The sequence below is a fragment of the Euleptes europaea genome, chromosome 2 (genome assembly GCF_029931775.1).
Source record: "Euleptes europaea isolate rEulEur1 chromosome 2, rEulEur1.hap1, whole genome shotgun sequence".
Taxonomy (NCBI): domain Eukaryota; kingdom Metazoa; phylum Chordata; class Lepidosauria; order Squamata; family Sphaerodactylidae; genus Euleptes; species Euleptes europaea.
The window spans coordinates 97,136,082-97,208,170 of NC_079313.1; the positions used below are offsets into that span (position 1 = coordinate 97,136,082).

Consider the following 72,089-nt stretch of genomic DNA (forward strand, 5'->3'; position numbering starts at 1 on the left):
ATTGCTCAGCTAATTACCTAAGTTTTTGCCTTGCTGTCAACTGCCAAATAGTTACTAGGAATGGGAGCATGTCATGTAGTGAGTGCCAGTGTAAATGCAGCCTAAGAATGTGGATTTGAATGGTCATCTGAATTTAGTGAAAGGTCATCTTTGCTTTTGGCTTCCTCTGCAAAATGGGAGATAGCCCTGAAAAGTCCATATGTTCTGATCCTGTTGTAGATTTTATGTTGTGCCATACAAAATAGCCTTGTTTTAATTTTTGCAGAGAATAATAGATAGGACATTTGCACAGATTCTCCGTCATCTGTTTTTTTAAAAAAGCCTTAAGCTACCTGCATCAAGTATAGAATAAGTATGCAAGTTTGAAGTTGGGCAAAGAAAGTCCTATGGCTAGCTTGCGTCCTAGCATAAAAAATTCTGATCTGTGGATTAGTTAATCAAGTGGTCAGCAAACTCATTAGTCAACAGAGCCAAATATCAACAGTACAACGATTGAGATTTCTTTTGAGAGCCGCCTAACTGGAGATGCCGGGGATTGAACCTGGGACCTTCTGCATGCCAAGCAGATGCTCCACCACTGACCCACAGCCCCTCCCAAACGGTGCAAGTGCAGACTTCCCCCTCCCGGTTCCCAAGGCCCCCCCAAATAAAACGGCAACCGAGGCTGGCTGCCCAACCCTTGGAGACCCCCCGTGCCGCCACCCGCCCCAGGAAGGGGGCTCCTCTCTGCCCCCCCCCCCACGCTGGGCATTGGCAGGCGGTCGGCTTGAAAGGTCCAATGAGAGGAGAGATTTGGGGACCCCCGCCATTTGCACTCCGGAAGGGATTCCCCCCCCCCCCGTGCCCCACTGCCGCCGCCTTCCCCTCCTTCCCGGGCTGGCTGGGTGAGGCTAGATGTGCAGCCTTACCTTCTGCCATCCTAGAAGGAAAATTCAAGAAAGTCTCTAGGGCAGAGAGACTCCGCCCCTGTTACTAGGGGAACTGGAGACTATTGAACATTAGGGTTGCCAGGTCCCCACTCACCTTTGGCGGGAGGTTTCTGTTCAGTTGTATGCGTGTACGCCGATGCAGCACGCGGGCCTGCAGCGGGCAGCCTGCTCGCCCCGGGGAGGGAGAGGCTTCCCGGCTGGCGCGCGGCCTGCTCGCCCCGGGGAGGGAGAAGAGAGGCTTCCTGGCTGGCGCGCAGGACTGCAGCAGGCAGCCCGCTCATCCCGGGGAGGGAGAGGAGAGGCTTCCCGGCTGGCGTGCAGGCCTGCAGCGGGCAAATCACTCACCCCGGGGAGGGCGAGGGGCTGCAGTGGGTGGCCCGCTCGCCCCGGGGAGGGAGAAGAGAGGCTTCTCGGCTGGCGTGTGGGGCTGCAGCGGGCAGCCCGCTCACCCCGGGGAGGGAGAGGAGAGGTTTCCCGGCTGGCGCGTGAGCCTGCAGCAGGCAAATCGCTCACCCCGGGGAGGGCGAGGGGAGGTTCCCACAGGCGCGCGGGGCTGTAGTGGGCGGCCTGCTCGCCCCGAGGAGGGAGAAGAGAGGCTTCTCGGCTGGTGTGCGGGCCTGCAGCGGGCAGCCCGCTCACCCCGGGGAGGGCGAGGGGAGGGTCCCGCTGGTGCACGGGCTGGCTGGGTGAGGTGGTGGGAGCGCACGGGGCGCGCGGCCCGCTCCGGCCCAGCACGAGGCGGAGTCTGCCTCTCCCCCCATTGCAGCAGCAGCCTGGGTGGCCAGCCGCCACCTCTCCCCTCCGCCTCTGATCCCTCCCCTCCGCCTCTGATCCCTCCCCTCCGCCTCTGATCCCTCCCCTCCGCCTCTGATCCCTCCCCTCTGAAGAGAGAGAGAGGAGGGGAGGCTGGGGGAGGGGGCTCCTCCCTCCTAGGGCGCGCTGGAGCGCGGCGCCTTTGCCTGGCTGGGCACGGGGATGCGGAGAGCCGCACTCAAGGGGCCAAAGAGCCGCATGCGGCTCGCGAGCCGCAGTTTGCCGACCACTGAGCTAATCAATTAGAATCCCCACTGCATGTGGAGAGGGTGGAGGTGAATGGGAAATTGGTGGTGAGAAGGAAAGTGGAGCTAGCGTCTTCAAGTTGAATACTGAAGAAACTAAACCAGCAGAAACTGGGACTCCTGCATGCTGTAACAAGGAGGGCTGTGTGTATGTGTGTGTGTTGATGGTGGGTTCTCTGTAGAGAAATATACACCCAGACAGAAATATGGTCCAGTGAACTAGGGCTGCTTTTTTATGGAGATTCTTTGCTTTTGATTTGATAGCTTCAAGATAAGTGAAAAATTCAGCAAGGTTACTTCTGTCCACCATTTCATACTGAAGAAATCTGTGTCTTTTTCCAGTTGCACAACAATTAAGACCCAGGACCACTGTCAGGAAGGAAGATCAATCCAACATGGTAGTGAGAAAGGGCTAAATATAGAGGTTTGATTCGGAGAACGATGAGAGTCTTGTGGGGGGAACTAAGCCATTGTAGTACTCCTTATTTGTTAAATGACAAACACACATCCTTTATACACATAGAAACCACTATTCCAATCCTCCCCCCCCCCGCCGCCTCTTTGTCCCTGAAATCCAACTGTATATAATTTACTCTTTAGTGCAGGGGTGTCAAACATATGGCCCATGGGCTGGATCTGGCCCCTTGAGAGCTCTTATCCAGCCCATAAGCCAGCCGAGGCAGCCACCTCCCCCAGTCCCAATCTGGTCTGGCGAGTCATGGTCCGGCCCAGCCAAGTGACATTTATGTCCTATCTGGTCATCATAACAAATGAGTTCGACATCCCTGCTTCAGTTATTGTTTTTATAGTTTTTGTCCCCCAAAAGGAACTCTCCCCCTAATTTTTAATCTTTCAAAGGATTCTTTGGATTCTTCCGATGCTATGATTGTGTTATTGCCGCATGTAAATTTGAACAGATAAACAGACTTAAGGTCATCTGATCTTGTGAACCAATAAAGGTTTACCAAATAATCCAGGCAGCTATTAACTGCAGTATCGATAGCATCTTTAAAAAGAAAAAAGAAAAAAAGTTTTTTTCAAACTGCACAGGCTGGCCTGTGTTTATGATATTAATGAAGTAGTGTTTGGTTTCTTTGAGAACCGTCTTTGATTCATAGGCCTGGGAGATGCTGTGAATATTGCAAGCCCTTTCTGTAACAAACAGTGCTAGCTTAAATTTGCTAGTTGGCATCATTGCTTGCTGCTTCTCAGAACAGTGCTGGAAACTTTTAATTCGTAGTGGATCAAACAGGCAAAGTGCCAGAATCTTGGTGACAGAATAAAGGAAAGAGCAGGTGTACATCTGATTACTGCCCCCAGCTTTGGAGTTCTACATTTTAGCAAAAGATATGAAAGCACAAAATTATTTTCTCTTAAATCTGAATAAGCTCTCAATGGTAGTAAAGCAATCCGAATTTTGTGTGCAAATTGAGGAAACTTTATAAAAGGAAACAGTGGTGAATACTTCTTGATTGATTAACTGTCTTAGAAATTTTAAAATCCTTGTTGGAGAGAGCGCATACATACTGATGAGTGAGACTCACTTAAAAAAACACAAGAGGGCAGTTCTTGCACAAGATCACTGTAATCTTTTAAAAAAAACTTCTGCTATTGCTAGGCAGCCAAAATTCTCTTCTCTGCAAAGAAATCATTGCCAAAGAGGTACATTTTCTTATTTTTGTTCGTTATAAGGGTACATAATTGGCTTTCAGTTCTATCTGGGATCATTTGTATCTGCAGCTACTAGCAGGCAGTGATTATGGGATGGTGTCAGCGGGAGAGCGAGCTGCATTTTCTCAAGCAGAGATAATCTTGACTTGCATTTTAAGGATTTGATTTTAAGAATTGAGACCTAGGTTGCAGTATACAGTCATAAAAACAAATGTGGCTTGGGATAAGGATGAAGCCATGAATTTCAGGCTGCAATTCTGTATTGATTTACTTGAAAGTAAACTTCAATGAAGCTCGTAATGGTAATATCTGAGTAAATATGGTTAGGATTCATTTGTTAGGCTGATATTCACAGCCTGCTTTCAAATGTCTCTTCTGAAGCTGCCAACCACAAGTGGATGGCAAAATGTGGTTCTGATTGTCTTGGTTTAACAATAGCCTAGAAGGAGAAACTAGCTTGTTGGGGGGGGGGGAGAATCTCAAGAAAGTAGTAATATTAAGTTAATGCTACCCTTGTAAACTTCTATTATTTGTAGATGTTGGGATTATGTTTATACATCTCAAGGAAGCAATACCTGTACACTGCAGCATTTACACCTAGTACTTGAGACTTTATAGTGTTAAAAAAAATCTGCTGAAAATTCTAGCACTACATAGATACAAGCCTCAATAAAATCCATTGTATTTGCAGGAGTCTTGTTTCAATAACAGGCACATGTGTTGTTTTAGTACGATGGAGGACAGGAAATACATCCAATAATTACAGGAAAGTGCTGGGCTCTGATCCTTGTAGTCTGTTGTAAGAAAACAGCACCTGACGTTTCAAGCTACGTGAGAAGGCTGTGGATTGGTGGGATCCAAGCAGCTTTTCCACTGATAAACAAGAGATGCAAGGTTGCCTTTGACTATGCTACAGATCATGGGATCTGCCTTAACAAAGTGATGTGGTATGAGGTGTAGTAAGTCACACAATTGATCAAGACTGTGTGAACAGCTGGTTGGATCCAATCCCCTGTCTTGGGAAGCTGCTACCACATGAATAACCCTTTAGAAATGCTACAATCATGGTTTCTTCTGGGTGGGCTGTTTATGATCAACACTTACTTCAGAAACCCTGTTCTCATCTGATTATTCTGTACATTTTCTTACTCATAAGCTAGTCTGTTTTCTGGTTCACATTTTAGCTTTCATTTCATTTGTAGATATCTTCATAATTTTTGCAACACATAGTTGCTGGCATGAGCCAAATCTACACCACATTTGTGTACTGTTGATAGTAATTACAGTACAATGTTCTATTACTTATGTTTTTGCAAAGTATGGGATTATATTGCAAATATTAATGTAACAACTCAAAGTGATTTGAAGTGAAGGACTTTATGTTCAATATGTAGTAAGTATGATATCATGTTACTATAGGTATAAAAAATAAAATTTAGTTTTGTCATTGGAAGCATATATTTTAATAAAATTATCAGATAACTAATTCCTTGGGTAGGTATTCAGAGGCTGTTTAGATAGAGTACAGATATGAAACAAAGGTAACCCAGTTCTTCAATCTCTGCAGCAGTGCACTGAAATTCCATATACAAGATGTCAGTTCAATACTCAAGTTACTGTTTTCTTATAACATGGCACGGGTGCACATCATAGTTCTCTGCGCTGCATGCAGCCCATTGGAACCATGTTGTGCAATCTAGGGAGGCAGTTTTTGGGGAGGAAGTCAAAGCGCTACCTCTCCGTTGTTTTCTTGATTGAGAGGTGGTGTTCTCTCCGCTACCTCTCCCCCCCCCCCCAAAAAAAAATCTTTGAAAACTTTCTCCTTCTCTGGATTGAGTAGTGTTCTGACCCCTTGGAACATCTGAGGTGGAGTTTTCTGACCCCTTCTATCCTGGGGCATGAAACTCCCCCCCCCCTATATCCCAGGGGCTTGCATTTCAGCTGCAAGCCCTTTGAACACAATGGGAATTTTTCCATAGGCCACTGCTCAGCCCAGTGAACAACAGTTTCTGTTCTGAGTCACCCCAGTTACATGGGCCATAATGGAGTGAGGTGATGTCATAATGCTCCAGTCAGGATCAGTTTTGGCCCATATAACTGTATGTATTGAACAACCTGGCAAATGTCATTATCTCATATTGTAAACATTTATGGCTAACCTCTGAGAAAACAGTATGGATATTTTGCTATCCAAGTTTGTGTAAAACATTGACTTGCTGAATAGCTATAGCCCTTGTACTTGGAACTTCTGACCTGTTTAAGTCTTTCCGAGGGCCCTTAGCAGTACCTTCTCTAATGCCTCCAATTAGAGCCCTTGAATATAAATTCTAAGTGACATCTCCTCAGTGGGGTAATAGTGTAGTTGAAGACCTAGATTCTAGTCCAGTAGCAATTTAAAAATGCCTCAGTAGTATTGCTTAATGTACAGTTATCATGGCTGGTATGAGAGTTGTGTGTGTGTAGCAGATTGGGCCTTGAGAGTAAAAATGAGTTCCAGATCTGTTCTATTCAGTATCTTTCTGGCAAAGTAGTTTGGAGAAATATTGCTGTTGTTACAGATGCACCCGCAATTTTTTTTTATACATCTGAGTGTTCTCAGCATGTATAACTATGATCACTACATTTAAAGGTGAAGAACATTTTAAAAAAATGAAGTCTTTAGGTAATTTTTAATCAGGGGTCCACCTCTTTGGCTTGGCTAAATAGCTGATGACTTTGTCTAATAGCCAGTGAGGCAGGGCTTTCTCACTTCCTACTTCACAAACATGATGTATGCTTCTTTACACTTACTGCCCAGTAAAAATGTTTTTTTTAAAAAAAAAAAAAACGTTTTTTAAAGGAAAGAGCAGCATGTAGGTATGGTGGAAGGAAGAAGGCAACCGCTTCCCTCCAACCTGTGCCAACAGAAGATGCAGGTGGATATCATTTTGATACCCTCAGTCTCCTCATATTGCCAGTGGCTTCTGTTTTTTCTAAATGCTTGTTGAACTAGAATACATAGGATGTACTCATAGTAGGTGAAAATTAGTTATGAAACATCTGCATGCTTGTTTTCTGAATAAAACTGATATTTTATAATAGTTGAACAGTTTTTGTAAACGTCTCCGGAGTCATCTGAATGTTGGTTCTTTTTGTGTGTGTTGAAAGGCTGGCTACAGTAGCTTATTGTGCTTTTTTGGAAGGGGTATCTTGAAATTTCAAGTCAGCATACCAGTATAATATCAGATTTTCTAGTTCAAGTTGTAAAGGTTTTCCAAACTAAAACTATATCATGGTGGTGGTAATTTTCCTAGGAAAACAGAGCTTGTCTGTATTACAAGATTTCCATAGAGCATAATAGAGGCTGCAGTCGTATCTATGCTTAATTGAGAGTAAGTCTTATTAAACACAGACTTATTGTGAATTAAACACAGAGACTTATTTGTGAATAAAGATATGTTGGATTGCACTTTGCTTTGCATCTTCTTTCATGTGCAAGATTTATTCTGAAAATCCATGAAATCGTGTAAGTGTCCATAAGTTACTTTCCTTTGTTCAGTTTGTGCTGGTGTTGAAGCCTGGCAGACTACCCTACCAAAAAAAGTATTGCCATGTGTAGGATGAGTGACCGAAAAAACACCAAAAAAGGTGGGGGGAATCCTGATGGAACTCAACCAAAATGCTGATTACAAACCAAAGAGGTTTAGCTGAAAAATGCTAAAATTACAAATGTATAAATTTTAATAAGGTACACATATAGATCAAAAGCATAAAACTCCCTAATAGAAACAAAAACTAACACATTCAATATATACAAACATGAACAACTGTGATGTACAATCTTTCATTGACCAATATGAGATCCACAATTAGACTGATTCTTGAAGGTAGAGAACAGTAAGGGAGAAATGGAGACTCTGTCTCCCCCCACCTCTCCTTCCCTTTGCCATTTTTGTTCTAGCTCACACAAGAAGCTTCTGTATATTTAGGTAAGCCTGTTTCCTTTAGCTTGCAGGATTATTATTTTTAAATTATTTTTTTGCTTTTGTTGTTCCTTCTACAGTTTATAAACGTCTGGCTTAGAACTACTGCACGGCTTCCCTGTGGTAATAATCTACATGCATTTTTTTAAAACCCTAAAATTTAAGGGTTGCACTGAATGTCTGCCTAGCAATGGAATGGAGGAAGAAACTATGATAAATCCTGTGGGTGTATCCTTTTGGGACGAGTTAGCTCATTAGTATGCAACTACGGTTCTCGTACACTTTCCCCTTAATTCAACAATAGTTAAAATAATAAAAGTGTCTCCCCTGTGCAGTGCAGGCATACTCTTTTAAGTACAGGAAGCGGCTGTAATGTACAATGCAGAACACAGTTTTCCCAATTTGAAAATGTCTGATAGATTTCAGATTTGTGTACTAAAATGTTTGCAATATCTGGTCATGTTCAACAAATCAGATCTCAAAACTTCTTTGTAGGGATACTATTTTTAAAGGCCATATACTCTAGGTACAGATGGGCAAAAGTATACTTTTAATCTTCAGCAGTAACACTTAAATTGTTTTTAACTAAACTAAGGTCTAGCCTCTGACTCCCATCATTGCTCACTTTATATGAAAATGATGACACTGAAGGGCTTGTTGGAGCTGCTGGGAAGTTATAATTAACGCTGTTAATATATCAAGGAAGGGTTTCCGTAAAGGGGAAAGAAAATATCCTATGTGTCTGTTGCTGTTTTAGAGCAACATACTTCTTCCTTTGTTGTGCCGGGCCCAATTTAGCTGTGTCTGGTCTTGTTGGAAATTATGAAACCAGACATTTATGAGTTTTCCAAGCCATTTAAATTTCCTCTAGACAGTCACCTTATTTATCTTCAGCACTGAACATGCTTACTGTGATGACAGTTGTAATGACTATTTACATCAAATTGCAGAAGAGCCACAGTCTGAAAGAGCCGTAGTGTAATCTGCAATGAAATCAACGATGTCTTTTCTTTTAAATCTTTAATGCTAATGCTGAAAAACCCAACATGTTACAACTAACTTCAATTTGTAGCAATCTTGAAGAGACCACATTCCCCAGTTAATATGGGGAACTCAGTGGAATTCTACCTTCTAAAAAAAGTTTCTCATGTGGAAGTACTGTCCCTTAAAGCTGGATGTGTTTTCATTTGCTTATGTAGATGTAGCATTATGCAAATATCTTGCAAAGTAGTGGTTTTGCAGCCTTTTGAATGCACTGAACAAAGAAAGGCATTATCTAGAGAAAACCATTGTGTTTTGTTAGACATCAAAATATCTACTGCAATTCAATCTCTCAGTATTAACGAACTCAAACTACCTAGGCTTAGATGTGTGGTGAAGACTAAATGTAGTCAGTACTCCTGTTTTGAAGCTATATGTTTACAATGCAATTATTCCTAAAATGTTGGATTTCAAACTCGCTTGGTAAAATAGGATCATGATTTCTCATGATTCCACCATGACTGAATGCCTTGGAATACTGTTACTGAAGTACGTTAGATTTGTTAAAGTAAGCAATGAAATGAAAATCAGTTTTTCCCCTGTATTTTTGCTAGATGAGCTCAATGTTCTACAAAGCTATAGACTTCCAAACACTTTATTCAGAATTATAGGAAAGTATAGGAAAGTATAGGAAAGTTTTTAGTGAGGCAGTTTAGCTTTATGGTCCAGATGCCTACTTTTAAAATGTACGCTCTTATGACCATAGTTAGCTTAGCTGCTACTCAGTTACTGAAGGGTGCTGTGTTCATATGTGTGTTGTACCCAGGCCATCTGGGCCAGCATATGCTTGTGAGAGGTAGATAGCTCTTTTGTGAATCGTAACAGTGGTCATACCTGGATGGCCCAGACTAGCCTGACCTTGTCAGATCTCAGAAGCTAAGCAGGGTCAGCCCTGGTTAGTATTTGGATGGGAGACCACCATGGAATACCAGCGTCACTATGCAGAGGAAGGCAATGGCAAATCACCTCTGCTAGTCTCTTGCCTTGAAAACCCCAGAAGGGGCTTTGACTTGACGGCACTTCACACACACACACTGACAAAATAGTGGCCGTAAAAAAAATAAACCTGTGTTGCTATGTGTGTTTTAGTAGTACAGCTTCACCCCTGAAAACTTGGAAACCTGAGCCTTGCAGGTTGTGTGTACTTTATTATGTTATAAATGTAGCCATTATGGTTGCTGTTTAAAGACAGTAGTTAAACTTTAGAGAAATAGCCATATCAAACTTGCAGTGAAAACAAGAGTATTGTGGCCCCTTAAAAACTTACATATGTCACAGATAAGTACAAATATTACAAATTTAAACCAAGGGATGGGGGCTATATATTGCTACAGAATGAAACCAAAAGACCTAACAGTGCAAGAGATAGAATACAAATGGAAATAAGATCATATGATTGCATGAACACATTAAGCTGACTGTCAAGGTCAACCATGTTTACTCTGCCTAACTGGCAGGAGCTCTCTGGGGTCTCAGGTACAAGTCTTTCGCATCACCTGCTGCCTGATCTTTTTAATTGGAAATGACAGGTTTTGAACTTGGGACCTTCTGCATTGCCACGCTACTGAGCTAGAGCCCCTCATCAAAGATACAGACAAAAGAGCACATGATCCAGTCTGAACAGGCAGGACCCATTCTCAAATGGTGATCAACTGGCAAAGCAAGATGAAAACAGTTACTTTATGTTATGAGTTATTCCCTGGCCCTGTTGAGCTTAGACTAACTGTTCTTAAATCTTATATCTATATCTATCTGTCTATATAACTAGTAAACGTCTTACTTTTTCAGGTGTTCAAGATGAATCTGGAAAAGCTCAGCAAACCTGAACTACTGACTCTATTTAGCATTCTCGAAGGGGAACTAGAAGCCCGAGATCTTGTCATAGAAGCCTTAAAGGTACGCTATACCAGAATGGAGCTGAAATGCTGCAGTGCTGCTTCAGGCGTTGCCCTCAGTTTCTACCTGAAGATAAAGTTAAACAGTAATGATTAAGTTTACTGGTGTATCAGTTTGGATTTTGTCAGTAATATCACTGCAAATGCTGTGTATGAGTCTACATTTTAGTATTCGTTGTCAAAAGTTGACTTCAGGTTTGAACAGTTCTGTGGTTGAACACTGGATGTTATAAATGTAAGACTATCATCTGTAAATCAGAATTGTATCCTCTATCATAGAAGAATGATGGGACTTGAACTTCTTGTTCTAGCTGTCATGTTCCAGCATGTTTCTGTAAAGAGATCCTGAGAAACAGCAACTGTACTTCTTTCAGTCAGCTGGATGAGTGACACAGATTCTTCCTCTGGGTTCCTAACTAATCTAGTTGCCTTTTGTCAGTCAATGCAAGTTACCATGCTTACCTTGTGAAGTGTTTGGCTATAATTAGGAGATATGTGGGCATGGATTGGTTACTACATATTACCCTTTGGGGGGGCTAGCTATTTCATGTCATGATATTTAATCCACCCCTCCAGGATTGCCAGACTTCAGGTGGGGCCTGGAGATATCCTGGAATTACAACTGATCTCCAAAATACAGAGATCAGTTCCCCTGAAGAAAATGGCTGCTTTGGAGGGTGGACTCTGTGGCATTGTACCCCAATGTACTCATTCTGCTGATGGCAGAATGCAGAAATCTGTTTGTTCAGTCGTGCTGCATATCTTAGCCTCCTCTCTTCAAAGAAGGAGGTACAGACTGACGGAAAACCTTACTGTTCCAGCTGCATTCAGCCACTGATGGTGCTTTCTCAGGAAGCTCCTTCCTTCTGCATCTCTCCACAGACACCCCACCTCCAACTAGTGATGAGTCACTACGCAGGAATGTGCTTCAGAGACTTCAGCCTTTCCTAAGGGGAAACTTAAAAGGAAGCAAATAGCAGGGGAGGGACTGCTGTGAAAGGTTGATCTTTAAGTTGAAAACTGCAGAAATGAATTGAAATAGCTGGAGCTAGACTGTGGGAGGGGTACTGAAGATCCTTAGCCAATAGCAAGGAGGAGCCTTAGCTTGCCCTAGACATCTTTATTTATTTAAATATTAATTATATCACACCTTTCTTTGAGCATCAAGATGTCTTACATACAAAATAACTATGCCTGCTGTGTTTACTTCATTTAAAGCCCTGGCAAATAAAATGGACTTACAGCATCTCTTGAACATTTCTAAAGACTGTGGCCCTCTCAGACAGCCTGTTTCACAAAGGGAGAGCTGCAATGGAGAAGGGATAGGGCAAGGGTTGCCAAACTCATTAGTCAAGAGAGCCAAATATCAACAGTACAAGGATTGAGATTTCTTTTGAGAGCCAAATTTTTTAAACTCAAACTATATAGGTAGGTACACTGTTTATTAACTTAATAAACTTTAATTAAAATTTAGCAGAAGTGGAAACCAGTAGAGCACCTACTGCACAGTGGGATGGTGAATGGCTGTGGGGAGAGTGTAACCCCCCCCCCCCCGTTCCTTTTGAAAGAGGCACAAAGTAGCAGGAAGAGGGGAAACCTGTAGTAATAGGCCAGGGGAGGGCTAACAATTGCCAGACAAAAAGGCCCACTGTTTTCTCCCCCCCTCCCCACCATCACCCAGCGAGGGTCCGGATGTCCAGGGATCCCAGGCACAGAGGAAGAGGCCAGCAGGTCTCCGGTCTGTGTGTGTTCCATGCAAACAAACAAGGTGGAGATGCACAGTCCATCCATCCTTCCCCCCCCGCCACGGACATGCCAGTTCCCTCCTGGCCAGAGGGAGGGGCAGGTGCTCACTCCCCCCCACCATTCTGGGACCGACGGGCTCCAGATTCAGGGCAGGCAGGCGGGTGCCCGGGCAAGGTGGCTTGGCTGGAGGAGCCCCCCCCCTGGCTGGGGGGCAGGCAGGCAGGGCCGCGCACCCAGGTGGCTTCCACGGGGGGGTAGAAATAAGAGTCCCCCAACTGCCCCTTCCTCCCTCCCTCTTTCCCTCGAGGCCACAGCGCCAGCCCCCTCCCCCCTCCCAGGGGCGGCCTGAGCACGGCCTTGGGCCCGCTCTGCAGCCCTGGGGGTGAGAGCGGCCGTACCGAAAGAGAGGCCCTCGCGGCAGGGAGGGGGCAGGTGGTGGCCGCCGGATCAGCTCGCTCTCTGCCTCCCCCTCCCCTCCGGGCTGCGGGCGGCCTCAAGCGAGAAAGGCGCCGCGCGGGGCTTCCTTGTCCGGGCAAAGCGCGTCCAAAGCAATGTGAATTTCTCTCATGCCTTTCTGAAGAGGGACTCGAGGAGCCAACAGCAGAAGCCAAGAGGTAGCGGGTGGGCTTACCGTGCAAATATCGAAACGGCGGCTGTTCCCTCTGCTGCTTAAGAAACCCCCAATCCCCACAGCAGGCCCGCCAGCAGCAGCGGCATGTGGTCGCTCCTACGTAACCCAAGCGCCTCCTGCGCAGACTCTCTCCCGCCCCCCGCCCCTTTCACTAATCAGCCGGGCCCGGACATGGAAAGAGCCGCACTCAAGGGCTCAAAGAGCCACATGCGGCTCGGGAACCGCACTTTTGCGACCCGTGGGATAGGGTGTTCTCCGTTTGATGTGGGAGGGCTGCTTTTAAGTGTGGGCGCAGCCAGTAGGTGGCAGCCTGAGAACCATATTTGGCTCATAGGGATGTATGGATGGTCCTTTAAATATGTGGGTCATAGGCTGCAAAGGGCTTTAAAGTACCTTGAATTGGACTTGGAAACAAACCGGCAGCCTGAGTGGCTACCTTAAGATAGGGGAGAGATGTTCCCAGCCCCCACCCCCATATTAATTGTGCTGCCACATACTGAACCAGCTTAAGTTTCCAGATTGTCTTGAAGGGCAACCCAATATAGAGTGCATTACGATACTGGCATTACTCCAGCCACAAGGTTACAAACAGCATGGATCATTGTGGCCAAATCAGCTGAGTCACAAGAAAGGCAGAGAGTTGACAAACCAGATGCAGCTAGTAAGCTCCTAACCTTAAGCTCCTGACTTTCTCTGCAGATAGCAGTTCCATCCACTAAAAGTGGATCCCCTTACACTTTTCTGACCAGCATCACTTGTGTCTTGCCTGGATTCAATTATAGTTTGTTCTGCCACCTGGCTTCAGTATATGGGTTCAGAGCCAAGATGGAAGTATCTGGCAGCATGGATAAGACTAGATGTCATCTGTATATTGAAGCATATTCATCTTCATATTTCCCCCCCCCCCCCATGCCACCTCTTTCTCTCCTTTGTATTATAGCCTACCGTGATATACGGTGAGGTTTTACCAACAGCCTGTCAGTGCAAGGGAATGTGGGACTGCATACAAGAATTCTCCTTGGAGGCAGAAAACAAGGCAACCAGCAGGCAAACTGGGAATTATAAGCAATTTTTAAGTGTACTACTTGTACTGATTGTTAATATAGATATCTAACATTCGTCTGGACTGTTAGAAGTGTGTGTTGGTTTTTAGTTGGCCATAATAAAGAGGATGAAGAATGGAAACCTTTATTCTGTCTGCCATCTTTAGTTAGATTTGAATGTACTGCCATATCAATCGTCCATTCCTTAGTAGGCATTATTTTATTTACTGTCCAATATTTAGCGTCCCCTTTCCTTGCTGCAGTAGTTATATAATCTGCTAACTGACGCGGAAGCCAAGCGGATTGGCAGTCTGTCCAGGATAACACCATCAGAAAGTCCTCTGCTACTTAGAAAAGTGTAGTTTATTTCACAGTGCAAAGATAATACAGATACTTCTTACACACTCTCCGCTCATAGCATCCCACCACGAGCTTTAGTTTCACTCCATTATATACACCTGGTGGACGCAGCCACCAATCACAGTAGATGCTTAGTCATCCTGACATGGCTACTGTATTGCATCAGCCACCTGGCTATAACTGGATCAGGCCAGCTCCCTCTAGCTCTCCAGGGATTTTCCAGGCTGATTGCATCATTACTAGATCCATCTGATCTAACCTGCACCTGTCAAACTAATCTGACAACCTTGTAATATTGACACTAACTCCTGTTACTTCTAGTCTCCTTAATAGATGCTAAAACCCCCACATAGCAGCAAAACAGCATTTCTTTGGGCCATTAAAATGCTGACTACAGGGTATGCATTGTTAAGTATACATTAATAATAATAATAATGTGATGGTCTATGAGAGTAGGAGGCAAAACAATGTCTGACCTATCCCTATATTTGATAGCCAGATGCTGGTCCCTGTGTGGATAGGCAACAAGGCTATGGTTTAATGTTCTGCACTCTCAGAGGACCCCTCAGGATTGGATTGTGTTTACAGACCTAATTTGAAGGCAGTGATCCTCCTAAAAGTTAATAGTGAGGTCTGTAGAAGCACAGATACCACCAAAATGAAATTAAATGGTTTTTTGAGTTATGCAAAAAGTTGTGGCAGAAGTCGTCTGTAAGAGCAGGTGAGGCCAACTAGAGTAGGAAAACAAGGGAAGCATGACCCAGTGGTGGTAAGCTGAGGCAGTGGGGAGGGGCTGAAACCCCTGTGAGTTCTTTGGGGCCTCTTTCTTGCTATGGGTTAACTTTAGCTGAAGAAGGTAAGTGCCACCAAATATAGCATCATTAATATTTTGATTATGAAGTATTTTGGCATGGATCCTGAAGACTAGCAGCACATAAGTTTCCCATGTCTAGTTGTGGATAGAGGCCCCCTCTTATATGACATGTGTACAGCTACAGAAAGCCCAAGCATGTGCTGTCTGCAGGCTTGTGCTTCCTGCTGGTAATGTTCTGGTAGACCTTTAATAGCCTTACACATTCCAGATAATCGTTCCTTAGACGTGTTAAAATATGTCATAAAGATAGGGAGAAAACAGTGAAGGAAGTTAAGTGATGCTTAAAAAAAAGCCAACTCTGATGGAACCAGAAATCATTGTCACCTAAAGAATTTCACACATTAGGCTTTTAAATGATCTGTATTTGTGGATATATGTGTGATATTTAATTTCACAGATCATTCTCTTTCTAACTGTCTGCTTTTGTATAGCCTGTTACGGACTCCCACCAGAAGATACCTGGGTCTAGCAGTAAGAGCTGCAGCCAGTTGTTTCTGCCACCTAGATCCTGTAGCTAGTTGCCAAAAGGACATGATTATGCTTGCTGTCACAACTGTAGTAATGACTACAGGGTGCTATAGGATTGCAATAGCAGCAAAGCTTCCACCCTTAAAAAAAAGTCTTCACCTCCTGGTGGAAGACACCAATAGAGGGAGACAGATGACTCTCCCTGAGGAGGGATTTCTAGAGTTTTGGCACCACAACCGAGAAGGCCCTCTCGCATGTTGCAAACCATCTAGCACAAGTCAGTGGCAACTGAAGTAGGGCCTTTGAAGATGATCAAAGTGGTCAGATAGGTTCATATGGGAGTAGATGGTTCTTAAGGTATACTGGCTCAAAACTATGTAAGGCTTGAAAGGTCAATACCAGCACCTTGAATTGCATCTGGAAGTGAATTGGAAGCCAGTTTGGAGGGAACAAGACTGGAATGATATAGTCCCTACAACCCAGTCCAGTCAGTGTTCTAGTTGTAACTTTCTGTACCAATTGTAGCTTCTGGACAGTCTTCAAGGGCAGCCCTATGTAAAGCTCATTGCAGTAATCTAATCTAGATGTTACCAGGGCGTGCACCACAGCTGAAGATCTCTCCTGTCCAGGAATGGCCACAGCTAGCACACCAGACGAAGTCAGTAAAAGGTGCCCTTGGCCACCTCTGCCACCTAGTTATCCAACAGGAGGCTTCAGTCCAACTGCACCCCCAAGCTACAAACCTGCTTTGTAAGGGGCAGTGCAACCCCATCCAGGAGATATCTCCGTTCCAGGTTCAGGCCTTTTTCCCCACCAGTAACACCTCCATTTTTTCGGGAATGAGTTTCAGTTTGTTAGTCCTTATCCATCCCAATATTGCCTCCAGGCATGTGTTCTTGGTTTATTCAAGCTCCCTGGGACTTGCTAGAAGTATGAGATATAGCTGAGTGTCATCCACATATTGCTACGGCATGCCACAAGGTTCCATCTTGTTCCTCATACTTTTTAACATCTACCTGAAGCTGTTGAGAGAGGCAATCCACAGATTTGGACTGAGTAGTAACCATTATGCGGATGACATATTCCCACCCTTTCAGAATTGTCTCTAGAGAATTTTGGGGAAGTTACATTTTGTATGGGCATACATGTAAGGCAGATGCCACCTGATTTGTGGCACTGACTGATACAAAACATATCTAATATGTTTGTCCCCTGTTTTGGTGATGTGCAGACAATTACCTTAGAACTTTGAACAGACTTTAATTTCTGTGCTTTAATGAGTTTGAAATGCTTTTACTCTTTAGTAAAATTAGAAATGTCCTGCATAGGTTGTGAAACATATAGGGTCTTAAAATTTGAATAGTCTTACACAAGGATGCTTAAATATTGTTGGGAATTAAGAATATTAGCTATTTATATACTTTGCGTAAAATTGCAGGCTTTCAGTTGAATTGTATGTTTATATAGAACATGCTTGCACATTCAAAGCAGAGCTTTCAAAATTTGCAGTACTTCCCTGCTGCCTTCCGAATCCTGCATCTATGTCCATTTTTGTCTTCCTCAAACTCAGTGTGTAGATGACTGCAGAATCTTTCATCTCTTGTACTGACACTGCCCTTTTTAAAGGGAGATGTCCAAATTGTAACTTTCTTTGATCTCTGCAATCCAAACAATTATCCTTTGGCATTAGAAGATCCACTTGCCTTCGTAGTCAATTCAAGTTAGCATCTTATTAATAGCTTGTGTTTTGTTTCTACTGAGCTGGTGAAGTAAAGACAAACATATACTTGGTCAATTTTAGTGGTACATAAAACTAATAGAGCAGGATTTGTTTGTTTTAGCTGAAACTAATGTATAGTTATAATAATAAATACTTAAGTGCCATCAAGACACAGCCGACTTAACAGAGATCTCTCATGAGATTTTCAAGGCAAGTGATGGACAGAGATGGCCAGTCTGGACTATTCAGGCTGCTAAATAAACCTTGTGGTCTGTCTTTTCTTTTAATATATTGGTAATTGCCTCCTTTTGGGCTTTTATTATAAAGAACATCATTCAGTTCTGGAGCTGCTGTGGATTAAAGATAAAAGGTTCAGCCATTCATGACATTTCTAGCTGGTAGATTAATGAAATGAAGTAATCTTTATTCTTCTCTACCCCCTTGTTATGACCTCAGTCTGTATTTATTTTCAAACATCTGTCTCTAGGGAAACAAACTAGGAATAAGGAAGTTCCAAGATTGCACAATAAGCTATTTAAAGAAGATGCCATTTTCTGTCTTCTGGAACGTACATTTCGGCAACAATGAAAGCTTCATGAGAATTGTGTGGTCCAATAGTACAGTGGAGCCAGCCTTTGTAACGGCTTGCTTGTATGATGTCAGAGCAGGAGAAATACACACAGTTAGAGCTGCACTTTTTCTTGAAGCCATTACTTGATACCTAAGCATTCTTTGTGTTTCAACAGATCCAAGGTGTGAGTTGTATATTTAATGCAAGAAATAGAAAATAGCTTGTGGGAAATAATTTGCCCAAGGCAGCCTCGAAATCTTTAGATCTTTCAAGCTGTGTGTGTAACTTGCTATTTCAGTTCTTACTGGTTCTTGTAGGTTATCCGGGCTGTGTAACCATGGTCTTGGAATTTTCTTTCCTGACGTTTCGCCAGCAACTGTGGCAGGCATCTTCAGAGTAGTAACACTGAAGGACAGTGTCTCTCAGTGTCAAGGGTGTAGGAAGAGTAATATATAGTCAGAAAGGGGTTGGGTTTGAGCTGAGTATTGTCCTGCAAAAGTAATGTGCTAATCATTGTCCTGTAAGTATCAAGATAATGTGCTAATGAGGGTATGGTATGTTAACCATTGTATCCTGAAGTGATCTGTTAATGTGTGTAATCCAAAGCTAATCTGCATGGCTATTGTTGAATGTTGTCTTTGTTAGTCTGGAGGTTTTTTAGAACAGGAAGCCAAGCCTTATTCATTCTTAAACTCTCCTCTTTCCTGTTAAAGTTGTGCTGATGTTTATGAATTTCAATGGCTTCTCTGTGCAATCTGACAAAATAGTTGGTAGAATTGTCCAGTCTTTCAGTGTCTTGGAATAAGACCCTTTGTCCTGTTTGTGTCAGTCCATGTTCAGCCACTGCTGATTTCTCAGGTTGGCCAAGTCTGCAGTATCTTTCATGTTCTTTTATCCTTGTTTGTATGCTGCGTTTTGTGGTCCCGATGTAAACTTCTCCGCAGCTGCAAGGTATACGATATACTCCTGCAGAGGTGAGGGGGTCTCTTTTGTCTTTTGCTGATCGTAGCATTTGTTGTATTTTCTTGGTGGGTTTAAACACTGTTTGTAGGTTATGTTTTTTCAAAAGTTTACATCGGGAAGTTTACATCGGGACCACAAAACACAGCATACAAACAAGGATAAAAGAACATGAAAGATACTGCAGACTTGGCCAACCTGAGAAATCAGCAGTGGCTGAACATGGACTGACACAAACAGGACACAGGGTCTTATTCCAAGACACTGAAAGTCTGGACAATTCTACCAACTATTTTGTCAGATTGCACAGAGAAGCCATTGAAATTCATAAACATCAGCACAACTTTAACAGGAAAGAGGAGAGTTTAAGAATGAATAAGGCTTGGCTTCCTGTTCTAAAAAACCTCCAGACTAACAAAGACAACATTCAACAATAGCCATGCAGATTAGCTTTGGATTACACACATTAACAGATCACTTCAGGATACAATGGTTCCATATTAACATACCATACCCTCATTAGCACATTATCTTGATACTTACAGGACAATGATTAGCACATTACTTTTGCAGGACAATACTCAGCTCAAACCCAACCCCTTTCTGACTATATATTACTCTTCCTACACCCTTGACACTGAGAGACACTGTCCTTCAGTGTTACTACTCTGAAGATGCCTGCCACAGTTGCTGGCGAAACGTCAGGAAAGAAAATTCCAAGACCACGGTTACACAGCCCGGATAACCTACAAGAACCAATGAACTCTGACCGTGAAAGCCTTCGACAATATTCAGTTCTTACTATTTCAGCTCTGTTTTTTGCATCTCCCCATGTCATAGAATCGTATGGTTGGAAGGGACCTCCAGGATCATCTAGTCCACCACTCCTGCACAATGCAGGGAATTCACAACTACCTTCCCCCTCCCCACCTCCAGTGACCCCTACTCCATGCTCCAGGATCTCTGCCGAATCTGGCCTGGAGGAAAATGTCCTTCTCTGCTACTGCAGCACACTGCTTTTGAATTTACATGCTCAGTTTCCATCCCTCCCTTATTGAAGCTGGACATGGATCATTAATACTGCAGTCTGTGCAATTAGTGGATTTTGACTGGACTAATTGTGCATAGAATTGTGCTGTGGAGTACTCACTCTCACCCTGGCTCCACTGAAGCAAGCAAAAGCAACTGATCTAGTTAGTTGGCTGTATTGCCCTGTAGAGTTATCTCTTTTACAGATAAATGGACAGTGGGCCTTAGTCTTGTTCAAACTCAGCATATTTAACCGTCACTGCAATTTAGTTAACGAAATACCATTTTTAAAGCATTTATTACTTTGTTTTGATATTTCCCAATAGTTTCTCTTTACTTCCTTTCAGCAGTCTCTCCATCCCAAATATTTCCTCTTCTTTGGTTTGACTTTTATACATCTATATCAACAGTCAAGCGTGTCCCTAGCCCCACAGGGTACTCTTCAGCCAGGCCTTCTTTTTGGCCAGAAGCTGTTAATTTCATTTGCACATTTGGCTGAACCCTTTTTAATGCCATAAGGAGGAGAACTTTTGTCACTGAGTGACTGTCTCCTTTATTCTCCTTACTTTGCAATAAATTGGTTTAAAAGTAAACTGGGCTTGGGTGAGACTTGTTAATATGGTTTGAAACGTGTCCCTTCACAGGCCCAGTCTCTATGTCTTCTGTTACAGGAGCCCTGTGACACTAGGCTTTCCTTGTTTTTACAACAGAAGGCAGGAGAAGTTTTTAAAAAGAGGAAATATGAGGTTTTCCAGCCACTTTATACAGTTCTGTAGCGTTGTAGATCCTGTTCAGAAATAACTTGCTGCTTAGGTTCTCTAAAATGTAATGTGGGTGGACAGCTAAGAAAGAGAAGCCCTTCTGAAGGCATCAGAGTTATTTGTGAGGAGTAGGTTTGTGCATATTTGCTGTGTTCACACAGGGTGACTGAAATTGGTTTGGTTTTGGATTTGAAAGTTGTAAGAAATGGTGCCTGCTAACACTTAATGTTTGTGGAACCCCAACTATTTTTTTTCTTATTTGATCAAGGACATTCATGAGTTTTCACATTGCCAAAGTGAGTCTCCTCAAATAAATAGGTTTCATTTTGGAGGAATGACTTACATTATTTTAATGTGTATTTTACCATGTCAGTTTTGCTGAGGGGTTTATTCAGAGCACTAACTGCCTTGTGGGCTTACAGTGAAGCAGGTCAGAAATCAAACTTTAAAGAAGAAAGCTGCTTGCTGTTCCAATTTGGGGCTAACAGTAAGGAAATAATTATTCGTCCTTTCAAGAGGAATTTAATCACTCTTGGTGATCCAGGAGAATATCGCTATGTGATGAGTGATTTGTGGAAACAGAAGGGGAGGGGGGGACCAGCAATGCTCACTGTTTGAGCCCAACACAGATGGTCTAGTATCTTAACAGGCTATTAAATCAGAACTTCTATAAAGCTTTAAAAGGACAGTCTAATCCTTGGTCTTCTGAAATGTTCTTACATCTCAAGGTCTGTGTCCTGTTTTCCTCCGTCAGCAGGCTATAAAGGTTTCAATAATACAGTCTGTTGTCCTGGATAAATTGCTACAGCATTCTGCAGTGCCTCAGGAAGAAACTCAGTATCATCTTCATGTGTTCATTTTCAGTCCTATCATATCCAGCTTATTTTTTTAACACTGTAGCAACCTAGGAATTAAATGTCAAGGTTGTATTTTCTAAGCGCTGCATTTAGTATTGAACACAACTGATAGTTCATTTCCTTGGTTTTTAGCAGTAGTGTAGAATGTCAGGAAGTCGTCATTTAAATTGTTCGGTAATGTTTCTCGGGGCTTGTATACATAAACCTCCCCCCCCCCCAATAATTTGTAGCTAGTAACATATGTTTAGAATGGCAAGTATTTCTACTGTTAAATTTGTTGCTTTTTTGGAGTAGTATGTCAAAAGTGTTATAAGTAGGAATTATAGGGTTTCTTTATTCTGCCTGTTGATTGTGTAATAGCGTTGTCATTCATTTTGGTAATGTCGCCATCCAATTTGTACCTGCTTTTCTGTAGTCAACAATGTACTCATATGAACTCTCAATACAAATTCTGGACTGGCTGGTTCTGTCACTTTGGTGTGTAGTGATTGTGCAAATATGGCACTGAGGAGATGGGGTGAGAGTTTGTTAGTCCTATATATTTCAGTAGAGTGCACAGAGCATATGATGAATATACTCTTGTAAGCTTGCAAGTAAGCTCATAAATTTTAGTAGACTGCCTGCCAACCTCTACCTTTCACAGATCAGCATTGTGAAAGGGAAACAAAGAACAAATATTTTCGTTTGAAAGGAGGAAGGACATCCTGGCACCTTTGAGTACTCCTCTTCCCCTCATCCTAGGAGGCAGGAACTAGATTGCTCTTTCCACATACGCCCCCATGGGGAGGGGAGCGCCCGCCCTCTTGAATGCCTCCTCAGAGAATGCAGGGATTCTTTGAGCTCCGGCTAGATTGCAAAATCTTTCCCTTTTGTGTGCCTAACCTTCCTCATTAAAGTTATTTGTCTTCCCCTCCTTCCAGGCTTTACAACTTAAAAAAATTAAAAAAGCTGTTTGGGTTGTCAGTCTGTCTTCCCCTTCCTCCCTTCCCCACCCCTAATTAGCAGATGTTATGTCCTCAATGGACTCAAGCTGCTGAAGTTTCAGATGCAGCTGTATCTTCAGAAGGAGAGTTTGCGACTATTCTGCCTGGCCATGAAATCAGGAGGGCCTTGCATAAGCCCCAGGCCTCGCTGGAGCTCCAGGGTGAGCCGTAAGCATCGAAGTGCTTCAAATGAGCAAGGGAGGCCAAGAGCAAATTGGCGGGGAAATGCCCACTCACTATAGAGTACAGCGGGGAAGGCCTAACTCACTACAGCAGGCCTCTGCGTCCAGAGAAGAAGTGCATGGAGGGGTGAATGAGCAGGAAGCTCCTGCAGAGGGCCGTCTAACAGATAATGAACCAGAGATTCGTCTGCGGTCTTCTGTGCAGTCCCACATTGGGACTGCGCTTGCGCAGGCCAACCTCGGAAAGGATTCTTCTAGCTTCTTAAAATCCTATAGGGGGCGCCGTACGCCAGTGCGCATGCGTCCGCCTTCCCGCCCTATGACGCGGCATCACGGCGCCCCCTACCCAGTTCGTTCTTTGCCACCGGGAAGAAAGGACGTTCTTCTTGCAGCTTCTCGCTTTCTCTCATCTAAAAAAAAAAGGAAAGTTAACCGTAATGGCGCAGGCAGCTCTGTTCAAAAAGTGTCTACAGTGCGACACTAAAATGACTAAAACAGATGAACATTCGCTCTGCGTGTTCTGTCTGGGTGAGTCCCACAATGTGACTGCCTGCAAGATTTGTTTGCAATTTACACCGAAGGCCCGTGCTGACAGGGCCTCCCGGTTAAAAGCTTGGCTTTATGAAAAGGTTCTATCTGGATCTCAAATGCCGGCCTCGAAGTCATCGGCCGAGCGAGACCACTCAGTACGTTCCGAATCAGTCGGTTCCATGCGCTCGGATCCGACCCCCGCACCCGCTCCGAGGTCCCGCCCCCGTTCGCCTACTACAGAGAAAACTAGGAGCGCTTCGGAACCGCTCCCAAAGAAGGCGCGAGCTAAGACCAAGCACTTAACAAAGAAATCAAAGGAACCGAAGGCATCCGGTTCCAAGAGTTCTACCGATCCAAATACTAGGGAGGACGAACGTACCCCGCCTCCTCTTAGTACCCCCTCCCCTCATTTTGAGAAAGAGTCATCGGATTCGGAAGTTGACCTGCCTGATCTGTTTTTAAAAGAGATCCAGGGCTCTTCTCATTCATCGCACCATGATCAATCGGTTCCAGCTACTGGTTCCATGGGATCACAGCAACAGGCTATGCCTCCAATGTCTCAGTGGTGGCCCCCCCAGTGGTATGGGCCTATTCAAACAGCTCCCTGGCAAGGATACCCCTACCCACAGTGGGGTTCACATTTTCAACAACCCCAACAGTTTCCATCCTGGTCTGGTGACCAAATGCAGCCTTTAGCTACACAAGAGGCTGTACCTCTCTTAGATCAGCAGTTGCAGTTCAATCTGGAATCTGAGCAGGATGTGCAGTCACTTCGCTCTGAATTAGGCTTGGATGAGCCGTCTGAGGCTACACCAGATCTATCTACTGGTGACCAGCTGCCTGGCCTCTCTGGGGAGGAAATTTCTAAATTTTCAGAACAAATGACCAGAGCAGCTAAAGCTTTGGGACTCGATGCCAAGTCACTTGCTCCTAAACCAAAAGAAAATTTTTTATCTCCTCTTTTTTCCCAAGCCTCCACATCTACAGCCCTTCCAGTGCTAGAGGACTTTATGGACATGGCCAACAAAGTTTGGGAGAGTCCTTCCACCACCCCATCTACATCTAGGAAAGTAGACGGCATGTACAAGGTCCTTCCTTCAGGATGTGAATTTTTGTTTTCTCATCCAGCTCCTTCATCAGTGATTGTAGCCGAGTCTCAAAATAAACGTTTGGGCAGCCATTCCTCACCGTCTGATAAAGACAGTAAGCGTATAGATGTTCTTAGCAGGAAAACATACTCTGCAGAGGCGCTTGGGTTCCGAATTGGAAACTATCAAGCAATAATGTCAGCCTATCATCTATTTTTGTGGGAAAAGATGTCTACTTACCTGAGTGACTTACCTGATGAACAGAAATCGCTGGCTTAAATAGTAATATCAGAAGGAGTTCAATTGGCACGTCATCAGATGAACGCCGGTAGACACGCATCTGAATCGGCTGCTAGGGGCATGGCTGCCTCGGTCTCCCTGCGCAGGTTTGCTTGGCTCCGCTCCACTGCTCTGTCTCATGATGTGAAAAGTACCATCGAGGATTTACCCTTTGACGGCAAGGGTCTGTTTGCAGCCACTACTAATGACACTCTCAGCCAGTTGAAGAAAGAGAAACAAGATGCCAGGTACATGGGGGTATCTGTCCAAGTACCTGGCAATTTCCATAGGCCACGCTATGGTTATAGGGGTACTTCCTTTCAACCCAGATTCCAGAGACCACCTCCCCCCCCACTCATTCCCTACGGGCAACAACAGGGTTTCCAGTCTTTCCAACATCAGAACAGAAGGAGGTTCCCATGGTCCCGACCCTCCGCCCCGAGATCTCAATCTCCAAGGAATCAAGGCCCCAAATCTTCCTTCTGACTGTTACAGAGTGGGGAAAGCGTCCCCTGTGTATTTGGCGACCGTTTAGCCTCTTTCTTCTCAGCCTGGTCAAATATAACTTCTGACTCTTGGGTTTTACACCTTGTTTTGTATGGTTATTCGTTAGAATTTCAATTTTTACCTGTTTTAGGTCACCCTCCTTTGGGCACTGGCTTGGAACTATATCCAGCCTTACAAGCCGCTTTAGCGGAATTGATTAACAAGGGTGCAGTTCAACCGGTTTCAACTTCTCTAAGAGGTTTTTACTCTCGTTTGTTTGTAGTTCATAAAAAAGATGGCGGATTACGCCCTATTCTTGATCTGAAGTGTTTTAACAGATGTTTACAGTACAAAAAATTCAATATGCTGACTGTTCATAATGTTTTGCAGTTATTAAAAGTTGGTTGGTGGTATATGGTTATTGATTTAAAGGATGCTTATTTCCACATTTCTATCCGGGTAGACCATCGCAAATACTTGAGATTTGTTGTAGGAGGACAAGTATTCCAATATGCTGTGTTACCTTTTGGTTTATCCACAGCTCCCCGTGTTTTCACTAAGTGTATGGCCGTGGTAGTAGCACACCTTCGTACCAAAGGTTGTGTAATTTTTCCTTACTTGGACGATTGGTTGGTTACGGCTCCTTCTATGGAGCAGTTACTGGCTCAAAAGGAGCTCCTTTTAAATTGTTTAGATTCTCTGGGCCTTATAGTTAATTTTAAAAAATCTGTCCTCATCCCGACTCAGACAGCTAGGTTTGTTGGCACTTCCCTGGATTCTACTTTGGGTAAGGCCATTTTACCTGCAGATAGGGCCACTAAGCTATTGGGTTTGGTAAGGTTATTTTTAAGACAAAGGCATCAATCTGCCTTACGTATCCAAACACTCTTGGGTTTGATGGCTTCCACTACAGCAGTTGTTACAACGGCTCGGTTGCACATGAGACCCTTACAGAATTGGTTTGTCAGAAAATTTAAACCTCTCCTTCAGTCCCAAAGGACTAGATTTTCAATCCCTAGACCTGTGTTACATACCTTGAAATGGTGGTCCCAAATGCATAACTTGACTTCTGACGTTTCTTTTGGTGTGTTTACCCCGGATGTGGTGCTTACTTCTGATGCCTCTTTGATAGGTTGGGATGCACACTGTCATGGCTTCTCAGCCCAAGGTCTGTGGTCTTCTCAAGAGGTTTCCCTTCATATTAACGTTTTAGAACTGCGAGCAATTCGTTATGCTCTTATGTCTTTTGCAGAAATCCTGTACAACAACGCGGTGCTCATCCAGACAGACAACACCACCACAATGTTTTATCTAAACAGACAAGGGGGTACAGTCTCCCTCACCCTGTGCAAAGAAGCAGAACGTATTTGGGAATGGGCACTCCTGCACAACGTGTCTCTACAGGCCATCCATATTCAAGGTGTACACAACATCAGGGCGGATTCCCTAAGCAGGGTTTTTTCCCCTCATCACGAATGGTCTCTAAAATGGGACTACATTCTACCCATTTTTCAAGAATGGGGATTTCCCGAGATAGATTTATTTGCCACATCTCGAAATACAAAGGCACCCCTTTTTTGTTCCCGAGCGGGCCACGATCCGGGATCTCTAGGGGATGCGTTTCTGAGACCGTGGGTGGGGGCTCTGTTTTATGCTTTTCCCCCAATTCCTTTGATTACCAAAACACTAGCTCGGATTCAGGATTACAAAACTCATTGCATCTTAGTAGCTCCATATTGGGCCAGACAAACTTGGTTTTCGGAGCTTCTCAATCTTGCTCAGAACAATTCAGGCGCCTTCAGATAGCGCCGGACCTTCTGTCAGTGGACCAAATGCGGCACCAGGACCCGGGTATACTTCAATTGACAGCTTGGCTTTTAAATCCTCCTCAGTAAAGTTGTCTGATCAGGTTCTGGAAGTAGTTTTAAATTCAAGGAAACCTTCTACTCGGGTTTCTTATGCTTTTAAATGGGAACGTTTCTCTAAATGGGTGATGAGTACAGGACATTTTCCGTCATCATGCCCGTTGCCAGTTGTGTTAGATTACTTACTATCCCTCAAGAAAACAGGCCTAAGTTTTTCATCAGTTAAAACCCATTAAGCAGCCCTGTCCGCCTTTCATGTGGGAGTGGATGGGTATTCCCTTTTTTCCCATCCTACGTCTAAGTTGTTTTTAAAGGGTCTATCAAACATGTTCCCAGTTAGACATGAGCCTGTTTCACAGTGGTCTCTGTCTCTAGTTTTGGCTCAACTAATGTTCTCTCCCTTTGAGCCCTTAGGGAAAGTTCCCCTGGCATGGTTGTCCTATAAAGTGTGTTTCTTAGTAGCCATCACATCTGCGCGAAGGGTGGGTGAGCTAGCAGCGTTAAAGTGTCACCCTCCTTTTATCCAGTTTTACCCTTCTAAAGTAGTATTACATACCAGCCTGGAATTTAGGCCCAAAGTGGTGTCCGAATTCCACTTGGGACAGGACTTGGTTTTACCTGTATTTTTCCCCAACCCCCAGTCTACAGCGGAGAAAACTCTTCACTCTCTAGATGTTAAACGGGCTTTATTATATTATTTGGATCGTACAAAACAGTTTCGGAAGTCAGACTCCCTGTTCGTATGTTTTGCTGGTCCAAAGAAGGGATTGGCAGCATCGTCCCAGTCTTTATCCAGATGGCTAGTGCAGGCTATACGTCACTGTTATAAGAGGGCTGGAAGGAAGTGTCCTAAATCCTTACGAGCACACTCCACAAGAGCCCACTCTGCTTCAGCTGCCTTTCGGAAGAGAGTTCCTATCAAGGATATCTGCAGAGCAGCTACCTGGTCTTCGTCAGAGACTTTCGTTAAGCACTATGCCGTCGACGTCGATGCCAGACAGGATACAGTTGTGGGAAAAGCAGTTTTGCAATCATTATTTGACTGAGAGCTCACCCCCTCCTCCAGGTGAGTGCGTTGCTATATAATCTCCCAATGTGGGACTGCACAGAAGACCGCAGACGAAAACAGAGTTGCACTTACCTGTAACTGCTGTTCGTCAAGATGTCTTCTGTGCAGGCACACATCCCACCCTCCTGCCCCTCGGAGAGCTCTCATATGTTGTTTGTTCTTAGTTTTCCAGTGTTGAAGGCTCTTCGAGTGGGCAAAGAACAGAACTGGGTAGGGGGCGCCGTGACGCCGCGTCATAGGGCGGGAAGGCGGACGCATGTGCACTGGCGTACGGCGCCCCCTATAGGATTTTAAGAAGCTAGAAGAATCCTTTCCGAGGTTGGCCTGCGCAAGCGCAGTCCCAATGTGTGCCTGCACAGAAGACATCTTAACGAACAGCAGTTACAGGTAAGTGCAACTCTGTTTTATTAGCTCTCCCCCCTCTTCTAGTCTTGGTTGGAGAAATTTATTAACACTCCTTTGGCTCTTTCCTCCCAAAGTCCAACAACCTGAGGCACTGAGGAGGAGAAGGATGGGGCCCCAGAAGGCTTGTCTAGTCCCAGGGAACTAGAATGTGCCTTTCCTTTCCCCTGGTTCTTTAAGCAGGAAATTAAGGAGGAGTGGGCTGCCCCAACATTTCAGCCATGGTTCTCCAATCTAGTAGCCCTGTCCACCCAACCACTTTGGGAACTACCAGTAGTTCCAAGCATGCTAATGCAGGGCCCTGTCCCACACCCAGACCCTTCATGGTTGCATCTGACTACCTGGAAATTGAACAGCAGTCATTGCTAGCCCAAGGTTTTTCCTAGCAGGTGGTTCACACAATGCTATCTGCACATAGACCATCTACGTCATATCTATATAATTACACATGGATCAGATGGTGATATAGTGTAGGAGGAAACAAGTCAGCAATTCTTCCACAGATACTTCTCTTCTTACAAGATGGTTTGTCTCAGCATCTTAGACCAAACACCATACGTAGACAAGTAGCAGCCCTGGCTTCAGTCATTCCAAGTATAGATGGCTTTCCCATTTCCAGGTATCCAGCAGTTAAACGCTTCTTTAAGAGTGCATCATTATCCAATCCACCAGCAATTCCAAGGTTCGCTACAAGGAGACTTCATGTAGTGCTGTAAGCTCTGACTAATCCACCATTTGAACCACTGCAAGAAGCTTCTCTTCAGTTTCTGACCAAGTACTGTTTCTAGTGGCAATTACATCAGCAAGAAGAATATTCGAACTGGGAGCACACTGTCTGGTCCAAGGAACTATGTGTCTTCCTTAAAGACATTGTGGTCCTATGTCCAGATCCTACATTTATGCCTAAAGTGAATTCAGTTTTTCACAGGACACAGGAATTATTCTTACCATCCTTCTGTGGTCCTATGTCCATCACATCCAAAAGAGAAAAAAGTAGCATTCACTGGATCTGCGCAGGACCTTGCATATATACTTTAGAAGAACTAAACCAACCAGAAAGTCAGAGGCCTTGTTTGTCGTTTATCACCCAGTAGTGTGGTGCAAAAAGATTTCTAGAGCTACTCTTAGCAGACGGCTGGAAGAGGGCATGTCAATAGCCTACTCATCGCAAAGCCTCATCCCACCTGAAGTAATCATGGTGCAGTCTACCAGAAGCCCATCTCTACCACAGCAGCCTTCCATACAAATGTTTCAGTGGAAGCCATATGCAAAGCAGCAACTTGGGCATCCAAGTCAACATTTGTCAGGCATTACAAGATGGACAAGATGGTAGCGGCAGATGCACCCTTTGGCCGAAGGGTGCTGCAGCAGGAGATATAAACAGGCCTGTGTTTGTGGCTGGCAGTCGGAACCCTCCCATGGGATGTCTGGCTTTTTAACATCCCAAATGTGCCAGGATGTCCTCCTGCTCTCAAAAGAAAACAGAACATTGGACTTACCATGAAGATTTCTTGTGTTTGAAAGTGAGGTGAACATCCTGGACCCACCCAAGTCTTTTTTGGATTTTTTTTTGTCCTCAATGGTGGGGGAACCGTCTGCCATCAGGGAAGTTAGTTTGTGAAATTCACATTTTAAAAATCTGTTTCCTACAGTAGTACTTGTTCCTGTTTAAGTTTTGTTCTCCTGACCAAGTTGTTTCAGAAGCTTGGGACAGAAGAAGGCTCAAGCTGCACAGAGTAGTCACTTTAGGAGCTGTGTAATTCTCCAAACTGAAGAGGGTGGGCTCTCCCCTCCCCATCAGGGGTGGAAAGAGCAATCTAGTTCCTGCCTCCTAGGATGATGGGAAGAGGAGTACCCAAAGGTGCCAGGATGTCCTCCTCACTCTCAAACAAAAGGAACCTTCACGGTATGTCCAATGTTCCGTTTTCTGATGTTCTAGAGTTGACCGGTCTAATCTGCTGGTAGCAATGCTTACTGCCCAGAAGAATGGCTATTGAATTATGAGTCTGTATTGGTGGCGGTGGTATAGTGTTTTGAATATTTGAAGTTTAAACGAAATACACATGTATTTCATAGGCTCCTTAAGAACAAGGTAATTTATTAGCATTTGGGACTTTAGAAATCTCAATTTGTGCTGAATCAAAATGCTTGCCTAAATTATTTCCGTCTCTGAACAATTTCAGGCAAATATTGATTCATTCTGTGCCACCTCCCAGTTAACACATTTTAGTAAACAAAGAAACTCCTGGAACAATACATTTCAGATTGTCTGGGGGATATTGATTCCCCCTAGAATGCAACTAGTTACTTTGCTTTTCCTGTAATCTTGACAGCTGTATGTGGTTTAACAGGATCAGTAAAGTGAGTGCTTTATATGACTACTGTTTAAAATTAAAATCTTTATTGACGCCGAAAGGGCTACTGTACTTAATTTGGTATGGCTTAAACATATGTTTATGTTCATAAGGATCCCCAGATGTGTGGTGCACATGTAAGCACAGCAGCATTTAATCCAACTACATTCTAGTTTTGCAGTGGAAGAGATTACTCTGTCAGGAAAACTGTTCCTTTTTTTAAAATTCTGTAGGTTTCCTCCTCTCTATCAAATCCAAAGTACTTTGTGGGCAATAAACAGTGTTTTAAAAGAGCTGCTCTTGCTATCACTTGGTATAATGAAAATTGCTTACATTTTGGAAATTGTTTGATACCAGTATATAGTCTTCTGTGTTTAGTATTTCTGTGAAGAAGCACACTGTTTTCTTAAAACAATTGTGTCCAGAACAGTTGCCTTTTCAAAAGTGAAGTAGAAGCCATTTGGAAAATTGACAGTGGATAGCCTTTGTTAATTTCTATCTTGGCATGATGAAAAACAAGGGTATGTTAGCAAGAACCACTAGGATTTGTAATTAAACAAACCATTATTAAGACGGTAGAAGGAACCTTCACTGTCAGTGACCAGCATTTCATTTAGCAACATAGTTCAAAATAGTACAGATTGCCCCAATAAAAATACTTGTGACTTATGTAGGAGGAGAGCTAAACAGAGTTCAGAGTGAAATAATTTATTTTTCCCATTGATTCAAGTAAGCCCACCTTAAGGTAGCTTAGTCACAATTCTTTCTGGACAAATAGCTTTGTCTACTCAGATTTAGATGGTACTCAAAACCCAATCAGGTCACAGTCAGGACTATTTGAAGTAGCACTGTAAGGTCAGTCAGGAAGAAACAAACCCCTGGGTTTGGTGGTGTTCTTTAGCTAGTTAAGAGTAGAGTTTGGAGAGACAAATGGTAACATGAGGAATTATTTTGCTTCTTTTGTATAAAGTAATCTGCAGGATTAATATTTCTGCATATTTCAGTCCTTACAAAGATTAGATCAGCAGTCTAAATATCCAGACTGGAATTACTTTAGTAACAATAGTGAAACTGCACTACTATTTAATGTAGTATTCATGTGGACTGAGATTAGGCAAGCACTATTTCACTTCTTAAACTTCCTGGGGTATTTTTCCTCTCCCGAATTATAGAAAACATTCATGAGATGCCTTGTTGTTCTACACTGAGCAATTCTGAATGAGAATCAGTGTTCTCATCCTACAGCAATCAAGTGGTGCTGTCTGTGGTTCAGAACACGTGCTTCATTTGGTAAACTGGGACTATTTTGTATGTGGACAATGTTTATGTGAAGTGAACAAGAGAAGAGATTCTATAATAGATTTCCCAGACCCAGTCATGGGATTAAAGAATTTCCACTGAGTTTAAAGGCAAGGATGCATCGTGCGTTGCTACTTAGCGAATTCACTGCTGACCTGCAGTATGTACCTGCTGCAAGTGCAGTGCTAGGAACAGAAGTTCAAGGACACTGTAAATGTTTGAATCGGCCCTGAGCTGGAATAACAAAGATGATGTTTTAATTGACTGAAATTTAGCATGGTTCAAGTTGCAACTGATTGTATAATTAATCCGTGTTTCTTAATTGAAAGTATTTTTGAGGGAACGCATTACAAAGAAGAAAAAGAGTTGGTTTTTATATGCTAACTTTCTCTACCACTTAAGGCAAAATCAAACTGGCTTACAATCACCTTCCCTTCCCCTCCTCACAACAGACACCTGTGAGGTAAGTGGGACTGAGAGAGCTCTAAGAGAGCTGTGACTGGCCCAAGGTCACCCAGTTGGCTTCATGTGTAGGAGTGTGGAAACCAACCCAGTTCACCAGATTAGCGTCCAACACTCATGTGGAGGAGTAGGAAATCGAACCCGGTTCTCCAGATCAGAATCCACCACTCCAAACCACTGCTCTTAACCACTACACCACGCTGGCTCTCACAAAGTCTGTGTGGCTGCTTCAAGGAGTCAGATATAGCCCTGGAATACAGTGTTGGGAATTCAGTGCCCAGATGCTCATGGACCTGATTGGGATCAGACTGTGGCACACAGGGAGAAGGGGCCTAACCCTTCTCCCTGCACCATTCCCCCAAAAGTGAAAGGGCCCCAGGGAACCTCTGTTTGCCCTCTTGAGGAAGTTTACATGTCCTGATGAATACATGTTAAGCTTTTCCCAAAGAGAAAAATAGCAACTCATGGGGCCATTTCAAGTTAGGAAAGTGGGGTGGGGATGCTTAAGCCTATTCTCCTCTGTGGCACCAATCCAGATCAGGCCCCAGGAGTTGAGGTTCCCAGTGTGGCACCCCTGGCACACATCTGTACAGTCCATGTGTCCACCACTTCTATGTAAGGATTCTGTAAATTACAGCAACTTACTGAACTTTTCTTCCCTTTGGCTTTTATCGTAAAATATCAAGGCCAGCCTACAGTTACAAAATAATTTTAATTCTGATTTGATTTTAAATTTTTAACAGCAGTTGTTGAAAATGAAAATCTGTTTTGGAGATGCTGTTAGTCATAAGAGGTGGGCAGTAGCAGAGGTTTTACTGTTCTAAGTTTGCACCTGAGGGCTGTGAGACCAATCAGTTTACATGTCTGCCTTTCTTCTCCAGTTATATTGTGACATGCGGGAGGCCTCTAATTTCCCCCTCCCCCACTATTTCCTCTTTCCCTTTCCTGAAAGCCCCCATAGACCCTCCCCTTTTCCTGCCTACTTCTCTCCTTAGGGTTGCCTGCTCCAGGTTGGGAAATGCCTAGAGATTTGGGGGTGGAGCCTTGGGAGGTGAGGCTTGGAGAGTGAAACAACCCCAACAAGGTATAATGCCATACAATCCACCCTCCAAAGCAGCCATTTTCTCCAGGGGAACTGAACTCTGTCATCTGGAGATCAGTTGTCATTCCAGGTGATCTCCAGCCCCCACCTGGAATTTGGCAACTCTAGTACCCATGGAGGAAATAGCTGGTTTGGAGGGTGGAGTCTGTGGCATTATACCCTTCTGAGTTCCCTCCCCTGCTGAACCCCCCCCCCCCATTCCAGGCTCTCCCCCCAAATCTCCAGGTAGTTCCTAACCTGGATTTGGTAGTCCAGTGTCCTTGTATGGTAGGGAGCCTTCAAGGATTTGTGGGGGTGGCACCTCATTTTCCCTTATCCCCCACCCCACATTATTTCCCCTTTCCCTTCTCCTGGCAACCCCGATATCCTCTGCTCTTTCTCTCCCTCATTCCCTCCTCCTCAACCATTACCCAACCTACCATTTATCCACCGACCATCTTCTGCTGTATTATTTATTTATTTCAATTTTACTCCACTTCTCTCCACAGTGGGGACTAAAAGCTGCTTCTATTATTCTCCTCTCCGTTTTATCCTCACAACAACCCTAGGGGGTAGGTTAGGCTGTGTGCATGTGACTGGCCCAAGGTCACCCAGTAAGCTTCCATGGCAGAGCGGGGATTTGCACCTGAGTCTCCAGGATCCTGGTCTACCACTCTAGCCATTACACCATGCTGGCGATTTGGTTTATTATATGTATTTGTGGGTATATTTCCCACCCCTCATTTAAAAATCAGTAAAAATGTACTTTCCCACACAATTACTAGGAATAATCACCTGAAACATTAATTACAACTTCAGAATTATCAAGCTTGCATAATGGTATCCATACATTGTAAATTTTACAAAACAATGAATCTTTAAAATTGGCAAAATTTCCTTGGAAAAATAAAACAGAGGACAGTTTTCTGCCCCACATCTTTGTACAGGCATAAGGAGATAGAGTGGGGAATTGTGAAGTGTGAGATTAAAAGGCCAAGAGAAACATAGTGACATCTTTCTTTACAATATTTCAATGGTCAGTTGATGATATTTGTCCATACCAGAGCTGTTCTGAAACCTAGCCAGACCCTCAAACGTAGGCCTTTACTCTGAAGTAAGGGAAAGCCAGTAACTTTAACAAATTTCCTTTAACCGATCTACTTCATTTTGTCACTGGTGGAATGCAGCATAACAAATTCTTATTTTAAAAGCACAACCTTTGTATTCAGATCAAGTTTAGTGACATTTTTCCCCAATCTGTTTTAGTATATTATACTTCCATACAAATGCATCTATGTATTTTAATCTGTAGACCAGTATTGATAACAATGTAAGAGGAAGTAATTCTGTATATATGGCAACTGTCTGATCTTGATATATTTATCACTCATCATAAGCAAACACAGTGCATGTATGCATTAGTTGAAAGGCTTCCTTTTGTATTGATTTAAGAATACTTTTGGCTGTAATTAAAATGCCACAGACCTGCTTTTTGAAGCTAGATTTCCCTTTCCTGAAAAGGGTTTCCTGTTAGGGAAATGTGAAAATGTAAGCATATAATTGCAGTTGGTGGGATTCAAAGCGAGAAGAAAGGCTAGTTGCCAATCTGTAGTTTGCTTTGTGGCATCTACAGTAAGGCATTAATGTGAACAGCACCTAATAGCATATTATGTTCAGCTGGTATGTGTCCCTGCTCATTGTGGTCTAGCCTAGACACCTAATGATTACATGGTAGAACAGCCCCTCCCAAAAATTATCTGCATTAAATCCCCGTACCTCTTAACTGAGCTTGCTTTAAGTTAGATAGTAGTTCCATGTTTTGTTTTTTAAAGTATCTCCTTGTTGAACTACATAACTACCAGAGGATTAGCGTATATGGTCGTAGAAACGTACATAGAGATATGGTTATAAGGAGATGCCCAAGTTGAATATGCAGGCAAATTCCAGTCTTCACTTCTCCGTTATCCTAGATGGCTTTGCACCCCTTTTCTCTATTCACCGCTTCTTCCTTTCCCAGTTGTGACATCCTCTTCTTATATCCCTGCTTCTTATTTTCTACGTGTCCTGCTTCTTCCTTCCATTGTCTCTGTCTTCTCTTTCGGTCCCACTCAGTAGTTATGGGGTATGAAATGGTTTAATTATGATTAGATCTTAATATAATAAGTAGACTTCATTTTTATTTGGCTGGTATTTGGCAAGACCATCCTCCACAGTCATACAGCCGTATTAGCAATGGTTATGTTGGATTTTGTCATCTGTTCCCCTCATGTTCATTAGGTGATAGGATTTTATCCTGCATTTACTTTTTGTTCCTCTCTATGGTACCTAACATTGGCTAATGATTTGAAATACCTGATCATGTGTTTCAGGCCCAACACAGAGATGCTTTCATTGAAGAACGTTATGGAAAATACAATATAAGCGACCCACTGATGGCACTTCAGAGGGATTTTGAGGCAATGAAGGAGGAGAATCATGGTGATAAGCAACCCGTTTGTGCCAATCCCTTGTCCGTCCTAAAGGTAGTGATGAAACATTGCAAGAATATGCAGGAGAAAATGTTGTCCCAATTAGCTGCGGCGGAAAGCAGGCACAGAAAGGTAGGTCTCATGCTTTCTGCACATTGGTCAAAAACAATTATTGCTTCTGTTTAGCATTTGGTATGGCAGAGCTGATTCATATTACCTTGTTGGGCCTTTTTGCCAGCAAGGTGACAACTGTCAGCATTTTTATGGTTATTCAGATTCATTCAGTCCCAAAGGCATTATTGTGGCGTTCAGTTGCTAATTTTCTTAACACTTCTAATAAACTCATTTCTCACAGAAGTGCTTTTTATTGACTGAAGCAGCTATTGAAAAGTAAGAGATGCAGCTTCTGGTCAACAACCACCTGACTATCCAGCATTTGATTTCCTGCTGTACTGGAAGTTTCACTGAATCATGGTGGCGTCAGCCTTTTAGATTAGATACATAGAGAGCTCTGGTCATGCTTGTGAACCTATTTGTTTTAAAAAAAAACTTTAATGATAGGCATGAATGAAATAGCACTGTAATGTGTCTGTCTTTACAGAGTGGTCGTAGAAAGGTAAATTGCTATAATTTCCACTCATAATATGCATATCTTCAAACTCTGGTTGCCATCTTGGCACAAGAGGCTTTTCTCCTCTGCACAGATAAGATTTTCTAGTAATCTTAGTGTTATATTTAAAATAGAGCTGCTGATAATTCTGAAAGGAAGCAAGTGCTTCCCTTTGGCCTTCTCGTTGGAATCTCTGCTATCTATTTTAATTGTTTTTCACTTTGGTAATTTCCCTTGAATTCATCATTTCAAAAGAGACTGGCTCTTTTGTGTTTTTTCCTTCCTCTATAAATAATTTCAGAGTTGCAAGCTAATATGCCCTTTGGTTATGTTAAGACTTGAAGCAATTCCTTTATAAAGTTTGTTCAGTTTAATTTTCCTAAAGCCATGTGATATGCTTCAGAGCAGCCATGCAAGACATAGTGAATGCTTATTATATCTGATTACTGTGGGCATAATTTCTAGAAACCCAAGGTAAAATTGTCTGGGAGGTTGTTGTTGTTTTTCAATACACCTTTGACTCTACCCGTTCTGCTGAAAAATGGGGACAGAAGACTTTTGGAACTCAGCAGTTAGTGCAGAAACTGCTGTAAAGAGTATTCAAGTAAATTATCTTGGGCTGATGTCTTTTTTAAGTAATGGGTGACCTGTTTTGGGCGTATTCTATCTCGGTTCTTTCTCAAATGGCTTGGAGCAGGCTTGTTTTGAAATTAATAGTTAATGAGGGCATTAGACTTGTATTACCTGTACTTCACACGATGGGAGTAAGTTGTCTTCTGTTACATATTCGGCATTGTTAAGCAACTCTATACAGGATCTTTGATATCATTTTCTATGTATGCCAGCTTAGAAGAAAGACTTTTTGACTTCAATGGAGCTTCGTGTTTTCTGGGACTTCCGCTGAAGTAGGCAGTTAAACATAACTTGTAGGCAGTTTCCCCCCCTACTTATGCAACCCTCCCCACCACCACCAGGAGTAGATCTTAGTGAGATCTGTCAACAAGCGAGTAATCCGTACATCATTTTTTATATATAAATGGAGATACTTGAGTTGGATCCCACAGAATTCCAATCTTCCCCTGCTGCTGCAGAATAACATTGCAACACCTGTGAAGGATAATTCAACGTTTTTGCACGTTTCATTTCTGTCAGCAACCTGAAGAGTACAATTTGTGGAAGCATCATGTGAACAGGAAATAAAGTTTCAGAGCTGTGCAGCAAAAGATGTAAATACAGCACCCTGTACATCTTTCTGTTCTTTGTCTCTGTTTTTAACCTTTGCTTTACAAGGCTATTCAGGTTAAAGGCAGAATATTATGGAGAGTGGTTGTAATGGGGTGTGGGAGAATGAACTTTACATGATTTCAAGTGTTATGCATTTGTGTGGTGTTCTGGTAAGAGCACTTTGGGCATAAAAGGGCTTGGCCTGCACATCTGGATCTACTTGTAATTCTCACTGTTCTTAAGTGATTGATGTGTATGTTTGTCTGGTTGACAGGTGATCTTGGATCTTGAAGAAGAGAGACAGCGGCACGCCCAAGACACTGCTGAAGGGGATGATGTCACCTATATGCTGGAAAAAGAGCGAGAGCGACTCACACAGCAGGTATGACTAACTAGCTGGTCAGCTCTCAGAGAGGAATGATCCATTACTATTCAACACTACTGGCATCACTTTTTCTGTCATGAGAGTCCAGTCTCCCTATAAGAAGAGTCAGTTTTTATTTGCCGACTTTTTCTACCACTTAAGGAAGAATCAAATCGGCTTACAATCACCTTCCCTTCCCCTCCCCACAACAGACACCCTGTGAGGTAGGTGGGGCTGAGAGACCTCTAAAAGAGCTGTGACTAGCCCAAGGTCACCCAGCTGGCTTCATGTGGAGGATTGGGGAAACCAACCCAGATCATCAGATTAGCATCCGCCACTCATGTGGAGGAATGGGAAATCAAACCTGGTTCTCCAGATTACAGTCCATCGCTCCAAACCACTGCTCTTAACCACTACACCACGCTGGATGCGTATTCATTTCTGTTACATGTATTTAGGCTTAATTTCAGAATGGAAGGAAGGGGGTATTTATTTGTCATGAACAGAAGGTTATTGCTAATTCACCCATGTTATTGAGTACATATGTGTGTTAAGTGCCATCAAGTCACTTCCGACTCATGGCAACCCTGTGAATCAAAGTCCTCCAAATAGTCCTGTCTTTGACAGCCTTGCTCAGGTCTTGCAAACTGAGGGCTGTGACTTCCTTACTATATGTACTCATATAGTATTACTATATGAGTACATATAGTAATACTAATTGTAATGTATGAAATGGCACATAGCTTTGCATTTGTCTGGGCTTGCATTGCCCTGAAAATGTAGGCTGTTCATAATCTTAGGCTTGGATCCTAGGATACAGTTACACTTGTGCTTCTCTTGGGCTGCTGCAGATGCTTTCCTTCAAAGCAGCACTCAATTCCTCCATGTGCATGAGAGCCCTTTGAAGTGCTAATAGCGAAGGAAGCAGTGAAGGAAAGGGAGAGAGAAACCCAAGGTGAACATTGTTATAGGATCCAAGCCATAGTTATTTCTGTGATTCTGATGCCCATTCTTCTTAGTTGGCATGACTATGCTTTTTGTTGCTCTGGTGTTTGTGTTTTGGGAGGTGGGCTGAAGCCATTTGACTATTTTAAACATTCACAAGATATACACTCCAAATTAAAAAGCGTTATTTGGACTGAAGTCCTGAACATTTTACTTGGAATTAAAGTCCACTGATTTCAATGGAACTGACTTCAAATTAAGGGCGTCTGCAACAAAAACACCTTTCTTTGTGGCAGTTGATCAAGCTAGAGCACTAATGTAGTAGGTCCCTAGTTTTGCTTGCTTGGAATTCCTCTCTTTGGACTTCCAAACATAAATTCTCTAATGGGGGAGATATCTGGGAAAAGAGAGAATCTTTGCTTTGAGACTATTTTAATTTCCTTTGCCCTCTCTCCTAGCTGGAGTTTGAGAAGTCCCAGGTGAAGAAGTTTGAGAGGGAGCAAAAGAAGCTGTCCAGTCAGCTGGAGGAGGAACGAGCACAACACAAGCAGCTTTCCTCCATGCTTGTGCTGGAGTGCAAGAAAGCCACAACCAAAGCTGCAGAGGAAGGGAAGCAGGTTGAGGAAATTAGCTTGAAGCTGGAGAAAGAAAGAAGCAAAGTGAGCCAACTGGAGGAGGAGCTGGCAGCTAAGAAGAAGAGGGGCTTGCAGATGGAGGCACAAGTAGAGAAGCAGCTATCTGAGTTTGATATCGAAAGAGAACAGTTGAGGGCCAAGCTGAACCGGGAAGAGAACCGCACTAAGGCTCTGAAGGAAGAAGTAGAGAATCTGAAGAAAACCCTGAAGGAGCTAGAGGCGGCTCAGAAAGAAGGCAGGAATCAAGCCGAGAGCGCACCATCCCATATCTCAGTGGCATCTGTAGCAACGGCCACAGAATGTTCTTCAGTGAGGTCAGTCGCTTGCCAGACAGAAAGCCCCTCGGCAGAGAATGCCAGCCAGGGAAGTTCAGGCAAATTGGCGCACTTGTTAACTCCCCCCTCTGCCACATCTGCCCACCCGTATGCCAAGATAAATGGGCATTGCGATGCTATGCAAACAAGTGGGGAGCCAGCTGAGCTCAGCATTGAGAGCCTGCAAAGGGCGAAGGCTGCAGGGCCAGCTGCTGAGAATGCTGCAGAAAACAGTAGCTCCCCTGTAAGGACTGAACTGCTTGCCTCTGGTATCCCACCACTCCCTTCCAGTGGGATATCCTTATCCCCCAGCAACACGGGCTCTTCATCTTTGACTTCCTCCCCTTGCTCCTCACCAGTTCTGACCAAACGTTTGATTGGAGCTTCAGCCAGCAGTCCCGGCTACCAATCTTCCTACCAAGTCGGCATTAACCAGCGCTTCCACGCTGCTCGTCACAAGTTCCAGTCCCAAGCAGAACAGGAACACCAGTCAAGTGGTCTCCAGAGCCCTCCGTCCAGGGATCTGTCCCCCACCCTTGTTGATAATTCCGCTGCTAAGCAGCTGGCCCGCAATACGGTCACTCAGGTCCTCTCAAGGTTCACCAGTCAGCAAGGCCCTATAAAGCCAGTCTCTCCTAACAGCTCGCCTTTCGGCACAGACTACCGAAACCTGGCCAGTGCCATGAGCCCCAAGAACGAGTCAAGCCCAGGCAAGGTCTCAAGCCCGCTAAGCCCGTTATCACCGGGGATTAAATCGCCAACCATACCCAGGGCAGAAAGAGGGAATCCTCCACCGATACCCCCAAAGAAACCTGGACTGGCTCCTTCTCCAGCCACTCCCACCCCACCGATTAAAACTCCTTCTCTGGCGTCCTCTCTGGGGTCACCTGTGGACTTGGCAAGCAGTTGCTCAAGCAATGCTGTGGTAGCCAATGGGAAAGAAATTGAGATCTTGTTGCCAACCAGCAGCTAGTCTCTGGAAACTTCACATTCCATATGATTTGCCATTCCTAACGCTGTCTTATCCGCTTCATGTTATTTATTTGGATAATAACAAAATTGTATAAACACAGTTAGTTTTCTTTTTGTTTTTTATAGTATGTAGAGAATAATGCTTTTGATGTACAAACCTTTAACACTAAAGCCTCAAGAGGTGTCTCGTGGCAGCAGGCACATCCAGTGAGAGGACAGGCGATTCCTATGCTGGGAGATGACCGGCAGACTCTGAAATTGCTCGTTTTTAAATCATGCAGAGTACACTCCATGCAAACCTCCATTCTAGACAGACCTTCTCCAAAAAAAAGTGCCTGAGCTTAAGCCCACAGATATGAATGTGATTCTCTGTAAATCCAGAAGGAATCATCTAACTGCAGAAAGCACAGTTTCTCTATGAATCATGAATGTTGAAAACAACACTTTTATTATTTCTTTATTATGAAAAGGAAATATTCCAAAGGTGTGACCAATAGACTGGTCAGTGGTTTCCCTAATAAGTCAGTTTTACGTAGTGCTTCATTGTCAGATGCACTTTGGCCCTGTTGCTGAGCTTTATGCAACCTGATCCTTTCCTATGATATAAAGTGTTTTTTTTAAAGAAGAAACAAAAACTTTAGAAGCTTTAAACAATCAGGGTGCCAGTTCTTTCCTGCCAACTATCCATTCGTTACATATTTTTCTCTTCATAGAGATTAAATAGACCAGATGAAATCTTGAAGTGTTGTGTCTAGCTTGATATTCTTCACGCATTCTACTGTTGTATGTAGAACTTCTGAGAGAAGGGATCTTTTTTCTTTGCTTGATAAAGATCATGTTTTTACTTGAAATGAGAAGTGACTAGTCAGTTCTATACAGGTGTGTGTGTGTGTGTTTTTGCATTGGTAAGATAGGATCTGTACTAGACGATCCAAAGCAATAACTTAAAAGTTGTTCCATATGATGATAGCTTGTCAAGCTGACACAGGTTTTGCTGACCAAGATGGGTTTGCCTCTTGAAGACTGTTGCCCTCTTGGCTGCAACTGCGGAAACCAAATCCTTAACTTTACATATAAAGAGACTCATGTATATGGGGGGAGCACTTGTATGATATACACGCAACACATTTATTTTAATCTTACTGTAATTATATTGAGATTTTTTTCATAGCTCACAAAAATGAGGAAAATACATTTCTATGATAACGTGGCTACTTAATCTTTATTTGCCCTAATTTTGGAAAATTTTTCCTACGATAGGTGGTCAACAGGGCCAATATAGAGCTGAAGGAGGTTTCTTTCCAATGAAACTTCCTGTCTTTTGTGTGTGAGAGAGACTTTTTATAGCTTAGGTTAAAAATATATTATCTGACCCTCTCTGCAACTCCTCCCCTTCCTCCCAGTAATGTATCCTACTCATGTCAGACCTTGTGCTAGATAGCTTTGCTCTAAGACGTTACAGTAGTGTGTGGTCAAGGACAACAATAAATATCAATAGCCAGGACATGAGTAAAGGCATTTGAATACCTTCCCAAAACAGTATGCACAATTAGCAGGCATTAACCAGTTTTAACCCCCGATATAATGTCGATATGTAAACCACTGTATATGGACTAGCCAGAGACTTAATGTATCTCTTCATTCTTGATCTGTATATGGAATTGCATACTGCCATAGGAACTGCAATAGTTACAATCTTTCCTGAATTTTGTTCCATTCACTGGAATAGCCCTTATGTAAAGAGATCTTCATTGTATGGACCCATAGGAAACAGCTCTGATAAACACACACACAATTTAGTTGTCCAGCATAGGATTTTTTTAGTAAGGATTACAGCTGAAATCTGGGTGAATGATTTCAGCATTGCTGGGTCAGTATCGCTTCTAACCTCAAATAGAGGTCATCGTAGCCCTTAAAGTATTTTCTTTTGTTTACACTAACTTGTGCCCTTTCTTTATGCTATGACTCTAGAGATTTTATATACAATAATGAATTTTATTAGGAAATGCACTGAGTACTGTATTCTACAATGGATTTTGAGGAGGCACAATGCAAGAGGAGATGTGTATTTTTGCTAGTAGTCTATAAAGTAAGCACAACTATTAAAGTGGTTCCAGCTAATCCAGTAAGACTTCTAGGGTTTTAGTATTTAAATTCTCTGTAGACTTGCCTGTATGGAAACAAAATGTTTATCTTCTCTGAATCATGTGTTGCTAGAGAAGTTTGTCGCTGGCTAACAGGATTTTAATGAAGTTCAGACTGTATAATCTAGTATTAATTATTCATTAACATTTGTATATTTGTAAAGTGAAATGTATGAAGCAGAAGTCTTTTTACCATTTTTTTATAGCTGGCAGCATTAAACGTGTTAAACATTCATACTATCAATAAAGGGTTTTATTTTTATGATGTGAATATGGTGCATGAATATATTTTAAAAGTAGGTGGGACTGGTTGTGTTCAGCTGACATTTTCCTTAGTTGTAGTGGCTCTGCAGTATACACGCATTGCATAATCAATACAGAAAAACATACAGATGTCCCAGTTGCTGGTGATAAAGAGACTTAAATGCATCTAAGCCACTTCTGTATTAGATCAGCTGGCTACAGCCTGTTCTTAAGAGTTCTTCAGGAACAGGTGTACAAATATCTGTGCTTAGCATTGCCATATAACACAACACTATAGTTGCACATTAACTTGGTCCTACTAAATGCCTGGATAATGAATTCTGTAGCAGAAAGGGAGCCAAAAGAAAGTGGCGTTTTGACACATTAAGGCTTGGATCCTATGCCACCTTTCCATTTGTGCTCCTTTTTGTTCATCACAGAGGCAGTTGTCCACTTTGGAGGTCATTCCTGCTACATTCAGCACTTCTCAGCTCCTTGAAAGACCTTGGTTTTGCATGTTCAGAAGTGCCTAGCTGCAGAGGAAATGTTTCCCCTGCAGCAGAGAAACACCTCTGGAACACACAAAATAGAGCACAAGCAAAAAAGAAAATATTGTTTCCAGGCCTCATTCCAGAAGAGTTGTTTTAAAAAAAGTGCTTTTGTGAGAGAGTTAGTCCTAATTCTTTATGCATTACCATGTACCAATACTCAGGTATATGGCTTGTTGACATGTCATCAAGCTATTTTGCATTGACCTAAATTCACAACGAATATATTGCTGGAAGATGGACAATGTATTTGCCAAGATATCATTCTGATGCTGTACTTAACTAGAGAAATTTGCAAATCCATTTCCCTATCATAACTAGCACCCAAGTTATTTCCTTAGTGTAGGAAGTCCAAGCTAAGGTCTCCGAAGACTATGACCAGATGCTTTGCCCTAGATGACTTCTGAACAACAAGACTGCTCTCTGCTAGCTTGAAACTTTCTGGCCTCTAGAACAACTGCAAGTTGAGCCTAGGTAAGTAGCATGAGCAGTAAAAAAAGAACATATTTTAATTTCACATAATAGTGTAGGTGGATCTTGGACATTCAAAAGGCTTTTGACAAGTTACCTCATCAAAGACTCCTGAGTAAGCTTGGAAATCATGGGACAAGAGGACAGGGGCCTCTTATGTCTCAAATTAGGGGTCCCCAACCTTTTTGTTCCTGCAGGCACATTTGGAATTCTGACATGGCATGGTGGGCACAGCAACAAAATGGCTGCTACAAAATGGCTGCTGCAGGAGAAAGAGCCAGCCACAAAATGATTGCCACAACCTAACTTCAGTAACAGTGCAGGTCCTTGTGTTGTGGTGGCAGCTACTGTCAAAGCAACAGTTTAAAACATCTGCACAGTCAATCAGAAGCCTTGCTGGGCAAAAGCCCTACCTGGCCCCACCAACTTCCTAGAAACATTTGGCAGGTGTCAGCAGACGCCACATTGGAGACCCCAGTCTTCAAGACTGATTAAACAAAAGGAAGCAGAGGGTAGGAATAATTGGACAGTTCTCTCAATTGACGGAGATAGCAGCAGAATCCCACAAGAATCAGTGCTATTTAATTTGTTGATAAATGATCTGGAACAGGGGAGGGCATTGTAGTTGTTTAGTTTGCAGATGCCACAAAATTATTCAGGATGCTGAAAACCAACAATGACTGTGAAGAACTTCAGGAGGATCTCCACAAATTGGGTGAGTGGGCAACAATGTGGCAAATGAAGTTCAATGTAGGTAAGAGTAAGGTGATGCACATTGGAACAAAAAATCCCAACCGAGTAAAGGCTAATGGGGTCTGAATTTGCTGAGACTGAGAGGGGGAAAGATCTTGAGGTCATAGTAGATAGCTCAAGGAAAGTGTCAACGAGTATGTTGCAGCAATGAAGAAAGCAAATTCTATGCTAGGGATTAGAGAAGGGATTGAAAATAAAACAGCCATTATTATACTGCCCTTATATAGATCTATGGTGCAGCCTCATTTGGAATATTCTGCATTTCTGGTCACAATATCAAAAAGGATCAGAGAGCTGGAAAAAAAGAACAGAAGAGGGCAACTAAGATGATTAGGGGGTTGGAGCACCTTTATGGCTGCCCTTCCTATTCTCAGTCTCCTGACGTCTTGGTTGCAGTCTCCCTTTCAGTTGACAATGAAGCCAAGGAACAGAAGAACAATTTCAATTTCTTCATTGTCAATCTTAAAGTTGTGTAATTCCCCAGTACTTATTTTTGTCTTCTTGATGTTCAGTTGTAATCCTGCTTTGGCACTTTCTGTTTTAACTTGTCCCAAGGTCACCCAATAAGTACTATTGGGGATTTGAACCCTGCTCCTCCCAATCCTAACCCAACACCTGGGTCTCGCATACCTATGTGAAATGCTAAAAAGGAGGCTTTTCTTTCATAACTTCCTTTCAAGATTCAGAGCTAACCTCTCTTTCTTGATACCTTTACAGCATGACCATGACTGTGTATCTCCACTGGGTATTCAAGGTCAGGATAAGGAAAAACTCACTAGAATAATAGATCTTTAGCAAATGAAGGATACCATATTAGTCTACATTGTATTCAAACCTGCAGAGCTGGGCAAAATGAAATATAAATAATTAGGAGGCAGATATCCTGGGCACTTATGTATAGTTTGTCTTTGAATCATTTCTCTTAATTGGAATTATTCCAGAAATTAGAATGCCACAAAGGCACATTTTCAAAAGCTGTAAAACTATCACTTGTCCATTCAAATAAGTATGATGGGACAGTGTTACCTAGGTAACCACATGCAAATTCCATAAACTTTGACACTCTGTTGCATTATGATTGGTATGTTTGCTGTGCTCTTCTGGGTGACATTCACAAGCCTCCGCTAAAACAAAATTTACCTTTCATGTATTGAGATGGCTTTTGCCAAATTCTCTTGCCTCCAGATATTATTTCGGATGTGTTCTTAAAATATGCATAAAGGTGACAGACGGTTTTAAGTAGCATATTCGAATGTCTTGAGTTTCAGGCCATCCTGCTGATCTTCCACCTGTGTAGTCCCTTGTAGTGACCTACAGTCTTTCATTTCTGCTGCACATTCTGATTCATACCTTAATCTTGCATCATGCCCAAACAAGCCAGCTGTCTTTTTAGCTGGTTCTTTTTCCTGGGCTTGGGACATGCTTGTTTATTAGCCAGGGGTGTGTTCTTTAGGTATGCCTTGAAGCAGGTGCAGTCTGTTCACAACAGAAGTGTATTTGAGATGGTAACCCGTTAAACCAGAGGCAGTTTACAATTCTCCTGCCAATTGCTAAGGCTTTGAGATGAGGCCTTGGCCAGTTCATGCACTCCAGGTTGTGATCCAGCAGCAACTTATTTTTTTTTCCCCGTTGTGGGAGTGGAGGCCCCTGTGCAAAGCCCTTACCCCACCTTGGAATGCTACAAAATGTTCTTTACAACATCACAAATATAGAAAGGTTCCACCCATAGCCTTCTAACATGTGTTGAAATAGGTAATCTCCTATGGCAATCTTCTTAACCCATCCCATTTCTAGGGCTTGGAACCCAAATCTCTTGCGGCCCAGGGCTGGCAAGGACAGGAGAGGTTTGGGAGTATTCTCTTGCACTTATAAGAAGTTCTCTATACTGTGGTACCAGCTCAAGGTATTCCCCCCCCCCACATTGTGAAACTAGTAGTGTCTCCATCCTTTGGGATGGGCCAGGTGGCTGGAATGCCTTTGAGTTTAACAGTATGTTTGAAATGGATTTTTTTTAAAAAAAATATTATACAAATTACGGATTATTGGGAAATTTGGGGAGCTCAGTTTCAGGCAATATGTGTGATTTTGCTGTAACCCTGTACCTTCGGTGTCTTGCATTTTTGCATACCCGCTTGAATGAGTTAAAAATCTGGTGGCAGTAAATCTACATTTGAAGACATTTTGCAGCTGGGATCCCTTGTCCTTTCCTGGAGGACTGATACAGTTGTTACAATTTTTTTACAGCTATGTCCCTGGTAGTCACAAGATTCCACTCCAAAAGTGCGTAAAAATATCTCTCTAGCACCCCCTTGTGTTGTAAGTACATACTCTTATGTCTTAACTGTGATAGTTTAAAAAAAAAATCCATATATTTTTTTAAACTAAGGAGAAAATAGACCAGCTCAGTAACTGACTTGCATTTTATTAATTTAGTAGAAATTCCATGTGGGAATAGGTCTGTCTGCCCAAAGAACCACAGCTGTGGAACGTCTTGCTTCTCCTCCCACTTAACACTGACAGTGACGGAGGCACAGAGGAAACTGCCCTGATTTTGAGTCTTGCAGTTCAGCAAAAATAAATAAATTGATTGCTGGAAACTTTGTACAGGTGCTATGTTGCATGGTCTGCCAGCAGGGGCATGTGTCATGGCTAGGTATTCTACAGTGGTAGCTTAGTTATAGACCTTGCCCTCTTTGCAAGGCAGGCCTTGAAGACATGAGTTTTAAGAGCAAAATTCTAGCAACTGAACAAAAAGAAGCTAGATGCCAACTTTTTCTCTCTACATAGGAATACTGGGCCAAAAGAACCCTTGGAAGAGAGATGTAGCCATAATATTCCGCATTTGGGTCTTGCATGTAATTGCATTCCCTGTTACTTTTGCACACCCTGTAACAAACACCTCCACCCCCGTCTTTTCTCCTCCTCCTCCCTTCAACTTGCTTCAAATACATAATAACATAAGAAAGGCCATGCTCGATCTGACCAAGGTCCATCTAGTCCAGCAGTTGGTACACAGTGCCTCTAGGAAGCCCACAAACAAGACAACTGCAGCAGCACCATCCTGCCGGTGTTCCACAGCACCTAAGATAATAGGCATGCTCCTCTGATCCTGGAGAGAATAGGTATGCATCATGACTAGTAACCCTTTTTACTAGTAGCCATGAATACCCCTCTCCTCCGTGAACATGTCCCCTCTTAAAGCCTTCCAAGTTGGCAGCCATCTCTACATCCTGGGGCAGGGAGGTCCACAATTTAACCAAATGGCTTCCTCACAATGGGGAGATGCTCACAGTAATACATATTTCTTCACTTTCCCATTTTCCTGGGAAACCCCAAATTCCCTGGAATAGCTTATGTTGAGTGGCAGGAGAACTTGGGGACACATTGCCCTGAAGCATGAAGGCTGAAGTGAAGTGGGAGCATCAAGTGGAATCGCTCTTCCTCTCTTGCCAATGGACGCTTCCTTTACTGTGCTCCTTCCACCTAGAACAAAGTTGGAAGTGTAGAGCTGGGCATGAATTAGGGAAAAGACAGCTTATAAAGTTTATCATGAAGTCATATGAGTACTGCAGAAATAATTAGTAAGAATGAGATCACATGAACACATGAAGCTGCCTTATACTGAATCAGACCCTTGGTCCATCAAAGTCAGTATTGTCTAGTCAGACTGGCAGCAGCTCTCCAAGCTCTCAGGCTCTCCAGGGTCTTTCGCATCACCTGCTTGCCTAGTCCTTTTAACTGGAGACGTCGGGGGTTGAACCTGGGACTTTCTGCCTGCTAAGCAGATGCTGTACAACTGAGCTACGCCCCCTCAACTAAGCCCAAGAGAAGCTTAAGCAGCTACAGGAGCCAGTCTTTGCCAGTGCTGTTGCAAGAGGCAAGGCCTGCAAGGCCATTAAACAGAGTGCTGCCCGCTTTTAATTTAACTTCGGTCTGGTAACAAAGTTAGTTCTCAAGAACTGGGTGATAAGCCACATGTGGCCCCTGAACAATTCAAGAAAATAAGGAATGGGAACTGCTCCTTGGCATCCATTTATTTAAAATAGTCATTTCTATCCTGTTCCCTCTTCCAAAAGGTTCTCACAGTGGCTCACAAACATACTCAAAACTACACTAAAAACAGGCACGATAAAATGAAAACAAGAAATTGCATTTGACATGAATGAGAAGATAAAAACCAGCACTTACATTTGTGCCTGGAAGTGGATTGGAAGCCATTGTAAATATTGTTGCACTGGTGAAATATATGCCCTGTAATTTATGCGAGAAAGCAGTCCTGATGTTACATTTTGGATCTGAAGGTTTCAAAACATCTTCAGATTGCCAGTGATAGTGAGGATCATTCTCATCCAAAGAGAGTGGTGGTGGAAATGGCTGATATTCTTTGCAGCAGACCAAGCTGCCAACCACCAGGTGGTGGCTGGAGATCTCCCAGAATTACAACGGATCTCCAGACAACAGAGAGCAGTTCCCTTAGAGAACATGGCTGCTTTGGAGGGTGGATTCTATGGCATTGTACCCCACTGAAGTCAGTGCCCAGGTTCCACCCCCCCCCCAAATCTCCAGAAATTTCCCACTCCAGAGTTGGCAACCTAGCTCAGACTGACGTTGCACAGCCCTGAGTATTCGGCTTAGGCAATCCTGCTGCTGTATGAAACATGAAACATAAAACATGTCCCAACTTGGCAAGAATGCTAGGGATTGGTTCCTCAATGCAGACTTTTTTTTCCAGACATTTCCTTAGCATATCCACTAGAGAGCAGCTTTCTCATAAACTATTTCTCAGAATCTGCTTAGAGAACAACCTGTACTGCTTTTATTTAGGCACTGTAAACCCTTCCTTTGAGAAGGAAAGCTGATATCCAAAGTGGATTGTACTTTTGAGGATGGACAAGATTTAATTTTACTGCTTTTAAGCTACTCCAGCAGAAATGAGATTTCTGTTAGCCTGTATGAGATATGCTTTCAGGTCTGCTAGCAGCAAGTTGCTGCGTAATGTGGCATTTCTCTGTAATTGCTATCAGATAAAATTCATTTGTATTACTAGAAATAGAATCCCAGAGTAATAGATATTATTATTAAAGCAGATAGTCATGGACTACATTTCTCAGGTGTATTTTGTGTTTAAGGCATTAGCAAGGAGTGAAACTCCCATGACCTGGGTTATCAACATCAAGGTGGGATCTGAAGTTCTCCAGGAATTACAGCTGAGACTTCAGAGATCAGTTCCCCCTGGAGGAAATGGCAGCTTCAGAAGGTGGCCTCTGATATCACATTCCTGCTGAATTCCTGCCCTTCCCTAAACTCAGCCTTCCCTGAGCAGTGCTCCCCCCACCCCAAGCTTCTTGCAATTTCCTAAGCCAAATTTGGCAACCCTGCCCATAACACAAGCTCCAGGTCATCTTAAAACATAAGTAAACATTAGAGGAGGACAAAAGCCTCCATGCCTGTGACATTAGCTCCTTTTCCTCAACCCCCCCCCCGCCCCCCGGAGGTATAGTGGTTAGGACTGGTGGACTCTAATCTGCAGAACTGAGTTTGATTCCCCACTCCTCCACATGAAGCCTGCTGGGTGACCTTGGGCTAGTCACAGCTGTCTTAGAGCTCTCTCAGCCTGACCTACCTCACAAGGGGCCTGTGAGGAGGGAAGGGAAAGTGACTGTAAGCCGCTTTGAGACTAGGGTTGCCAGGTCCCTCTTCTCAACCTGCGGGAGATTTTGGGGCGGAGCCTGAAGAGGGCAGGGTTTGGGGAGGGGAGGGACTTCAATGCCATAGAGTTCAATTGCCAAAGCAGCCATTTTTCTCCAGGTGATCTGATCTCTATCGGCTGGAAGTCAGTTGAATTAGCAGATCTCCTGCTACTACCTGGCAGTTCCAGAAAAAAGAAGGGCTCTGTGCTGTAAAGTATTGTAGAACAAGAAAACAGCACAAAATTTTCAATGCAAATTAAATATATTAAGTGCAGGAGGTGAAAAGTGAATACATGAAAACGGACAATACATAAAATACATAAACCAATTACAGACTAACAAGAAGAATCTAATAGCCAAGGTAAGTAATATTGAATAATATTAACCAATTAATTTTTCTCTTTGCAGATTACAAATTTCCAGGTAAGTACAATTATTTTAAGAACGAACTGTGAAGAATTCCACAGTAAGAACAGCCGGGAAGTGATGGGACGTGTTGTCTAGATCGGTGTCCACGTTTTGCCAAAGTCTTCATCAGCTGATCAATTTCTATGTACAATAAAAATTATTTTATATACAATATAAATTTTCTTTAAATTTATTATTATAATAAAAAATCTTAATATGATTATAAACATCTTTCTTCTTCGCAAAAGTAATCAACCTTGGTCACCTATTGAGCATGCCACCCATAAAAAGAAGAATAACTCACCTCAACAGGAATAATAACAATAAATCATAACCATATTAGGTACAGTTTTCCAGCTGCCTAGAAGGCTTAGCAACGAGTCAATGTCAAAACATGTAAATCAGTATTAGTTGGAATGGATACTAAATTACAAAAGCCAGGTGAAAATAATGAAGACAATCCAGCTGGCAGGGAGAATTGTTTAAGGGATCAGGTAAAAATACAATGCTTACAAGAAGCAAGAAAAATCAAGCTCCGTGTTTAATCCTGTAGGAGAGAGGGTCCGGAATAAAAATATGAATTTGGTCTCCATTTGTAACAACACCTTCTGTATATTCTGTTGGTTGTAGGGTCTTACCCGGTATTGCCATAGAACGCAATAGGACATATTGTTTTCAGAATGACCTTTCTCTAAAAAATGAGAAGTTAAGGGCGCTTCCAGAATTCAGGCGCGTATTCTGGATCTATGTTCACAAATGCGCGTTCTGACAGTTCTCACGGTGCTTCCTATGTACATTAATTGGCATTTGCAAATTATACAATAAATGACCTGTTTGGATGCACAGTTTGAACAGTGGTGTAAAGTAAATTTGAAATCTGTGGTGGTCGAAGTTAGTTCTTTTACAGGCAAACAAAGATTGCACACAGAACAGGAGCCACATCGATGATGACCTACAGCTGGGGGGAGCCATGATGTTGGAGAAGGCAAAAACTCAGAGTTTGTCAAAAGGGAATCTGTATGAACAACCATATCTCCGATAGTACGAGGTCGGAGCAATCCGCAAACAGGAGGGGATTGGCAGCCCGGGATGCTCTCAAGAATATGCCAATGTTTTCTTTCTGTATCCCATTTTCTATTAAAAACCAATAAAAATATTTATTAAAAAAAAAAGAATATGCCAATGTTTTTTAATGATGTTCTTAATTATGTGAGAGCGTGGAGAAAATTGTAAAGACCAAGTAATGTGGTTAACATCAGTAGTTCGAGAAGTAGGAGTCAGTAGAGACTTCCGTTTCCTTGAATTAGCTCGTGCTTGTGCCGCGCTAAGGATGTAGGGGGGGAAAACTTTTAGACATAAGTGCATTGTCTAGTTTCCTAACCGAATCTAAGTAATCACTATTATTGGTAGCATTGCGTTTAAGACGCAGATAGTGACTGTATGGAAGGTTATTAAGCAGATGTTGTCGATGATAAGATCCATAATGAAGTCCTGCCCATTTAGATAGAGTTTTGCGAAATGGTTTGACAGCAAGGGTGGACTCATTTGTAATGTAGACTTGCAGATCTAAAAAAGAAAGAGAACTATGATGATGGGAACCCGAAAAGGACAAATTTGGGTCAAGGGTATTGATCCATTCCTTAAACTCCAAAAAAGACTTTGTAGACCTGAACAGAAAAAACAAATCATCCATAAAACGTTTATAAATTATCATGTCATTATGAAAAGGATTGTTATTAAATAAAAATTTCTTCTCAAAATCAATCATAAAAATGTTTGCTATTGAAGGGGCACATGCCGCCCCCATTGAAACACCATTCACCTGTAAGTAGAACTGTTATCTGTATTGAAAATAATTATGTTCAAAAAGAATGTCAAGTAATTGAACCAAGAATTCAGTAGGTGGAGTTAGATCAATCCTGGAGTCCCATAAATTCAAAATTATAGTGCGAACTGCAGGTAATGGTATATGAGTATATAGGGAAGTCACATCCAAACTGGCAAGAATGGAATCAGAAGGTAAAGAAAGTCCTTCAAGTTTACAAATAAAGTCTCTAGAGTCTAGCACGAAAGAAGGTGTGGATGAGGCAAAGGGCTTGAGATGGTATTCCAAATATTTGGCTATGGGTTCAAGTATTTAATAACAATCCTTTTAGGAAACTAGACGAGACTCCTTAAAGGTGGAGAAAAGTGGGGTATAAAAACCATCTCTCCTTCTTCTTCTCCTCATGCCTTCTTACCTTCATCAATGAACTGGGCAGCAAGATACCAGAATAACGAAGACTGGTGACTATTAATTTCTTTTTAATTCAAATAAGTTATAATAAACAATATTAATAAAAGTATATCTCTTCATTAATTTACCTGTGTAATAGCTGAATGCATATCACTCTGTGTTTGTCAGGTAGGACCACTCAGAGACCCTGTTTCAAAAGAAGTCTAACTTTCTTTCCATAAAGCTAGCCAGAGACATCCAGGAACTGAGGTCTGTGAAGACACATATTGGTCAGTAGAGGGCAGCCTTGCTCAACCAGATGTTTGTTCATTCTCTTCTGCTGGCCTTTGCATCTCCCCCCACATATGAGCAAATAAAGGGGGGAAATTGATTTTTACCAAGAGAGGGAAAGGGGATTATGACACCCTTTTTTGAAACTATAATTGGAGAGAGGGCAAACTTCCAGGATTCAAAAGACTTACCTGATTTCCATGAGCAACAATCAGTCCCAACAAAGGTATCCTTGCACCGATACTCTTATTCAGGGGTTGGCGTGATAGTAGCTCTAATAACAGATGTATTTTGCCATGGATTTGGCTCCTGAGTTGTGTTTCTTCGCTACATATTCTGAGATGTTTATTATCCGACTAAGGGCTAATTCAATTTAATCAATTCTGCCCCCCCTTTTGTGGACATTTGTACATATAAATCCTTGTCTATTTAAATCCTTGTCTATTTCCAAGTGCAATGTGCACAAAGTTCCAGTTTGAGGATCTATCAGATGAGTTCTGCAATTCCAGGAATGCCTGTGTACAGATGGAATGGCATGACCACTCTTCTACAGAGTGGGGGTGAATGTTCACTTTTCATTGAGAGCTTGAAATACTTCTAAATTGTATTGTAAATGTTTTGTATACATATGTTCTCCAAGTGGTTTCCCACAGCCAGCCAGCTCTCCTTATCCATCATCTGCCCAACAGACAGATAACTAACTTACAAAAGTCTAAACAACTCCTTAGGGGCCTCTGTTCTGCTGTGGTGGGGAAGCTGTTTCACTTGCCTTTGTATTTTGACCTGCCTATTTTGCCTACCTGACTCCCAAAACTATATAAATTCATCAGTTGTTCTAAACTTGTTCTCAACTACTTTGCACATTCTTACTTTGCCACCCAGGAACTGTAGTTCAAACAAGTAAGATCTGAACATGTACCACGTGATGAATGCCACAGACTGTGCAGGCACCAAAGCAACCCATTCATCAGATTTTAAATAGTGCACGCCCTGGCCAGGTTGGTCCTGGAACATGCATGATCCAAGTGAGCCAGTAAATGTATGTGCCACAGCTACTATCCAGCTGGCTACTGTGCTGAATGCTGCTAACTATGTAACTGGAAAACCACTCTCATTTTGAATCACGAATACTTGAGCACGGTGCAATTGTATGGGATGCTCAATGAGAGAAAACTGGCAGGGTGAGTTCAATTTTTCCAGCCTCTTCCTTGTGCAAATTAAAGCATCAGTAACTGTCATTCAGCTCAAGTTCAAAACAGTTGTCATATCTGCACTAAAGAATGAATTTTCCCCCAAGTCAAATTTGCTTCACACCTGGCAATGTGTGACATCTCCCTTCAACTTATCTTATTCACTTTATAAACATCTTTTTGCGATGCAGGCAGAAGTTTGGGAGGAGTGCTCAAAGCATATTTCATAGTATGGCGTAGGAGAACCTTGTACAGACACTTCAGCTTGAACTGTACATGGCTCACATGGAGTTTTGTATGACTATTTCTGTCTTGAGATTGATACCTGTTTGTTCTGCTTTTAGGATGTGGTTTGTAGGGTTTGGTTGTAGAGGTGTGTTAAAGGGAAGATGATAAATATGGTCACTCTTCTCCTTTTTCCTTGGGAACATATTATAGACAGCAACTCTGGTAAGGTTGACTATTAACTTTCCTCCAGTATAAAATCCAGTCTCTTCCTGTTGTGCCGTGTTTCCCAATAGTTCTTTGTTCATCTATTAGTTAAAAATGTTGCATTATGGGAAGGAAATAATGTTGCCATTTCAATCTCCCAGTGGGTTGGATCCAGTCAGTTTTTCCACTCAATCTCATTGAATTCTCCTCTTTACTACAGCTTCTGTCTCACGTGCCCCATGAGTCCAGCATATCTTTTTTGAATCCTTGCACAAAGGGGACCCCTATTTCTTTTTCTTCAGGGGAGAGGTTGGTTGCAGTCAAACCTTTCTCTCTGTCACGGAACGAAATTCCAAAATCAGACACTGCAGTTCTGTTATCAAAATAATTCCAGATCAAAGAGCATCTGTAACCAAATCAGTGTAATTTAACCTTTTCAAACACTGAACATTAAGGAAAGGGAGCTGAAAATTGGTTCAGAAAGCCTGAGGACATGGGGGTGGACTGTCCTGAATTCTGATATTGATCGTGTGTGTTAAATTTCATCAAGTCTCTTCCGACTCACGGTGGCCCTATGAGTTAGGTGGCCCTCCAAAATGTCCTATCCTTAACAGCCTTGCTCAGGTCTTGCAAGCTGAGGGCCGTGGCTTCCTTCATAGTCAATCCATCTCATGTTGGGTCTTCTTCTTTTCCTTCTACCTTCAACTTTTTCCTAGCATTATTGTCTTGTCCAGTGAGTGACTCTTCTCATAATGTGACCAAGTACGATAGCCTCAGTTTTGTCATTTTAGCTTTTAGGGACCGTTCAGGCTTGATTTGTTCTAGAACCCACTTATTTGTCTTTTTGGCGGTCCACAGTATCCGTAACAATCTCTTCCAACACCACAGTTCAAAGGAATCAACTTTCTTCCTGTCAGCTTTCTTCATTGTCCAACTTTCACACACACATACAGTAATAGGGAATACTATGGCAAGAATTAACTTGACCTTGGTGGCCAGTGACACATCCTTACACTTAAGAATCTTTTCTAGCTCCTTCATGGCTGCCCTTCCCAGTCTCAATCTCCTTCTGATTTCTTGGCTGCAGTCTCCCTTTTGGTTGATGATGGAGCCAAGGAATAGAAAGTCTTGATTTATTCTAATTTGAAAAGCCTAAGAATGTATACAATTTGAAACATTTGACACTGGGGCTGAGTGTGAGAGTGGTATAAAACCCAATGGAACTATGCGTAAAACACTGGGTCTTAGGGCATGTTAGAGGGCACATGATACAGAAACTAAAGAGAACTCAGTCTGTGGATGGATGACCATCTGTGAACCTGTTTTATGTGTCTTTGAGCTTTGTGATGGAAGAAAGGAAGGATATATGTATACATGTACTAATGTTAATTACTGTATCCCAAGAAAACAAGCTTGGACCCATAGATAGGGTTGCCAACTCTGGGTTGGGAAATTCATGGAGATTTTTGGGAGGTGGAGCCTAGGGAAGGCAGGGTTTGTGGCATGAGTGGAGTGCAATGAAGCATCATCATGCCATAGAGTCCACCTTCCAAAACAGAGTCCATAGAGTTCACCTTCCAGGGGAACTGATCTCTGTAACCTGGAGACTATTTGTAATTCTGGAAGATCTCCAGCCACCATCTGGACATTGACGACCCTAGCCATAGATGGTGTGTGGGAGAGAAGGATCTGCCCGATGCTTCCTGGAAATACTACATGATCCTTTAAGGCTTTCAGGTTTTTAATAAATACTCATTTTTCAAGCTTTCTTTCAAAACCACAATGGTTAGTGTTTTCCCCATTAACAGAAGCAAGGAAGCTTGTTAGCTAAGATTCTCAAAATTCCACTAATGTTATCAGCTTCTGTTCTGGACTGCTAGAATCACAGTTGAAGCCATGAAAGTTTCCAGACTGCTGAGGAATGGTCTGTCACTTCTCGATACTGGAAGATACATTCCCTACCCTCAGAACTATTCACTTCAAAGCTCAGAATGGAGGTGTTGATTGGATTTGTTGAAGGGCAAGTTTGCAACATTTCAGTGCCACAAATCTCCGAACCGATTCTAATTATGTCAGCTGGGCAGCTGTTGTTGTTGTGCCTCGTTTGTGTGACCGGTGGCGTTTTGGAATTTGCCATGTAGAAACAATAGTAGAGAAGAGATATAACAGAGGACCTTCTCACAGGAAAGGTATGTTTGGATTTGTTTGCAAAGATGGGAGAAAGACGATCCATAATAAAATATAATGTTAGAAAAGTTAATCCGTGTTTAGTTTATACTAGAACGAGGTAGCCACATTGGTCCACATAAAACCCACAAACAAAAGCCACATAATACCTTTTATTAAGACCAGCCCAAATAATGCAAAACAACATGTAAGCTTTTGAGTTCTCCAGAACTCTTCATCTGGCTGGATGTTAAAAACAAAAAAGAAGCAGCTCAGGAGAATACATCTTTCATGCCATTGTGTTAAGGCCTCATCTTCTACATCCTGTAGGATGTATGTAGGATGCTTAGCTGACTTCAGGGAATGGTTAGCTGGTATCAGATTGTGCTGCTAACATGCTGGGAAGAAGAAACAAAAAAAAGGGAAGCACCCCATTGTAAATACAAAACTAGCAGTTGATAAAATGTTTCTCTAGCACCAGACAGGAAACAGAGATCCCTTAGAGGTGAAAGCATACGGGCCGCCTAAACTCCCGGACTGGACCTGGCAACCCGATATGCAGGCACATGACTACTTTTCCAGCCGCGCGCCCACCCCAAACGCTACGGGATGGCTGCTGCGCGCTCCGTTGAAACTGACACGGCCGCTCCTGTGAGCTCCATGCAGCCAGCAGGTACGAAACAGAAGCAAGGGCCACCCCCAGTGAACCGGAGAGACTCCCATGTTCCTGTGCAAACCCTGTTCCAGCCGCAGCCATGTCGTAGAAAGCAGACAGTCACGTAGTCAGTGCCCCCTTTCCCATTGCAACATCAGCAGCTTAATGGGCAATCAGCAGTGATCGTGATATCAGCGATGAGTCGTTCTTCCAGTTATGCAGCAGTGATCCCCAGACGTTTGCAGAGAACGCACCCATTGTTCCAGAACGTTAATCATTTCAGCAGAGATCTCCCGGTTCCTCCTGGGTTGCAAAAGCCATTGGAATCAGAATACAGCCGAGTACGATTCGTTGCCTCACTATTGACTAGAAAAGCCGCCGACTGGATGGTTCTCCAGTTTGACACTCGGGCCCGATCCATACGCTCACTCAATGATTTCATGCGAGCGTTGCGGCGACGTTTTGAGGACCCCTTTCTGGGAGAGAAGGCCAAGGCAGCCCTCCTGCAACTTCGACAAGGCTCTACACCAGTGCGGGAATTCGCGGACAAATTCCAAAGGCTCGCCAGTAAAATAGAGGACTGGACCGAGGCTACCCAAATACATTATTTCCGGGAAACCTTACACCCTGAGATATTGAACTGGGCTTATATGCAACGAGACCCAGACACTCTAGAAGAATGGATTTTACGAGCTGAAGAAGTGGAAAGCCGCCGCCAATTCATTTTGCTGGCCTGACGTCGGGCCAGGGAGGGGGGCAACCAAAAGCCCCCGCCTAAGGCTGCAACTCCTACACTGCGGAGACCTGCTCAACCCTCACAAGACCATGTGTCTTGGTTCCAAAGGGGAGCCTGTCTCGTTTGTGGCACCATGGGCCACTTTGCTGCAGCCTGCCCACTTCAACCGGACCGGTTAGTCCCTCCTCTACCGGATGGGCCGCCCCGGAATCGGGGGCGAACTCAGCAAAGAGGCACCGCAGCCAACCGCAGCGCTGCACCAGGACGGACTGCACTGTCAGCGCTTCACGTCGGAGATGCACCCAACGATCCTGCACCAACGGACCCACCGGGGTCCCGGATTACAAGTGCCCCGGGAGGGGACAGCTCACCTTCCTCAGATGAGGACAGAAGCTGGGACCCCCCAGCTTTAAATCTAGAGTCTCCTTTGGATCTGTCAAAAAACAGGTGGGGTCTGCGGTGAGTGGAGCGACACAGCGGACCCTCGCAGCTGTTCCTGCAAAACCCAAGGCTCCTGTAATGGTGAGATCGAAGATACTGTGCATGTGGACGTAGTGTTACAACACTACAAAAAGGGCCCCCAATTACAAGTCAAAGCACTAATAGATTCCAGGTGTGCCCGCTCCCTAATCAATGAGGCCACTTTCAAAGCGCTCAAAGTTAAGTCAGAGACTCTGTCAGCTCCCATTCAATTTCCCCAAATGGATGGCAGTGACTTTAAGAGTGGGCCAGTAGATCGTCGTACTCGCGGGGTAGCAATGGGCATTGGCCACCATTGGGAGCAAATAAATGTCACCATAGCCCCAATCAAATACGAAGTGGTGTTGGGAATAAACTGGCTCAAGGGACACAGCCCGTATATTGACTGGGGGGCTGGGACTATAAAGTTCTCTGGTCCTGATTGCGACCAACACCATCAATAGGTAGCCGTTGTACCTCCATCAACCCTGGCTTTAGTCTCAGACACCCCCTCTTCCTCTCCACTGCCTGCTGAACATCAGGACTTTGCAGACATTTTTGATGTACGGGAATGTGATGTACTACCCCCCACCGCAAAACTGACTGTGCTATTGAGGTGGTGGGGGATGAGAAACTACCCAAAAGTAAGATCTACCCCATGAGCACTTCCGAACATACAGTGTTACATGAATTCTTGGACAAGAACTTGGCTCAAGGTTTCATCCAACCATCTACCGCCCCTTCTTCAGCTCCTGCTTTCTTTGTGCGCAAGAAGACGGGTGACTTGTGGTTATGCATCGACTTTTGGAAACTCAATGCAGTCACCCAGTCTAATGCCTATCCCATTCCTCTGATCTCAGATCTCTTGGGGCAACTAAAAGAGGGGCGTATCTTTACTAAATTAGACTTGGTAGAAGCTTATTACAGAATCAGGATCCGGGATGGGGATGTACCCCTAACAGCCTTTTCCAGTTGCTTTGGCATGTATGAATTCTTAGTGATGCCGTTTGGATTAAAGGGGCCCCCGGGGGTCTTCATGCAATTCATTAATGAGATCCTACATGACTTGTTATATAAAGGAGTGGTCGTTTATTTGGATGATATTCTCATTTACTCTAAAACTATGGATGAATACATTGCCCTGGTGAGGGAAATATTGCAACGTCTCAGAGACAATCAGCTCTATTCTAAGGTGTCCAAGTGCGAATTTCACCAAAAACAATTGACTTTCTTGGGCTATATAATTTCACACCACTGTCTCACTATGGACCCTGAGAAAGTGCAGTCTGTCAACAGTTGGGAGCCTCCCTCAACCCGCAAACAGGTTCAACAATTTCTTGGGTTCGCTAACTTCTACAGAGGTTTCATTCCCAACTTCACTTGAGTCGCACTCCCCATCACTGATCTCCTTAAGACTAAGGGAAAGGGAAGTGCAGCCACGTTGCCTTTGACTAAAATCAATTGGACCCCCCCCCCCCAGTGCCAAACTGCTTTTGATACTCTCAAGCGACTATTTACCTCTGAACCGGTATTGAAACACCCTGATCCTGAGCAAATGTTCATAGTCCAGGTTGACGCCTCGGACGTGGCAATGGGGGGTGCACTTCTACAGCGAGGGACGGACGGTCTTCTGCATCTGTGCGCTTACTTCTCTAAGAAGTTCAAGCAGTCTCAGCTCAACTGGCCGATCTGGGAAAAAGAAGCGGCCGCCATCCACCATGCCCTCACGGTATGGAGACAATTTTTGGAAGGTTCTAATGTCCCTTTTGAGGTGTGGAGTGATCACAAAAACATGGAGGCGCTCACGGGAGCCTGTAAACTGTCCGCGAAACAGGTACGCTGGGCGGACTTCTTTGCTCAATTCCGCTTTGTATTAAAACATGTACCAGGGAAACAGAATGTCCTGGCAGATTATCTATCCAGACTACCCCAATACCCTACCAAGGTTGAATGCCCCACAGAGTCCCTGTTCACTCCTGCGTAGAGAGGTCTCCTGCCCACTCTGGCGGTTCAAACCCGATCACAAGCCCAGCTCCTGCCACAGTCATCGCGTGGGGGGGGGAACTCCAAGCCGCACCACGTTGGTTGGCCCAACTGCTCCACCCCACTCGCCTCCTTCACCAGCTTTGCCTGCGCCTAGCCGCCCAGATGATCCAGCTGTCCGACCCCCCTCCGAGGTGCCAGCTTCCCCTCCCACAGTGGAGCCCACCAACACGGTACCCACAACACCAGATGGGGTGGGTCTAACAGACTCCTTTATGAACTCTCTTTGTTCCGGGAGCCAAGCCGAACTCTCTGCGCAAACCCTCCCCACTTCTCTGATTGAACATGGGGGTTACTGGTATAAAGACTCTAAGTTGTATGTGCCTAACGGACTGCGAAGGGAGGTTCTACAGCTAGTCCATGGAGCCAAGACTATGGATTTCTAAAAATGTTGCATTTGTTACGGAGACAGTTTTGGTGGGCGGGCATGCGAACCGACGTGGATTTGTTCATCTGCAGTTGTCCAATATGCGCTACTGTCAAAAGGTCCCAGGGTAAACCTCCCTGGCCTTTACAACCGATAGAGACCCCCACTAGACCCTGGGAAGTAATTGCAATGGATTTCATGACTGACCTCCCCCTCAGTGAAGGGAAAACTGTACTTTGGGTAATCACTGACCTGTTCTCTAAACAGGTGCATCTCGTCCCTTGCGCAGGTATCCCGCCCGCCCCAAAACTGGCCCACCTCTTCGTGTCACATGTCTTCCGACTCCATAGTTTCCTGTGCAAGGTGATCAGCGACCACGGAAGTAGCTATGTAACCAAGTTCTGGAAAGCTTTCCTAAAACTGGTGTGGGGTGGAACAAGGTCTTTCAAGTGCTTTCCATCCCCAAACCGACGGCCAAACAGAACGGGTAAATGCTGTCTTAGAGTGCTACTTCCGTTGTTTGTTAGCTATCATCAGGATGATTGGGTTGAATTGTTACCCTTTGCTGAATATGCATACAATAATGCTGTGCACCAGTCCACAGGGTATAGCCCCTTCCGGGCCATATATGGTCAGGACTTTGGCCCCATTGGCCATACTGATGTCTCCAGGGTGGAGGGAGGTGATGATACTGCTGACTGGGCACACACAATTCAAACAACCTGGCCTTGGATGGTAAAGAACTTGGAACGAGCCAAACGTAAATACAAGGCTCAAGCCGACAAACATCGCTCACCTGGGAAGGACTATACAGTGGGAGACATGGTTTATTTGTCCACCAAGAATTTATGTTCCAACCGCCCGTGTAACAAACTCAGTGCCAAATACGTGGGGCCCTTTCCCATTTCTCGAATCATCAACCCAGTAACTGTGGAATTCTCGCTCCCTAAATCATTAAGGCGTATCCACCCCGTATTTCATATCAGTTTACTGAAACCACATGTTCCTTCCCCGGAATGGCATCCTGAGCCTCTCCCTGAACCTCCGGTGATGGTAAGGGGGGATGAACATTTTGAAATTGCAAAAATCTTGGACTCGCGTATCCATCATGGTTCTCTCCAGTATCTTGTTCATTGGAAACACTTCAGTTCTGCGCATGATGAGTGGGTACACGCACGTGATGTTTCTGCACCTCGTTTAGTCCATCAATTCCCTACGGCTTACCTTCACAAACCTGCGCCCATGCACAGGACAGTGGGAGGGGGGCCTTAAGGGGAGCAGGATGTCAGGCCCGCTCGTTGCTGAGACAGCCAAACTGTGTGTGTTTTGGTTTCGCCAGGTGCAGCCCAAGGTCGAGCCTGTTAACTGTCAAATTCCTCTTGCTAACTCTGTGGGAACTGCTCTCGTAGGGGGGGGTTGCCATGGCTGCCACCGCTATCTGATATGACCGATGCTCTTCCATACAGGCCTTAGGCCGTGCCTTTAGTTCTCATTCGTGCCAACTTACCTATAGCTGCTGTAAACCTGTAGCCTTTTCCCATTAAATCAACTCTATTTTAGACTCCTCGTCTGTGGATGTTGTTTATGGAATTGTCATGGGACAAGTGCTTACACTTGGTCAATTGTAAGCAATGACAAACACTCCTCTGTTCAAATAGTAGTTTGATTGCAAATTGAGAGCAGCACCCTCAAATGCTCAATGTTCATTTTTTTAGTGAATAATTGCATCTAAATTGACTGCAAATGTTTTGGGTATCCATGTTCTTGCGCTGATTTTCCACAGCTTCCCGTCTACTACCATGTTTACATAAGAGATGCTTCCTTTGCTCATGTCTACCTGTTGGGTCCTGAAAGTGTGCAAAACTGTATGACTTCTCTCTCTAATATTCCAACCTTGCCCATTATGCATGTCTGGCTCCCAATGCTGAGCACGTTCATTTTAATCAAACCTTCTAAACTGCATTGCAAATATTTTGCACATTCCCACATGGCTACTTGGGAACTTTGATCCTGTAGATTCAGAGCATGTGCCAACATGGTGAATGCTACCAACTGTCTAGGTGCAAAAGTAGCACATACCTTCAAACTATAGTGGATCTTAAATGGTGTGTGGCCAGCCCATCATGACATGGTAGCATTCATAAGCCAAGCAGTGCAGTAAATCATGACTGTGTGACAGTTGTGGCTGTACAGCCAGCCAACCAGCTGAATGATGCCAACTGCACAGATGCAAAATGGCTCGAAACTTTCCTCATTTTTAACTGCAGACAGATGTATGCAACTGGGTGGGATTCACAGCTTAACAGGAAATGGGCATTGTGAGAAAGATTCAGATCTTTAAACTTCTTGTTCCTAAAACTGCATCTTTTCAAGAAGGTGTCTTCACGCTTCTTGAAAGACCTTCCACAATGCACCTGGCAACTGGAAAACCAAACCAGGAGCTGTTTAGAATCCAGTAAAACCAGGCCAATGTGGACAAATCTCCTGATTGCAAACTCTGGACTAGATGGTGTTCACCATGCTCCTGAGATCTGCTGCATTTCAGAATGCAGGTGCCTAGCCATTCTAGTGTACAAGTCCAATCTGTGTCAAGTCAAGTTTATTAATACAGTCGACTGACTAATCACGTGCCAACACATCAAAGTTTCCAGACACAATAGTTTTGCTCCACAAAATCACAGACTACCCATACATATAAAGTGTAAGGTTAATAAAAGCAACCCCTGGTTAAAATTATCATATTAAAATTGTAAAAAAAAGTCCAATCTGAATGAAATAGGGATGAATGCAGAGAATAGTCTGAAAATATACTGTATGGTTCTATCTAGTCTCCATAAAAGCTACATTTGGTAAATGTAGCTTTTACATTTTGTAAATACATTGACATTTGGTAAATACATTACTTTCTACTCTGGCTCCCAATTGTTTCAAGGATTCGCAAACCCCCACCCCTTCATTCTCTATTAATTGTCTGTTCTGGTACTGACCAGAGATCCTCTCCAATAAAAAAATGCTTGACAAAAAAAAAATTCTACTTACTTTGAAGAAGCAAGGAAATTGCCTGTTGCAGGAGGGTTAATTTGTCTTAACATCTCCTTGTTTAAAACTTAGATCATGGCCAAGATATATTGGCTCCAATAGGTTTGGTTGCTAGTATAGTTTATGCAATTCTACCAATGACAAAGATCCTGGTGCTCCACCATAAACACGGCTGACTGGTTAAGACTCCAAACACTGAGTGGTGTATGGAAAGGTTTCATGTGGTGGGTTGATGCAAACATGCCAAGAATCTACACTTTCCCATAATCCTTTCTGTTCTTTTTTTATAGCAGGGGTTGCTTTTTAACATTTGACGTTCGTTTTGGCTTTGGTTTCAGAAGTTCATTTTTTTTTCTGTATGCATTTTGTGTGTGTGTTTCATTGGTTTCAGCGGGAAATCCTTGAACCAATAACCCACCCACCCCCAAATAAATTTACAAGGAATTCTTGGGGGTTGTATCCCTCACCCCCAAATCCTTTATGCCAAATTGCAGGTATAAATAAAAAAGGTTTATTTTTTCAATGAAAACTCTTGCTTACAGTGTGGGCTGAGGCAGTCAGTTGGTGTCCCCAAAAGGCAGGAAATGTTATAGGCAGGGCAGGCACAGGGGCTTGAATGTGGCACTTCAAGGAAGCAAGGAAAGCTAAAGGAAAGCTCTGGCATCCAAGAAAGATGGTTAGTGTAGCAAAGCCACCCTCTCTACCTTAGGCGCAGGTCCCCATCTCTCGCTCACTGCTCACAGTGAGTGTGAGTCATTAGATTTTGGTCATTTATTGTTTCCTAGTGGCCTTGTAGACTATTTCCATCGAAAAGCAGGGTATGACTATTTTAACAAAATAAGAGCTGCACTTGCTAGAAGAGCTTGAGGTCTTTCTACTCCCTGTTTACAAGACCTTGAAGTAGGGTTGCCAGCCCCCAGGTGGTGGCTGGAGATCTCCCGCTATTACAACTGAACTCCAGGCGACAGAGCTCAGCTTACCTGGAGAAAATGGCCACTTTGGAAGCTAGAGTCTATGGCATTTATACTCCATTAAAGTCCCTCCTCTCCCAAATCCTGCCCTCCTTAGGCTCCACCCCCGAAATCTCCAGGTAATTCTCAACCCAGAGCTGGCAACCCTACCTTGAAGCCAGCTTGTTAGGGTTTCTCTGGTTCTAAAGTCCTATTTAGAGAGAGTGCAGGGGCAGAAGGCCGGGGCTGCTATAAGGAATTCCAGATTCAGGTAATCTTTTGAGGTAGTACAAATCCTGATAGGACAAGGGGATTAGCAGCTTTGTCCCACTCAGGAGAATAAAAGTACTCCCATAATTAGTTAATCTGCAGCAGGGGCGTAGACTTTCTGATTTCCCGGGGGGGCTGGGGCTGGGCAAAAGGCATTGCTATGACATCGCAGGAAGGGGCTTCCTTTGCCACTATCTATGGAGGCATGGCCATGGGGAATTTAGGGAGGGGATCCCAGAAATTTAGAGAGGCTTCAATTAAATATTCTCCTAATCCCCTATTACCCCTTCTGTTGCACCCACAAGCATCCTCTCCTGCCATATTCCACCTATCCTTCCCAATTTCCCATCACCTCCTCACCCCAATAGTTGGCATGTGTTGGTATAATTAGTGGTAAACTTATACAGATCGTGTCATCTAGGTACAACCCACTTGTTAAGATACAGCAATTCAAAATACACTGTACTTAAATGACATATAAGAACATAAGAAAGGACCTGCTGGATCAAACCAAGGTCCATCAAGTCCAGCAGCCTGTTCACACAGAGGCCAACTAGGTGCCTCTAGGAAGCCCACAAACAAGACAAGTGCAGTAGCATTGTCCTACCTGTGTTCCACAGCACCTGAGATAATAGGCATGCCCTGTCTTTCCTGGCTTCTATCAGGGCACGTGGTGCCATTGAAGCCGAGCGGCTCCGAGTGGGGCCAGGCCCCCGGACTTCACAAAGGGGCGCGTCCCTCTTCCCTGTGCCGCTGCCCCTCTGCGCGGCCCTCCACCTCCCAGCTTTCCCTGCTCTTTTCCGGGAAGTCCTGCCAGGGCCCTTGGCCACAATGAGCATCAGAAGGGCTGGCGGGGGCCGGCTCCGAGCTGCAGGGGCCCCCCTCCACAATACTCGCCAGCGGGGAGTCGGAGCTGTCAGCCATGGGGAGCCAGCAAAGGGGGTGGCCGCTTCAGCTGCCACTGTAACTGAGCCCCTCATGTGGGCACTGTTTGCCCGGGGGAGCTGTGCCCTCCCCGGCCAAGTTCGGGGGGGGGTCAAGCCCCCACGCCCCCCCCCCATAGTTTACGCCTGTGATTTGCAGGGTGAAGATCTCTATGTGAGATCTATGGACTATCTAATACCCACTGCTAGGGTTGTCAGGTCCCTCTTCGCAGGAGATTTTGGGGGCGGGGCCTGAGGAGGGAGGGGTTTGGGAGGGGAGGGGCTTCAGTGCCATAGACCTCAATTGCCAAAGCGGCCATTTTTCTCCAGGTGATCTGACCTGTATTGGCTGGAGATCAGTTGAATTAGCAGGAGATCTCCTGCTACTACCTGGCAGTTGGCAACCCTACCCACTGCCTTTTAGGCGAATGGATAAATTGATCAGTGCATACACTAGAACTGACTATTCATAGACACCTGCATGAGATTGTAGCCTGCTCAGCGCAACTGAGTGAGGTTTTGCTATAGGGTTGCCAACCTCCAGGTGGTGGCTGGAGATCTCCTGGTATTACAATTGATTTCCAGGTGACAGAGATCAGTTCACCTGGAGAAAATGGCTACTTTGGAAGGTGGACTAGAGTAGCATTATACCCCAATGGCATTGTGCTCATTGGAATCCTTTCCCTCCCCAAACCCCACCCTCATCAGGCTTCACTCCCAAAATCTCTAGGTATTTCCCAATGGGAGCTGGCAACCCTAGTTTCCTACGAGACTTTGCTGAAGGCCCAGCCATGGTCTGCTGCTGGATTCTTTGCCTAGTGCCTCATTCTGTGCTTTTTCGTCACACGGATGGAACTGCTGGGTCTATTTAGCCCTGTAGAGACATCCTGCTAGCTATTCAGCAGCTGAAAAAGTTGGGCTAATTCAGTGCCTGGCCGATTCAGTGTCTTCTCTACTTGCAGGTATTACAGCCTGGGTGTGGCCAGGGGTACAAGTCATCAGATGGAAGCCAAAGGGCAAGAACCAAAGGGCCCTTGACCTTGGCTCTTAGCCCATGGCAGGCAGCCTATGGCCTTAAAGGAGCTGGCCCAGTGGACAAGAACCGGCCCCGGAGGACCTTTGTGTATTCTCTGGTTTTGTTGTTGTTTGGTTGTCTTTTTTGGTGACTTTTCCATAAGCCACTTTAAGTCCCCTTTGGGGAGAAAGGTGCCATAGAAATGCCTTGAATAAGTAAACGACAATGAATGAATGAAGTGTCAAATTAATTATCCGTGCTTGATTTGTGAATGGAAGAGCCCCCCTTTTGCTGCATTCTGATTCTCACTCTGCTGGACCAGCTATGCTTCTCTTCCCAGCTCAGAAGCAGGACTCTGCTGCTTCCGTAGACCTGTAGCAGCAGTCCTCCTCCGTCCTCCCAGCTGTCTCTTGTCTGCCTCACAGGCAGTGTGTGTGTTGCTGGGTGATTAATCTCTTGTGCCTGAATAATTGGCGAAGGCCGCGATTAATAAACCCCCAACTTAGACAGCGCCGCCTGGTAAACATTTCCCTTTTAGTAACTGTGACTGGGGATGTTCCGACTGTTGGGCCGCAAGCAGCAGCGCAAATGTTATTGTAAAGGCTGCAGGGCCCAGAGCCACCGAGGCAGGCAGGGTGTTAGGATCCAGGGTCAGACGTGTTTGATGGGGAAGGGTCACCATGGTAGGAGGTTTGTTTGCGGAGGGGTTGCCTGTGTATGGAGGGATGCTCTGGGAATGTCTGCTGTCGCTTGGGGGCTGAGGAGGAAGCTGCCAGCCTGGGGATAAAATGCCTGACAAGTTTGGGCTGGGAGGCGAGTTGATGAGCTGAAAGATGAAAATTCACAGCTCAGCACCAGGGCTGCTGCTGAAGAAGTGTTTATGTGAGGGGGAAACACAGAGATACAGCTACATTCCCAGAGGCAGCTACAGCTGCAGATCACACACACATGTAGGATGCAACTGTGCATGTGATGTACACAAATATGTGCACAGACACATGCCAAAGACAGCTACATATGTATAGGCAGACATGCATGTACAAAAAAATAACTTAGGTTGTTTTCAAAGGGGGTGTTTTCAAAGGTGATGTTATAAGAAAAAAAACACTTCTGTACTGCAGAAAAAAATGAGAAACAGGCTTGTAAAAATCAGCTGACACTCCCCAAATATGAGTATATAATGTGTATGATCTGATGGTTTACGCTAGATATGATCTTTGAAAGGTATATTATATACTAAATTGCCTCTTTGTTTGCCATGGAGGAACAGAGTGTTTACATACTCCTTTTTGAGAGCACAGCGTTTCCTGTGGTAGGAAATGGTGACTATCTCTGTAAAGCGCCAGACTGGCGATTGAACTTACAGGGAAATTTCCTGACAGGCCGCCTCCCTAGGAGGTCACTGGCAGTCAGGGCTAAGCAGAGCCAAGCCCAACAGCTCTACCAGGGTGCCTCAGGGGCCATTTGTCTTTGACCCCTCAGTGGCAAGGACGGCCGCTGTCCCTTCACTAATTGTCTCCTTCCGCACCATCATCACCAGTTGTAGGAGGAGGCAGTTGGTGAGACAACGCTCTTTGCTGGCTTATATTGCCGCAGGGACCACTCAACTTGTCTTGTTTCAGGGCCTTTTTCATTTCCTGGTCTGTCCTGGTGCTGAATGTTGTTGGTCTCTATAGTGCTACTGGACTCGAATCTAGCTGTAATTAATTTTGAGTATTTTTTTAATAGAAAAAGTCTTGAAATCTGGAAAATTAAATAATGTGCAAGTACTGTTGTTGACAGTAGCCCCGTGGTGCAGAGTGGTAAGCTGCAGTACTGCAGTCCAAGCTCTGCTCACGACCTGAGTTTGATCCCGATGGAAGTTGGTTTCAGGTAGCCGGCTCAAGGTTGACTCAGCCTTCCATCCTTCCGAGGACGGTAAAATGAGTCCCCAGCTTGCTGGGGGTAAAGGGAAGATGACTGGGGAAGGCACTGGCAAACCACCCTGTAAACAAAAGTCTGCCTAGGAAACTTCGGGATGTGATGTCACCCCATGGGTCAGGAATGACCCAGTGCTTGCACAGGGGACTTTTACCTTTTTTTTACCTACCGTTGTCGACAGGCAGGTATATAGACATGTACTGTTGTATATGCACATGAGAGAATTATACTCAGAGTAGCTAACACAGATTACTAGATACTCACAAAGCTATTCATGGTACCCACAGATAAATACATATACATAAAGAGACATAAATGGGCAGCTGTAATCATGTATCTGTGTCTTCAGTCAAAGATATGTAGACATGCCATCATGAAATCACTGTTCCCCTTTTATCCCATGTCCCATTCCATGGTCATTTACTTTATATCTGCCAGTTATGGATATTTGTTGACCTATTGGATGCAGACAGTATGCGTTTTCTTTCTGCATGAGCTACTAAAGTGTATTGAATTTATACCAGTTTGGAATCTTGCTCAACAGTTGCAGCAAACTGACTTGCACAACATTGTTTGGCATGCAGATTTCATGACTTTGCTAGTGTATATTGAACTTTGACTTTCTAAAAATGTGAATGTTTGGGGAGTGTTACATTGTGTGATGATATAAGCATACAAAATATGTGGCATATAAAGGTTGCTGCTGGAAATGCACATTTTGACGTCAATGTCTGAAAAATATTTTAACAGTACTTTCAAAGTAGCCCTCAGGGAAGCAGGATTTGCTCACTTAAGTCATTTATGCATGGGAGTTTTACCTGAAGTTTGTTGCTGGCTGGACCCACACTTTCCGGCTGGGAATCTCTGCACCAGCAGCTTCCAAGCTCAAATCAAGTCCCGCCCCTTTAAATGCTGTTTTGTAATTGGTGTACTTGTAGTGCTTACTGTGAAAGATCCCCCCCCCCAAAAAAAACCCCAATTGCCACATTAAAAAAAGCCTTTTAGGAACAAAAACCAAAAAATGGAGCAATCTGAAAGGGGGGTGAAATCCAAGCCTCGGTTATAAAAAGCCTTTCTTTTGCTCAGAAAGAGCTCCGAGGAAGCAGGAAGCATTTGAATCCCTACCTGTTTACACACTGATTTGTGACTGGCTGTGAGAGAAAGCAGCTTCCTGTGGCCCACACTTTGCCTTCTGCACGGAGATTTCAGCCGGGCTGAGCTCAGGGGAGAGGAAAGAGTCAGGTTAACAGGAATGGGAAGACCCGGACATTGCGAGGGCTGGCAGCGAGGTCATTTCTAAGGGACAGAAACCTCATGCAGAACCCCCAATATGCTGAACATACAGATATGCAGATATCCCCCTATTAAATACCACCATGTATTTAAGTTGCTTGCAAATATAATGGTATGCTTCTTGCAGTCCACTTCTGATAGCATATAAGCCAGGGGTGTCCAAACGTTTTTCAAAGAGAGCCAGATTTGATGAAGTGAACATGCGTGAGGGCCGACCATTTTGCCAGACATTTTTAATTAAATTAACTAAATGCAAATTAACTATTTTATGCTAAGTTTATTGCAAACAGCATACTTATTATGCCCATAACCACAGACTGCACCACAAAAACCATGGCTACATTCCTTCATTTCCCCAAAGCCCCTTTCAGCTCACCGGACGCCCCCCAGCTTCTAAATCTCCAACCTTCCTCCTGTAGGGAGGGAGCAGGAACTCTTCCGCCCCCCTCCCCCCCTTGCTCATGTGCCTCTCTGGGACTGTCGACTCTCTCCCTTCAACCATGCCGGGGGTATTCTGTCCTCCCCTCATCTGAGCCAGGAAATAAACTGGTTTTCATTCTCATGGAGTCCAAGATTCAAACACTCTGACATCTCCCGTGCAGGGAGGAATGTGGAGTTTTTCTCCCCATGAGAGCCAGCGTGGTGTAGTGGTTAAGAGCGGTGGTTTGGAGCGGTGGGG

General features: G+C 43.8%; 1 protein-coding gene across 1 annotated transcript; it reads left to right on the forward strand.

Annotated features, from left to right (window-relative positions):
• The first annotated feature begins 10,442 nt into the window (after window positions 1–10,442).
• CTTNBP2NL (CTTNBP2 N-terminal like) lies at window positions 10,443–41,276 on the forward strand. The gene is made up of 4 exons (XM_056845427.1): window positions 10,443–10,557; window positions 36,027–36,257; window positions 38,234–38,341; window positions 39,727–41,276. The coding sequence occupies exons 1-4, from the start codon at window positions 10,459–10,461 to the stop codon at window positions 41,188–41,190; spliced, it is 1,902 nt and encodes a 633-aa protein (XP_056701405.1). The 5' UTR covers window positions 10,443–10,458; the 3' UTR covers window positions 41,191–41,276.
• Window positions 41,277–72,089: the final 30,813 nt, after the last annotated feature.

What these genes read in the sequence shown, in the direction of transcription:
- CTTNBP2NL (XM_056845427.1), top strand. Translation starts at nt 10,459, where the DNA reads ATGAATCTGGAAAAGCTCAGCAAACCTGAACTACTGACTCTATTTAGC. An exon ending in CGGAAAGCAGGCACAGAAAG is followed by an intron (nt 36,258 to 38,233) that starts GTAGGTCTCATG and finishes TCTGGTTGACAG; the next exon opens with GTGATCTTGGATCTTGAAGA. An exon ending in GAGAGCGACTCACACAGCAG is followed by an intron (nt 38,342 to 39,726) that starts GTATGACTAACT and finishes CCTCTCTCCTAG; the next exon opens with CTGGAGTTTGAGAAGTCCCA.